Source organism: Amblyraja radiata, chromosome 35, assembly GCF_010909765.2.
Source record: "Amblyraja radiata isolate CabotCenter1 chromosome 35, sAmbRad1.1.pri, whole genome shotgun sequence".
NCBI classification, from domain to species: Eukaryota; Metazoa; Chordata; class Chondrichthyes; order Rajiformes; family Rajidae; genus Amblyraja; species Amblyraja radiata.
The window spans coordinates 2,830,892-2,902,980 of NC_045990.1; the positions used below are offsets into that span (position 1 = coordinate 2,830,892).

At 41.4% G+C, this 72,089-nt stretch overlaps 1 protein-coding gene and 1 long non-coding RNA gene across 3 annotated transcripts; one reads left to right on the forward strand and one right to left on the reverse strand.

Moving 5' to 3' along the window:
- Nucleotides 1-5,007: 5,007 nt before the first annotated feature.
- Nucleotides 5,008-18,537, reverse strand: LOC116991915 (heme-binding protein 2-like). 2 transcript variants are annotated; one of them, XM_033050894.1, is made up of 8 exons: nucleotides 18,409-18,537; nucleotides 15,759-15,815; nucleotides 12,707-12,788; nucleotides 12,059-12,179; nucleotides 8,541-8,680; nucleotides 7,448-7,611; nucleotides 6,903-6,938; nucleotides 5,008-6,796 (listed from the first exon to the last, which is right to left on the reverse strand). In XM_033050894.1, coding segments are annotated over exons 1-8 (696 nt in total). In that variant the 5' UTR covers nucleotides 18,411-18,537; the 3' UTR covers nucleotides 5,008-6,702. The 2 variants fall into 2 exon arrangements, with proteins under 2 accessions (XP_032906785.1, XP_032906786.1); XM_033050895.1 differs by lacking the exon at nucleotides 6,903-6,938 and having other exon boundaries at nucleotides 18,409-18,535.
- LOC116991917 lies at nucleotides 5,800-22,949 on the forward strand. The gene is made up of 3 exons (XR_004416926.1): nucleotides 5,800-5,835; nucleotides 22,857-22,860; nucleotides 22,936-22,949. It is a non-coding gene; the product is annotated as an uncharacterized LOC116991917 (long non-coding RNA).
- The last annotated feature ends 49,140 nt before the right edge of the window (nucleotides 22,950-72,089 follow it).

Genomic DNA, 72,089 nt, shown 5'->3' on the forward strand with positions numbered 1-72,089 from the left:
AAAGCAAATATCAAAATGGTTGCATACACAATTTAAGATGTTTCTATTGTGGTAAAAGTCGATGTGTTTTCACTGGCACAGGTTGCTTGCTGAGATAACAGCTCTCATCACATTCAGGGGAAGCAGGTCAGTGCTGTAAAAACCCCCCAAAAAGGGCAGGAAACACTCAGCAGGTCAGACAAAATTGTGGAAAGAGAGTTAACATTTCAGATCGAAGACCATTTTGATTTTAAGTGTTATCGAAGAGCTCTGAAGGCAGTCAATGCGTGTGACTGCCTGGTAAGGAAGAGAAAATGAGGGGTGGAAAGGGAACTTGATGCCGAGAAGGAGAAAATGAGCAGTAAACTGCGATTTTACGGTGCTCTGCGCGTGATACATCACTGCCTTTGCGCTTGTATCTTTCACAAATATGAATTTATTCATAATATTTGCAAGTACACAATATACAGTCCACCACCGATTTTCCGGCACCCTTGGTTCCAGAGCTTTGCTGGATTATCCGTTTTGCCGGAACAACAGAGATCACTGCCTCTGAGATGAGTCTAATGATGGTGCATCCATCGTGGTACCGGAACGGTCGGCATGAAAGATCCTATAGCTCCTCTCGTATCTTTGCTCGGAAGTTAGCTATGGGAACGGATCTGCCGGCTCCGGCCGCAGGGGGCGATTTCGACCCGCCGAAGGAGTTGCCCGACCACCAATTGCCGGAAAATCAGTGGTAAACGCGTAGAAGCCTAATAATTTGATTTACATCGCATGGCATTGCTTTTCCTTTACAAACATTTCTTGGGCAATGAGTGTAACATGAAGTCCAGCCTTTCAATGTAAAATGGTTCGAGGTCCCAAAACTGGTCTTTCCCCATAGAGCCCTTGCTGGTGACTGCATCACGCTTTAGTCCCTCACATAGCATGTAAACCTGGACCATGGAACGTCTGCAACATCATAGATAGATAGATAGATAGATATAATTTATTGCCACACAACCAGGGTCGGTAGAAATTTGGGTTGTCAGCAGCAGTACAATAATAAAGAACACACAATAAAACTGTAACACAAACATCCACCACAGCATTCATCACTGTGGTGGAAGGCACAAAAATTTGGCCAGTCCTCCTCCATTTCCCCCCCCCCCCCCGTGTACAGGACCAGAGTCCAGAGTCAGTCCAGGATCGGCTCTTCCTCACCGGACACCGTGGCTTTAAGATGGTGTAGGCCGCAGGCCGGCGGTCGAGATTTAAAGTCTCCGCCGGTCGAAGCTCCCCTCCAGGGGTGATGGTAAATCCATGCCGGCCCCGCGGTAGAAGTTGGCCGCGGGCCGGCAGTGATGGCTTCTTCTTCCCCCGGGTCCCCCACGAGGGATCCCGGGCTGTAGACGCCGCACCAGCTGGAGCTCTGCAGACCGCGGCTTCAGGCTGCGACTTCAGACTGCCGGCTGCTGTAGACAGCTCCTTGCACTGGACAATGAAGATTCAGGCAAACGAAAGAGTATTTTTTACTGATAGTCTTCCAGTATGCTTTGAGTTTGTCTCATAGTATGTTCGTTGCAACAGTCTGGAGGAAACAGTCCGATGTTATTTAAATGAATGGTAATTTGTTTTCCCTTCTACGTATCTTTGCCAAGGTGATGAGCCTTGACAAAGACCACTGCATCACTTTCCAAACGTTTATTGGCAAACACATTGTTTGGAAGAAAATGGATGATGATCTAATCAGCAGTGCAGTCGCCTTGCGGACAAGGATGGTGCTGAGACTCCAACTTTGCAAAAAAGATCTTGCAATGGCCCATCCCACCTCTAGGCACACAAGGTTCTCGGATTCCTGGTCCTCCAAAATATTCCAAATGGAATTTAAACTGGAGGTCTTAATGCTAGTAATGTGTCTTTCTGCCAAATTGGTATTAGTTTATTATTGTGACATATACCAAGATACAGTGAAAGACTGTGTGCTATCCACGCAAACTATACCATACACAAATACATTGCGTAGTGCAAAAGAGAAAATAAGAATATTGCGTTATTACTGCAGATAGAGTGCAGATTAAAATAGTGCAAGGACTGCAAAGAGGTAGATTGGAAGAATGGGAATTCTATCGTAATGTACGAGAAGTCAAATCAAGAGTATGATAACTGGGTATGAAACTGTTCTTAAGTCTGGTGATGTGTACTTTAATGCTGTTGTTTCTTCTGCCCAAGGGGGGAGAGAAGAGGAGAGAATGACTGGGGTGTGAGTGGTCCTTGATTATGTTGGATGCTTTTCTGAGGCTGCATGATCGAGTGGATGGGGGAGTGTGGATGGGGAGACTGGTTTGTGTGATGAACTGGGCAGTGTTCACAGCTGTGCAATTTCTCGCAGTCTTGAGCAGTTGAGCAGTCATGGGTATAGAGTGAGTATATATTTATATCATGGTATATGGACACATTTATCTGTTTTGTAGTAAATGCCTACTATTTTCTGTGTGCTTAAGCAAAGCAAGAATTTCATTGTCCTATACAGGGACACATGACAATAAACTCACGAACTTGAACTTGAACTTGCCATACTAAGCTGTGAAACATCCCAATAGGATGCTTTTAATGGTGCATCTGTAGAAATGTGTTCGAGTCTTTGGAGACATACAATACAATACAATACACAATACAATACAATTTTATTGTCATTTGAGCCTCAGTGAGGCTCAAACGAAATTTCGTTTCCACAGCCATACAAACAGACAATTTCTAGACATACACACAATTTAGTTCACACAAACATCCATCACAGTGAACCCACTGTGATGGAAGGCAAAAGTATTTTCTTTTACATAATTTCCTTTGTCTTCTGAGTTGCCCCTTCAAGATGGTGACAGCGGCGGCGGATGGAAAAAAGAAACGATGCCGGTCAGTGGGCTGGGGGCTTGCCACCTGCGCCATCGGAGGCGCTCTCGGTCAGCAGTGAGAGACACACCGGTGCACGGGGGCTGAGCGATGGCGGTCGGAGACGAGGGATGGCGCGTTAATGGGACGACGTCGAGGTGTTAGAGCAGTTGAGTCGGTGGAGTGGGCTGCTGGAGGCCCTGAAGAAGTGGCTGAGTGGTGAGTCGCTCCAAGTGGTGAGCATGCAGATCGACTGCAGCCTGCAGTGGCACGGAGTGGTGGAACAGCCGTAGAGGACATCAGTACATCACCTGCAAAGGCCAACTCCGTAACTCCAACCCAGTGCCGCTGTCGGGACAAAGGGTCTTTATGGCCATGTTAAGACTAACATTTTTTAAAACTTGGGACTTGAAGGCTACAAGGTGGTGCCTGAAACGTGGCAACTCTTAAATGTGTGCTGCCTCAGTGTGTTCTACTGTCTTATACTCATGTACTTGTATGATTGTGTGTAATGTATAGTAGGATTGTCACTGAACTGTAAGCACCAAAAAAAATTACTGTGCTTAGGTATACGTGACAATAAAGTCCCATTGAACCATTGAGGTACTAGAGGTGTTGCAGCACTTTCTTGGCTGTATCGTCAATGTTTTGAACCAGGACACATTGTTTGTGATATTTGCACCTATGAACTCGAAGATCTCAATGATAACCACTTCAGCACCATTGATACAGGCTGGAGTGTGTATTCCCCCATCCCTCTGCTTCCTGAAGTCAATGACCTGTACCTTTGTTTTGCTGACATTGAGAGGCTTAGTAATGTACAACGGCTTGTGGTGTTTAGAAATTTAATTAAATATCTTGGAACTTTGTACATCTCAACAAGCAGAACAATTTGAAGTAGGGGACGGCATGTACTGTCCACAGAAAATGAGCATGATGGCAACAGTTTTTGAAAAGTTGGATAGCTTACAGAATGTTCAGAAACCTTCACTTACCAGAAACCATCACTAAGTTCTAGTTACCAGTTCTGCACATATTTTGGACAAATGAGTCTACAATGTATATTACAATGTTTGTTACTAATTATAATTATGATGTCAATTTTCTATAATTCTAGCAAATAATGACCTCCATTGGAAGAGCATGTTCAAATTGTCAAAACTGAATCCAAGAAAATAAAATTGAAGCATGTAATCTTTGTGACTTTTTGCTGATATTTGGAAGCATTTTCCCTTGTACTCAGTGGTACAGGTGTATAACATGCATTGGAGAAGTTTGTTTGTTTTACACAGGCAGGAATACTTGAAAGGGAACATGTGAATTAGGAAAGGAATTAGGCCTCTCGGCTATTTCAGTCTACTCTGCCTACTCTACTCTACGGCACGAATGGCAGAGTAGACTGAAATAGCCGAGAGGCCTAATTCTGGCTGATTGAACTCCATCATTCCATTTATCGGAACCATTCGACCCTTGCTTATCAAGAATCTATCTACCTGTGCCTAAATATTTATCAATTCTGCTTTCACAATCTTTGATGAAGAGAGTTCCAAAGATTCCCAGTAATGACTCCAGACCCCATGAAATTTTCAGGCATTGGTTCAAACGTGAATAAGAAAATCTACAGGAGTAGGGAAACACAATCGTCACTGCACTGTCATTCAAGTTACACACCATTTGACTTGTAAATATATTGCTATTTCTTCATCACTGCTGGGCGTAAAATCCTAGAGCCCCCTCTCACCAACGTTATTGATATATGTTCACAGCACAATTTCAGCAGTTCAACAAAGTGGCTCACCACCAACCTCCCAATGGAAAAATGTGATGGGCAATAAATGCTGGCTTTGTCAGCAATGCCCAGATTTCAACAAATAGATAAATTCAAAAAAGCAATAAATGATGATGGTAGGTAGCCCCACTGTTGGAATGGATATTGGTTTACCACATGTTAAATTAAATGAGATTTCCCGAAATGTACTTACAGCAGCTGAGGCTTTATGCTGACAGCAAATAAAATAAATTTGCCTTATAATTCTCCCCTTACTTCACTGTTTATTTTTCAATGAAGATCTCTGTGTTCAGGTAGGGGATTAGAGTGATATGGAGATGGTAAAACAGCTGGAAACAACATCATAGAAAGACATAAAAATGATATTCAACAAATATCTATTTTATTTAGCACAATGAACTATATAACAGCTTGCATTTGCAAATACAATTTATTATTCAGACATATAGAATATCAAATTCAATATGTGGGCATATTTGAAAAGGTGAATTTTCCCCAAAATGCTTTCCATTTCCTCTAAGAATTAATTTGTAGTTATGAAGAACAGTAAACCCTCGCAATAACGAACCACCGGGGGAGAATGGTTACGATATTGCTGATTATCCGTTGTAACCGGGTGTGGGAGGTAAATAATAAAGATTAACCTAACGCCGGGTGGGAATAAATGCGGCATTGGAGGGAGGGTTAAACCAGCGGGAGTTCACAGGGCGAGGAGTTGCAGAGCCCCTGTCCCCACATGTAGTGCACTGGAGGCGGGCCCAGTACTCATGCCGCCTTCATGCTGCTCACTTTCTCTGCTCCCACAACAGGAAGCATGCCACGTGGCGCCGGCTCATGGTAACATTGAGGAAGTGGGGGGGGCGGTGCAATGGGAACCTCCCTCCATTATCATGCAACAAAGGCACACACTGCCAGGGTAACGCAGTGGCATGCACTGTGTCTGCATCTAACACCCCAGGACCTCACTTTGTAGCAAACGCTGCAACACTCTTCAAGAGTGTTTTACTGTTCGATCTCTCCCCCCCTACGCTGTGCGCTGGCAGCCAACCACTACCACAAACGGAAGCCTCGGTCCACAATAATCGAAATCCGTTGTATAGATGTCCATAATTGTGAGGGTTTATTGTGCAGGTGATGAATTAAAGTTAATTGCCTAATGAGGTGTTCATATTATATTTCAAACATTAGATGTAGTAAACCATTGCGTCCTACAGAGGCTCCAATGAAGCATGACATTTGTTGAATAATTCCATGGTATGAAGTCTCACAACAGAGATTACTGAAAATTCTGACAAGGCTGAAGTAATAACATAGTTATGTTCAATATTGAAATACCACATTACTCAATTATTGTTTTAAGATATCCCCTGGGCAGTTTTGTGGCCATCACCAGCCTGTAGCATCAATTAAGTGCTGGGAAAACTAGAAGATTGAAAACAACAAATAATTATTCAACCACAATTATTTCTCAAAAGCCAAATCACAAAGTTTATTTTGCTATAGTGTCAGATGTTCATATTTTTAATTCTGATAAAGTTCCGCAACCAAACATCTTTAAAAATGCATCAATGACCTCCAGTTGCAAATGGAGTTGTGTATTGGTCAATTGTGTGTGTAACAAAATATCAGTACAGTTTTTTTTTTTGCCAGTAGTTTAAAATGTTCATGTGGTCAATTATCTGTTGAGAGCTGAGGCATTGAAGAGGCAAAAAAGTGAAAGGATCCTGGAAATAATGAAAACTTATTCATCTCTTATAATTAAATATTAACAACTATTAGAATGCAAAAGAAATCCCTCATGCAAAAACGTTTTAGCTTTGGTACAAGAAGCTTAATATCATGACCTATGTTAATCTAATCTCGCCATTTTAAAAGTGGAAAATAATGATCAGTGTGTTTTTCGAGCAATAAGAGTAGAATGTCATCAGCCATGTTCTGTCAATCCAGACTGGTAATAATGGCAATTTCCTTTCTTTGATGCCACAAGCTATGATTACAAATATGATGTGTTTTAGCATGGACCAGACAAAATGTCACATGGAAAGTTCTTCAAGAGGTTCCTATATGGCCAAGTCAGGGTCTGAGGTTGAACATACTGGAGTTCCTTCTGCGATATACCACACTTCATTGTGCCGATCAATTAATGTCATAGGGCTACAGGAAAAATAAATAAAAAAGTTATTTTAATAAAGTCAATTTTTACTGAGGTGAATACTTGCAAATTAACATACATAATGCACGTTACGGATTGAAACATTACCCCCACTCTTTATCTTCAACTTCCACCTCTTCTGAGCTGATGCGAGGAAACAAAAAAATGACAAGGAAGATGGGCACATTCTGTCTCCATAGCCTAGCCACTATTAAAAGTATTCACAAAACGATTTTCCTCTTTTCAGATATTTTGCTTTTGCTTGACTTCTTTTACCATTGCAATTGCCAGGACTCCAATCTCATAATGTGAGAAATTAATTTGAAACATCTGTTGTCCCATATTAGAGCAGCAATTTATCACCACAGTACCGTTCTTGATATCATTATATTAAACAGCTGTAAAAAGTATACTCTACTTCCGTTGGACCTTACTCTCTCATCATTGGCATCTGATATAGGCTGTTATCCTGCACTCAGATTGCCAACTGTGTTGCATAGATGTTCAACAGGTGAAGTTAAAGGATTATCTGCCCATTTAAAATATTTGAACTAAATAAAGGACAGAAAATATCTTAAACCACAGGGGTAATCCTTTCACTATATTATCCAGTTTTACACCAAATTCAATCACCAAACTGGTCATATTTTTACCTGTTGTAGCCAGCACCATAATAATAGCCGGAGACAAATTTCCGGTCAGCTTTACTCAGTTCTGCTTTCAGTCTTGAGGAATAGAATTTTGAATTCCATGTCAGTAACCAGCCCCCAAAGGATTTCACGAAAGCATACATCTCTGGTAAATCAATAAAATAAACCTATTCATATGAAAGAAAAATGATTAGGTGTCGCCAGATAAAAATTAGAAATGTTAAATGACAGGGATCAATTGCTTAATGTGATAAAAGGAATCCCTATATTAAAAGTTCATCGTAGTGATACTAGCACCATAAAAGGATAACTTTTAGGTTTTAGAGTCTAAAATCCAAAACTTAATAAGTTACGTCTAATTTGATAGGCAATTAATGGAAATGTGATGTTAGTCTTCAGAGAGTAAAAGCTTCAAGGGCAAAACTTGTCTCTTTTTCTCCTTCTATACATTGCTAAGCCCGCAGCCAACATTCATGAGTCAATACAATCTAGATTTTAGCATATAAAGAGAATTATTAAAACAAAAATGATTAAACTGAAAATAAATATTCTTGAGTCTAGCTTGTTTTGAGGTAAATGAACAGCGTTGCTGCCTGGATAGACACATTTTAGTTGTGGCATTTCAGTGGCAACTTCTTAAGAAAATAATTTACTGTTGTGATGCAATACATCTATGTAGCTTGGAGCTAATGAATTAATGACAAATTTATAAAGTGCCCAGCGGTTTAAGTTAAATGACCTTCATACCTTGTTGCGTTAAGTTGCTATTATGTGTTAGGCAGATTCACTTTTATCCATAGGCCCCCACTTCAGAATATGTCTTGAAATTAGAGGTTAATTCACTCACTTGATAGCCATGTGAAAAGTGATATTGAATATATTGAGTGCATTGATGCCCTGCCTTTCAACCACTGAATAATAATGTTTCACAAAGAGGGAGAAACAAATGTCTGAAGAAGGGTCTCGACCAGAAAGGTCACCCATTCCTTCTCTTCAGAGATGCTGCCTGTCCAGCTGAGTTCCTCCTGCATTTTGTGTCTATTTAGAAGCAAATGTAATTGGTTCCCGCTCGATATACCAATCTTGAAATACTTACGTCAGAGTCAATGGGTGTTGGGGGATTTTCGTGAAAAATAGCTGGCAACAAAATGTGTATAGTGTAGTTCTTGATTTCCATTATTCTTTCATTTTCAGGGATCTTAAGCAGAACAGGAGCTGTCATGTCAATTTTCTTGCCTGTGTTGAAATAATAATAAATAATTTGGTCATAATCGGTAGAATATATCCCTATATGTCACAGCTTGACAGGGATTGGGAGAAATCCTGGAAAAATAAGTTATAGATGCAGAATATAATCTTCATACTATGTCAATATACTGTCTGCTGCAAATCCTGTGGTCCTAAGCAAAGTCAAGTTGAACAGAAAAGAACGCAAGGTTAAATCAGGCAGTGGTCAGCAAGTATGTTTGATATTAAAAATCATCGATGGGATACATATATTAGAGGCAAGACCCACATTTATTGCTTACTTCTGACTGTTTCTCAACCACAAGCTTGCAAGACTATCTGAGGATAATTTTAACAGAAATTTCACATGGGCAAGACCAGATAAGAATTGCAAATTATCGTCCTCAAAGGAAGTGAAGCACGTGACATTTACAACAATCCAATGGACACTGTTACCAATAACATTAATTCCCCTTTTATTTAATTACAGTAAACCCTCGATTTAATGGACCTCTGTATAACGGATTGATGTATAATGCTGGCACCATTTCACCCACCGCTGCAGCATGGGGCGTCTGGATCACGCTGCTGCCATGTCTATCACTGCCTCCCCGGCTGCTCCAGATCTTCCCCCTTCCAGGCCCTGCCTGTCGCCATCACCACCACTACTACCACCACTGCCACCCTGACCACACCAGGCACCGCCTGCCATCATTGCGGCCACCTTCGGCACCACCACCATAGTCACCACCACCGCCACCCTGATCGGTTCCAGGCTGCGCCTGTTGCCACTGCCTTCACCACCAGCTCAGATGCTCCCCCAACCGTCACTACCACTGATGCTGCTGCCACCACCGTAGTCGCCACCATCACCGCAGTCACTACTGCCATCCCAGCCATGCCTGCCAATACCACCGCCATCACCACAGCCCCTCCCAACACTACCGTCAATGCCGCTGCCACCTCCACCATCACAGCCATAGCTGACGCCACAGCCGCCACCACCATTATCTGCACACCGGCGGGCTGCTACCAATGACTCTGCAATTTCTTGCCTCTCCGCAAGCCACCAGCAGCCCAGGACGGTCAACCCACTTGGATTCCCGACGCGAAACGAAACCCAACCATGTTCTCCAGAGATGATGCTTGATCAGCTGAGTTACTCCAGCACTCTGTGTTAATTTGTGTATTAACCAGAGACTGCAGTTGTTTCTTTATACTACTTATGCAGTGATAATACCATACTTGGTTATAGTGGACAATCGACAATAATGGACACCATTCCCCCCATATGGTCCGTTAGAATGAGGTTACTGTACACAACTAGCCAGCTGTCATGCTGGGATTCAAACTCATGTTTGATCTCAATAGTCCAAATATTAGGATGCTTATCCAGTGTTTTAACCAAGCGTTTGTCCAGTGTTTCGCCTTCATCAATTTTCTTAGTTGCCGCCTCAAAAAAACTCAAATGAATTTTGTGAGGCATGATCTCCCAAGCTGACTACTAATCATTTCCTGTCTTTCCAAGTGAACATAAAACCTGTCCCTCAGAATCTTCTCCAACAATTTACGCACCAATGATGTAAGGCGTACTGTTCCATTGTTTCCAGGCTTGTACCTCGACCTAGTTTTGAACAAGGGGACAACTCCTCAACTTCTGCTATTTCAACAATTGCTAACAAACATGCAAAATGTCTCTGTTAGAGCCCCAGCAATATCCTCACTTTATTCCTTTAGCACCTTTGGATAGATCCTGTCAGACCTTGGTGATTTATTCACCTAATCCTTCCTGATGCAGATTTTCTCCAGCATATCAGCGTATGCAAAATAGAACGTGTGTATTGTGTCACTATACATTTTCATTGGTCTGACACTAAAATAGCCCTTATCAAAGTCCCCTTATAGTTTCTAGTACTGTAATCGCTGTACATTTTGTATCGAAATTAAAGAAAAACTTTGGGAAATAACAATATGTTAACAGAGTGGGTAAATGTGAATAGAACAATTTGATTCACTTGTACGGAAAAAACATTGACACAACTGTTTAGTTTAATGACTTGTGTTTTGTGTTGCAACTTATACAGTATATGCTTCTATGTACATTATTACTATGAGAGTTGCTAAAAGTACCATACTTTGTCACCTCTTCCTCATCTGTGTTTTGTTCCCTCAGTTACTTTATCTACAGAGAAGGGATCAGCCAAAGTATACACACGCATCAACAAGGCACTGTTTTATGTCCATCAGCTTTGTTGATTACTCTTGGAATTTTTGATGTACAATTTTAATAAATTGTAACTTTTTCCAGGAAATGCTAAGAAGACTTGAATCCTACACATTGGTCACTAGTCACTTCCCATTTCATACCTAGCCACTGTTTTAGTCCTAATCTGACTATTTGCATCTGTGGAGACCCTGTGACAAATTTAAGTTCTCATATCCTGACTGTCACAAAGACTGCTTACTTTCATCTTGTACCTCCACCATTTCCTCCCTAATAAAGTTTCTAGCAGCCTTCCTCTCTTCACAAGTTGCATTGCTGATTACCTATTCTGTATCAATACATGCTCCCCAAGATCATTGCACCATTCTTTCTTACCATTCTTATGCTTAAGAGTAACATGCCTATTGTTGTTTTCCTCCAAGATCACATCCAGATCCCTCTAAACTTTGATTCCAGTCATTTGTGAAATGCTTTATTTTTGAAATATAGCAGAGAATGCTATATAGAAATCCCTTTCTTTATAATTCCTTCCTCTCAATTCCTCTGAGTCTCCACCTTCCTCTGTTCCTAAAATACGCATCTTACCACCAACCTGTTTGATGTTTGTAGAATCTTGACACAACCTTTCTCAGTAACCGGGCAAACATATTAATGAGTTTCAAATACCTAAACGTAAAAAAATTGTTTCATTATTTTTAACACTGTTGTGGCTTCTCCATCTTGCTTGATTCCTGTTGTGCCATTCAGGCTGAGAGGATGAATAATGGGGCAGTCTTCTGTCACCTTTTTTTCACGATACTCCGATAAGTTATTCTTTCTCTCTTGCCTATCAATCTCTCCTTAATCCTTTCTGGCATTTACCCGCTCTGAGGGGTATTTTACAGTAACATTAGATTTATTAATGTGCTTGGAATGAGGAAGCAAACCAGCAACGAAGGGAAACCCACATGGTTACAAGGAGGATGTGCAAAGTCTACCCTGACAGTGCACAACACCTAAGATCTGGATCGAACCTAAGTCTTCGGATTTGTAAATCAGCAGTACATTTTTGTAATATTCTGTAATTTCTTGTGTGAAAGGAACTGTTTTGCTTTGAAATATAATATGTAATTTGCTGGTAATTATTGCAGTAACATGAATTGCTATTCAAGGTTATTTTCTACCTTCTTCGTTTTTTCCTTGGATGTAATGAAAGAGCTTTGTGAATCCTTCATAGCTGGCGAATTCCATAAAAAAACTTGTAACGTTGGTTGCTATCCACCTTGATGCTTTATAATGACGGACCTGAATGTGAAGCAGCACATGAAAGAATATGGTTAAACACTAAGCACCTTGTTCACCTCCAAACAGCTTCACTACTTGGCCCATATAAATATAAGATTTAGTCTGAATCAAATTCAAATCCTAATCATATCCAGTATTGAAAGGACAATTGTGTCAATAGCACCATGAATTTATCTATTATGTGTCAGTACTTATTTAGTATGTTGAATACATTCTCTAACAATTGTTCTATTGGATGTATTGTAGAGTTATTTGATGGTGAAGAATCTATGAAGGAACTAATGATAGAATCTGACAACTTCTTTAATTTCTATTTATTCATTATGTAGCAACGGGTGTCAAGGGTTATGGGGAGAAGGCAAGAAAATGGTATTAGGAGATAGAGATCAGCCATGATTGAATGGTGGAGTAGACTCGATGGACCAAATGGCCAAATTCTACTCCTATACCTATAACTTGTGAAAACATTACAAGTCAATGCACTGTATGCTGTCTGTAAATTGCAAAATTGAAAATCTGCATCTCACCTCATAACCTGAGATTTCGCAAATCAGTTCATAATTTAAACATTCTTTTCGTTCTTTGCAGTGAACTGGTCTAGAGTTATTGCTGAAAGAAAAGAACATTAAGAGTGAAGATTAGCCAAGTTCAAGTTCAAGTGAGTTTATTGTCATGTGTCCCTGTCTAGGATAATGACATTCTTGCTTTGCTTCAGCACAACAGAACATAGTAGGCATTTACTACAAAACAGATAAGTGTGTCCATATACCATGATATAAATATATACACACATGAATAAATAAACTGATAAAGTGCAAATAACAGATAATGGGTTATTAATAATCAGAGTTTTGTCCGAGCCAGGTTTAATAGCCTGATGGCTGTGGGGAAGTAGCTATTCCTGAACCTGGTTGTTGCAGTCTTCAGGCTCCTGTACCTTCTACCTGAAGGTAGCAGGGAGATGAGTGCTAAATCATTCTTGAACTCATTTTCCATGTCTGCCTTGTATAACGTGTTAACTGATGGTTACTGTACATTTTTGGAAGATCCATTAACCTCTCTAAACCATTTTTTCCAGTCTTTGCATTTGTTCAGCTCCACCTCCAGCCATTTGACCATCCATATTGCTGTGTTGTATAGTTGGCAGCATTGTTTGCAATTCCCTCAGCCTAAAGCTTTGGAACTTTCCCCTTAAACCACTACAAACAAGCGCACTCTCACTCCTCTCTATCCAACATTTTGATCAAACATTCAGTCATTGTCTTGATTATCTCCTTCAATCGCTTGGTGGTAAAAGTTGTATTTTTATTAATATTTCTCATGCTGAATATACTGAATGAATGCTAATAGAATGACAGTTGTTTTTAATAGTTGTAATAGGATAGGAAATCTAACTTGGAAATAGTCCTTTTGCAGACAATGTTTCAGGGAATTTCTGGGTGTTTGGCCCAAGTATTTGACTCTTTTGTTTTCTTCCCTGAAGAATTAATATTAGCAATTGATAAGGTTATTTACTAGGCTGCACCATCCAATGGACAAGATGAGCATTGAGGAGTGGGATGGTTTAGTTTCAGTAGTCAATTTCAGTGGAGGATGTAATCAATATCTCATTCAATGAGATACCCTTTGGGCATTATCCACCAAGAGTTACTGGATAAGAATTAGCAGCAGATATGTTTGTTTTCCTTAACTAAGATAATAAAACTAATATTTTCAGTTCTAACATCAACTCGAGGATAGGGGGCTTGTAAAACTACATTTAGGATTTGCATAGACAGTAGACAAAAGTGCTGGAGTAACTCAGCGGGTGCGGTAGCATCTATGGAGCGAAGGAAATAGGCAACGTTTCGAGCCGAAACCCTTCTTCAGGTCTGAAGAAGGGTTTCATCCCGAAACGTTGCCTATTTCCTTCGCTCCATAGATGCTACCACACCCGCTGAGTTTCTCCAGCACTTTTGTCTACCTTTGATTTTCCAGTATCTGCAGTTCCTTCTTAAACGCTTTAGGATTTGTATAGCTGTGCTATGTTGACTTAAATAATATACTGTTTAATTAAACATGGAGTCATACAGATCAGAAACAGGCCCTTCAGCCCAACAGTTCTGCCCCGACCATCAAACACTCATTTACACTTATTTTACACCAATCCCAATCTATTCTCCCCTCCATTTGATATAACTTTCACTGCCTCCACCCTCCACCCCCCACCTCCTAGATTTTACCTCTACACCAAAGGCACTACATACTTGGGACAATATACTGCAGCCAGTTAATATATTAACCAGCACGTCTTTGGAACATGAGGGAAACAGGAGCATCTGGAGGAAATAAGTCGGTCGTGGGAGAACATGCGAACTCCAGTCAGACAGCACCCTAGATCAGAATTGAACCTGAGCCACTGGAGCGGTGAGGTCACAGCTCATAGAGCTGCAGCACTTAGCCACGCAACACGCATCGGTGAAGTCTAGAAGCAGTTGTTATTTCTGTTTTCGCCCAGAATTTTCCTTTGGTATTGCAATTTGGTATTGCACTGCTCTACACAGTAGCCAATTCATGGGTACTTTCTGATTCATAGAAGAATGAAGGTTATTGTATTCTTATTGCCAATGTCACACTATAATTAGTCATGGAGGGAGTTAGTAAACTATCACTACTGTAATAACATCAAGGGTTTGCCATCCTCAAGACAAAGTGCCTAATTTTGTGGAGGAATCCATCTTGTGATTGAATTAAAACTGAATGTGCTTTTTTTTACATTGATCTGTGCCCCCACTTTGCTCTCCAGCTTCCTGAGCTGCAGCTCTCTACAGTCGACCCCAGCGTTATGCCATCACCCCATTTCACGAAGACAGTCCACATCACAATTTTCTGTAACACAAAGGTGTGTCATCTGCATGCGTCAAAAATTGTGAGATATAAAAAAATGGTGTCTATGAATCTTTTTTTGCACTCAGTTCCATTACAGCAAATTTTTATTTTCAAATCCCCGATATTTTGGTGTTGATTTGTGATTCTGTAAGGGCGAACCTCCCTTACCGGAACTTCCCAGTGGTAGCATGCAAGTAATTATACTTTTAAAGTATGAATCTATGTAGTCACTGTCGACAACCTATTTAACTGTGAGGGTGTGGCGTTCTGTGGCGGTCCCTGGGGGTAGGCCACTCCTTGGATCATCCCCCTCGCCGATTGAGGGACAGGGGCGTTGGTCTGCCATGGGGTTTCCTGACGACTCCCGAGGGGTAGAGATAAGGGTGTCGTGTGTGTGTGTTCTCGGACTGTTGGAATTAAAAAGCTTCTTTTGAATCCGCCTGGCGTCCGGTCTTTTCCTGACCTTGACCAGGCCACTACAAGGGCAATAATCACTATCCTCATACAATGTCATCATGTGAATTTTACGTCAGAAATCAGCTGAAAATAATCATATGCTTTCTTATAATTCAGCACAAAGCATAAAGTCAGATGTAGACACATGTGGTCCTGCTCCAGTGAAGTATTTTACTATTCCAGACTATATTATCATATTGAAATTGAAGTTCACTCTTCCTTTTTTGTCTTTATCTAATCTATCTATTTTCTGACCTGTTCGAAATTTCCACCGGACCAAATAACAGAAATAGAATCAGTCTCATCCAATACCTAAGGATAAAAAGAAGCAAACGGAAACATGTGAAACATGTACAGAGTTTGCATTTTCATTCTCCAATTTGAAAATATACTTATTTAAGTTCATTATTAAATGAAGATAAAAAAACATGATTGAAAGTATTTTAAATGATTTTATCTTTTCTGTTTATACACGTTGGAATCATTCAAGTGACCGAGAGACACAAATGAAGTTTTAAATCATATTTATTCAGTGATATTACCTCATCACTAGATGGCAGTGAAAGAAGTCAACAATCTTTTTTGGATGCAGATATGGCTGGCAAAAATCAATAATTATTGCCTATTGCATCTAATAAAACCAGGTAACAAAGTAATAGTATAAAGGGTTAGCATCTTAGGAGTTGGATGAGCACTTTTTACTCTGAAGTTGTGGAGCCTTGCAATTAAGTCAGTAAGCCTTTTCAAACCCAAACCTCTTAAACTACAGGAGAATCAAGGGTTATGGGGTTTAGGCCGTATACTGCCATTGAGACTGTTATCTTATTGAACGACAAGGTACATTTCTGCCTCTTTTTATACTGCTGCTGGAACTTGCGTTGTGGAAATTGATTTATGTGTTCCATTACAGGGGTTAAATTTCAAAACTGTTTGGTTGGCTGTATGCCTAGATGTTATGAAAGGCTATACACAGACACAAATCTTTTACTGTTGTGTTACTTTTGGAAGATCTTTATCTTTTGCCAGAACCATTACTGTGTTGTTGGCAGATTTAATTCAGCTGGGATGGATGGCTCTTTTGTGCCACCTATTTTTGCCAATTCACATGGGAATAAATTCTGCCAGCATTTTTTTAACTCCTTCAATGGTACAAATGAAAATTGAAGATCCTCAAACATTTAATTTGCAAATCTTTGCTCTCAATACTTTCAACCAAAACTGCATTGATTCAAATTGGTAACTTTTTCACATTTGTTACTGTAGCATAACTCTACTGTGCTTTCTGTTTAGGCACATTAGTTGGTGCACAGCGTCTTCTTTCTCTTGATAATGCAGTACCTTGAGAAAATAGAATAAATGTCTTAACATTCTGTTAATAATTCTTTTATGTTTTTTGTGGAATTGCTCAGTAGCTGATCATATTCCTTGAAACAATGTTTTGGTGAAAAATTAAAATGGGCTGTAAGTTTGGTGGTTACAGCCATGCCATCATCTTGATGGTTCAAAACTCTGTGAGAGGGCAATCCACAATGCACAAGACTTACTGATCCCTGCACCATTCCCAGTCTACTTTCTGCCCTAAATAGATGGGTCAACCATTGCTTGCCCACCATGGAGATGGTCATGGGGAAGAACTTTCTGAGGCATCTCTGGACATGCTGTTGTCCAGAAACCAACAGGAGCAATTACATAAATATTGTGGCTAAAAGAGCAGATCAGAGGGTAGACACACAGTGCAGCTACCACTGCATCAAGAGAGGATCAACAATTATAGTCTTTATTCATGTGAATTTGGAAGAGTGAAGGATGGTCTTATTTAGATGTATGTTGGCTTGACGGTGTTGATGTTGAGAGCTTTTCACTGGTGGAATAGTTATGAACAAGGGTGCATAGTTCCAATATAGGAGGCTGGTCATTTAAAACTTAGCTGTATAGAAATGTCCTTTTTCAGATCGCAAATCTCTATAATTATAAATATTTAAGGTGGAATAGAAAAATATTACAAAGATAAAGAATCGAGGCCTGTGGAGAACTGAGACGGAAAATAAGTTGAGACCAGCATATATCAGCCATGATCATCTTGAGTGGCAAAGCCGGCTTGCAGGATACCATCAGTACTCCTAATCTTGCTCTTATTTTCTTGTGTTCTTCTGAAATGTCCCATATTTATCCCCACTCCCAGTGCAAGAGGTTAATACTATATCCTCATTTCCAGAACAATAATGTATTGGTCTCATTGAAACCAGGAAGGAGATTCTGGTCTATTGACACCCTTTGCCTTTGTGTACTAACTCAGTCTAGTGTCTTACACTCTTTTACTTAATATGATTGTGCCTAATATATAGTAGGATTGTCATTGAGTTGTGTGCAAAAAAAATCACTGTACTTAGGTGCGCATGACAATAAGTTGCCATTGGACCATTGGAATGAGGAAAGGGTAGGAAATTTGAGTTGGGGCAGAAGATCAACTGAGACCTTGTTGAATGGTAGAGGAGGCTTGAGGGACTTAAAAGCCGACTTCTGTTCTTACGAGGGAAGTTATTATACACTCAAGTGCTTTAAAAACCTTAAGAGTGAGGAACAAACCACACATTAGAGAGTACATAATGGACGTATAATAATTTAACCTGAATAATCATAACAGTAAAAGTAACTCAACGGCAAAGCGGTTGCAGCTGAAGGTTAGTGCAAAATATCAACTTTGCATTTTAAAAGTTTGAATACATATTTGATGATGGAGCTATATTTAACCCAAATTTAATTTAATTCTAATTAAACAAGAATTTTGCAACATTCATCCCATTTTACATGTCACTAATATATAAACATACTCACATGCAGCGGGTTACTGTTTTAAAAATACAATTACTGTTATTATATCAAGAAAATATATTTTAGGACTCACATTGTTGTTGCCTAGGGTTCTCTCTCGACGCTTCAGTGTATTGTTGCTGACTCTTTATGTAGTGCCTACCAAACTGCAAGGGGCGTTGTATACAATATAGCTTTTATAACAAGAGGGAGTTGTACAAATCATGTTGCAGCTTATTCATTGAACATGCAAGAACAGCCTCCAGTTGTTTTGTAACCACTTTGTGCATGTGAATTCTTGCCAAGGTTTCATAATGGTTATAAAACCAGAGCTGGGGAGTTTTTCCCAGTCGGATTCTGATGGGTTACGTATTCAGCAAAAAATAACATTGGGAGGCAGGAACTGCCCTTAAATTTATGAACCATGATCAAAAATGTCACAATGTCATGTTTGCAAAACATATAATCAATCAATCAATCAATCAATCAGTTTTATTCGTCACTTGCACATAAAGTGCAAGTGAAATGAATTTGCCAGCAGCAGTACAATGAAAAAGAACACACAAAAACACAATAAGAATTTAACATAAACATCCACCACAGCATTCATCACTGTGGTGGAAGGCACAAAATTTGGCCAGTCCTCCTCCATTTCCCCCCGTGGTCGGGACCTCAACCCTCCGCAGCCGCCACTGCGGGCATCCAGATGAGTAGACAAGGTAAGTTCTGAAATGGTGCCTCCCCACCGGAGACTGCGGCTTCAGGTTGGTGTAGGCCGCAGGCCGGCGGTCGAAGATCTAAAGTCCCTGCCGCGCTGCAGCCAAAAGCACCACAGGGACGGCGGTCAGAGCTCCCCTTCAGGGGTTCTCGGCGAGGGACCCTGCTCCTGATGGCAAGTCCACGCCGCGCCCGCGGTAAAAGTTGGCTGCGGGCCGGTGGACGGAGCTCTTCCCCTCTCGGGTCCCCAACGACGGATCCCAGGCCCAGGACGCCGCGCCGGTTGGAGCTCTGCAGACCCCGGCTTCAGGCTGCCGCGGGCCAACAAACGGAGCGCTCCCCTCCGGCGAGGGCTCGCCCGCTCCGCGACGAGAGTCCACGCTGCGCCCACTGCTGAAGCCCCGGGCGCGTCTCCGGGAAAGGTCGCACTGATCCTCGGTGTTAGGCCACGGGGGAGGCGACATGGAAAAACATGGAAAGAGGCGACCAAAGCGGTTTCCCCCTTACCCCCCCACACCACCCCCCACATAAGACACATAAAGAAACATTTTAAAAATACATTTAAACACACTAAAAAAACATTTTTAAGTTGAAAAAACTAATGCGCTGCTGGCAGGGCTGCCACCTTGCAGCGCCCCCACCGACCTCTTTTGGTGGTGTAATAATGGTGGTAAATCTTTGGTGGTAATCAAAGTTCCCTGAACTTACAAGAAAACATTTTTTCTAACTTTTCCACGTGGAAACAGATCCCTTGCCCCAATTGCCCACTCCGACCAACATGCCCCATTTACACTCACCCCAATTGCCTGCGTTTGGCCCTTATCCCTCTCAACCTCTCCTACCATGTACCTGTCTGAATGTTTCTTAAACGTTGTGATAATACCTGCTCAGCTACCTCTGGCACCTCATTCCATACACCCACCCTTGTGTAAAAAAGTTACCCCTCAGATTCCTATTAAATCTTTCCTGCCTCACCTTAAACCTATGTCCTCTGGTTTTCGATTCCCCCACTTTGGGCAAAAGACTGTGTCTACTCAATTATTCCTCTCATGATTTTGTACACCTCTATAAGATCACCCTTCATCCTCCTGCACTCCAAGAAATAAAGTCCAAGCCTGCTCAACCTCTCCCTATAGCTCAGGCCCTCGAGTCCTGGCAACATCCTAGTAAATCTTCTCGGTAAATCTCCATACCATTTTGCCATAAACTGAACACAATAGAAGGGTCTCGACCCAAAACGTCGCCTATTCTTTCTCTCCATAGATGCTGCCTCACCCGCTGAGTTTCTCCAGCATTTTTTGTCTACCTTCGATTTTTCCAGCATCTGCAGTTCTTTCTTAAACAATACTCTCCATGTGGCCTCTAAATTATTCTAAATTAATTCTCCATAATAAACATGAAGAAGCTAAAACTATGCTGCTGTGTGGTGCAGAAAAGCTAGGGCAAAGAAAGGAGAGCTTCTGGAGGAACGTATGTTGAGTTCCTTTCCCTCCATAGTTGCTTCCTAGTCTGCTGAGTTCCTTAGTTTCTTACTCAAGATTAATACATCTACAGTCTCTTGTCTCCAAATTTTAAACTTCATGCTCAGTTCTCCTCACCCAGAGAGAACATTTGTTAGTTTAGTTGTGATGCAGTACATAGTGTGTATGTATTCCGTGTCCCTCACCATCTTCCAGTCCCGCCTCAAGACCCATCTCTTCACCTCTGCCTATCCTTAGCCCCACGTCCCCGTCCCTTTTCATCTGTGCATTAATTGCCTCATACTGTGTTTTGTATTGAATTCTGTCTTTACTTTGTGTACTAGTCATGTCTCTACTATTTATTTCATTCCCCTTACATGTTTTTCCTCTACATGCTCAATTTTTGTAAGGTGTCCTTGAGACTCTTGAAAGGCGCCCATAAATAAAATTTATTATTATTATTATTATTATGTAGTACAGTACAGATAAATTGTTTGCAATAGCACTGATTACATTGTTAGGTTTAAACAGGAGCAGCTAAATCAGAACAGTGGTCGGTCATTTGTGAGGAAGTAGCGGGAATAGATTGAAGAAGCAGCTAAGAGGATTTAAAGAGCCTTGAACTATTATTAAAGATATACTGAGCACTGTTAGCCTTATAATAATCTGAATACAATCATTATTACACAGCAACTCTCACTTCTTTATTCTGCTACGTTTCCAACAAGTATCAAGCATTTGAAACCATCATTGGCACAGTAATAGAATTTTAAATGCTCTGACAATATGAGATATTCTGCAGATAGACACAAAAAGATAGAGTAACTCAGTGGGACAGGCAGCATCTCTGGAGAGAAGGAATGGGTGACGTTTCGGGTCGAGACCCTTCTTCAGTCGATATTCTGCATTTGTATTAGGATTTAAAAAAATATGAACCCTTAAGTAAACTATGTCCAATCCTGGTACAGTAGCAGAAGAATACATATATGTTCTTCATCTTTTGTAACTCCCAAAGAGCCAGCTATCAAATATTGCCAACATTAGAATATTATCTAACTGGTAAAATTAAGCAAAGGTTCCATGACGTAGGATGAGCTGGGGGGCGTGGCGTGATGCACTTCATGACACAGAACATGACAGAAATATATATTTTTTAATGTCCCCAGGCACTTCAGTGGCGGATTAGCAATCAAAATTCAAAAGTAATATAAGGGCAGATTCTGAAATGCCAAATCAAAGATTTAAAAGTTTATCTTAAAGGTAAAATGAGGTTTTGCATGCATAGGGAGTTCACATTTAGTGGAGGTAAATTTGGATGATGTACAATTGAAGTTTTGACTTTCATGTCTCTTCCCACCATTGCATCTGTCCTGAACCGATAGTAGATTTTAAAGTGAACAGGGACACAAAAAGCTGGAGTAACTCAGTGGAGCAGGCAGCATCGCTGAAGAAAAGGAATAGGTGGCGTTTCAGGTCGAGACCCTTCTTCAGATTGAGCGTCAGGGGAGAGGGAAATGAAACATCACCTATTCCTTTTCTCCAGAGATGCTGCCTGACTCCCCGAGTTACTCCAACATTTTGTGTCTATCTTCGGTGTAAACCAGCAATCTGCAGTTCCTTCCTACACAGTAGATTTTAACGTAATGGATTAGTTATATGTGAACCTATTTAAGGTGGAACATTCAAAATCATGGCTTAGTATTGGTTTGAATGGATTCATTTGTTGTACTTGAAAACTCAGTAGAGGTGACCGCTCTGACCATAGGATTCAGATTAACAATTCATGTACCATCAGTCCATATATGAGTTGGTTTCCTCTATTTATTTGCTATTGTGCATGTTGTGTGCAGACAGAAAATAAATGTGCCATATTGATTTTTGGCATAGGTACTGACAATGAATTAGAGAGGAGGCTGAGGAGGCCGTTACTGGTGATTTTTCTTACTCTAACCATTCAGTTAAGAATAGAATCACATGTGAAATGCACAGCACAACAGCATACTGCGTATTACACTGAGTGTTATATTCCCAGGCAAGCAGACAGGCAGATGTGATAGTCCAGAAACCCTTTTAATTGACCCAAACGGTGAAGATTAATGCATAGGATGATGTTGTGATACTTAGAGTTGGAACTGAGCTTCCATTGACTCTACACTATTTAAATTCAAACTCTGCCCCTGCTAACATTCAAGTGTTTGTTCCAATTCCATTAAATTATTTCAAAAGCTTGCAACATCTGAGATGAAACTGAAGTAGCTTGTTTCAGCCTATCTTCCTCGCCCTAGAGAGAATTCAACTCTAATTTCAATCTAGTTTTTGGTTTAAAATTTGCATCATCAAAATTGGTTAGAGTAAATCAAGTCAGGAAAGTTGTTGTCCCTTGTGTCATATGAATGGGTTGGTGGATCAAATTGTCTGTCAGCCTTCTACAGATATTCTGGTAGTTTAATGAATAATTTTATTTTGATTCCTCACTGACAGTCTTGGCCTCTCATTGTCTAAATTACCACAATTTATTATTACAAAGCCTGAAGCATTTGTTTGACCTTGCTCTTGATTTAAATATCATTATGGACCTTCAAAAATCCTGCTATTTCTGCTAATTGTGCATCTAACATTTCTGCCAGAGCTCTAAATGCAGTTTCAACTAATTGAATACTTGATTTATGATTTCTTAATTAGTTTCCATTTAAAGGTCAACCAGGAAGTAAGGGTGGGGCCAAGGGACTGGATGTGTTGGATTATGTTAAACCCCATATCCCCAATGAATAGAGAGAATGATAAGTAAAAATTCACCAAATGCATTGCCTGTAAATACAGTAGCTCATCCATTCTTCCGCATTTTCATGACAATGTTTCTGGAGGCACTAACTATGCTTGACTATACCTGCTCTCGGATTGATTTTCATTTTACAAAGTCTCTTTGTGTGGGCAAGCTTTCACAGGTAGCAATCCTTTCATAAAGTTTGCCCGTTCTTTTGTCGTGTATGTAGGAACTCTACCTTTCCAGGAATAGAAAAATGAAACTACAATTGTAATCGAGCAAAGGAAACAATTTCAAAACGTTGTGAATTAGACTTTGCTCAAGTTGCAGCCACAATGTTCACTGGCACAATAGTCTGAATCATGCTTTTCAAAATTTAATAATGTTGAATGGTACAAACTCTACAAATTGATTTCAAGGGAAAGTAATGTTTTTGTTCATAATTGTTGCTAATTGTTCTTATTAGAGATGGAGAATCACATTTCTGAATTTCTTTTGTCATTTTCTCTCTTCCCTTTGGACTGCTTATTGTCACCAATTATATCACAAACAAGAGAAGTAGGCATCTGTTACAGTGGTTTAGAAATTGGTTTATGTCTGTGACCATAATCTCACCATTTTACAATTCAGATCTTACCCTGATGGGTAGATAATATGGCAGACATATTCCATTTGAAGGAAATAGATGTCTGCTAATTTTCTTCAACTCATGTTCTGCAAATTGATTAGGGGCTGTGGGAACCACTAACATAATTATTTATCTATGAGGAAGGCCAGAACAAGTGTTAACTTAGAATGAAACATGACCTTAGTTATCGTGTCTATTGATATTCATGAGGTCACTCAGAGGAGACACTGTTTACTGGTTAAATTATTTATTTCAACAGTGTGTAAAGCAATAAGGAAGCACTGGATCACAAGAGTAGAACTCAAATTTCAGGAAGTGACACAGAGTTGGTGCACAGCAGAAGTCCAGACCCATGGAATCTAGTTACAACTGTTAGAAAGATTTACCTAATGCCTCAAGCCCAATAGCCTATCTTAATGGGCACTCGTTGAACTTGTCATACTCTTTGAATGCATCGGGCACAATAAGGTCTACTTCTACTATCACTTATGACCTTATGACCTTGGCACTGCAAACTATCACTGCAAACTTACTTATCAAATTGCTCACATTGTCATTCAAATCATCACAAGCACCAAAGGTCCCAGTATTGATCCTTGCAGTGCACCATTTGATGTCAATTCTGTCTTTCTCAGCTGTATTTGTTCAGGTATGAAGTGTTTCAGTTATGTGTAGAGGCAGAAAAATCTGATTGGAACGCAAACTGCAGATGCTGCAAATCCAAAACAATCAGAATGTTGAAATGCTCGGCAGGTCAGGCAGCAGTGGGCCAAGATTGAGATGAGACAAGCATGTTTCCTGCAACTTAAAGCACACCCCCTCCCAGCTCTCCCACAGCCCACTGCCTCCGCCTCTTCTTTTCTTCTTTCCATCCCCACATCAGTCTGAAGAAGGGTCTCGACCCGAAACGTCGCCTATTCCTTTGCTCCATAGATGCTGCCTCACCCGCTGAGTTTCTCCAGTATTTTTGTCTACCTTAGGTGCCATGAATAGTAAGGTTGTGGATGGCACTTAAATTGGTGGTATAGTGGACAGTGAAGAAGTTGTCTAAGGTTACAACAAGATCGAGATCAACTAGGAAAGTGGGCAAAGGTAGGAAAGCAATTTTGTCCCTTCCCACATTTCGTAGAAGTGTTGAAATACATGAAAGAAAATATGAAGATATAAAATAAGAAGAAACTTATTCCATTGAGAGATTAAAGAGCCTGTAACCAGAAAATTGGGATTATGAGAAGGAAGAGCCAGAGGATTATAAACAGGAAAATGAGGAATATTCAGACAAAATAACATCTTATCAGTAACCTTATCTGCCACTTAGTTCACTCCAGCACACAATTTCGGAGGATTGACTGAAGAATGGGAGGAGCGATAATGAGATATTATTTTACACCACGAGATGTCATGCTCCAGAATGTATGAGCCAATTCAATAGAAGCTTTGAGAAATAATTTAGATAAATACTTGAAGTGAACAAAATTAAAGTGATCCAGGAGATGAGCAAGACAAAATTTACAAAGCACAAAGTGTTGGAGTAACTCAGCGGGTCAGGCAATAACCAGAGGACACAAATATGGAAGACATTTGGAAATCTCGGAGACAAACTTTACAGCTCTTTTAAGAACTGGAAGAGGTACAAAGTCGTCCTATGCTATATTTATAATTTTGTGTATTACATTTTGTAGTTGGACCTTAACAAGTCGTTAAGATTTGGTAAACATTGGGCCTCCGTTAAGGCTAAATTATTATCAAATCATGATGTTTTTAGCACCAGGCTGTCGAAGTTAATAAGGTCATGACTATTTAAGGCACTCAGTTAGCCTACAATCAAGTTCAGTGGTGGGACTAAGTGGCAGATAAGGTTACTGATAAGATGTTATCTTGGCTGAATATTCCTCCTTTTCCTGTTTATAATCCTCTGGCTCTTCCTTCTCATAATCCCAATTTTCCTCACTCTTCTTTAACTGCATTCAACTAACCTTTACAAGCTATTTTGGAAAGCTGACAGTGGCCTAAATTGTATATTTAGATCCTAGATGCAGCACTAATTTGGTCTCGCTCAACTCCCAAACTAATTTCTTCCTTTAGATCTCTCATCAGATTGCAAATTAAGGGATATGGAAATACGATGTTTGCTGCAGCACATGACTTGCAGCTTGCAACTCTTTCTCAGTTGAAAGACATGTGTGGATAGAACATGCTGCAATCCCTTTGGTCATGCACATGAACACCTGGCCTCAACTCTGCTTTTCCCAGTGAAGCTGCAGAACAGCAGCTCTGCATGCAGGTTTCTATGAGTGAGAGACTCACCCAACCCGTAGGAGGAGTGTCAATATATTTATTTTCATTTATGTCATTGCTGGTGTTGCAAATTATGACTAGTGCTTCAAGGAATCATTAGTTCAATGTAATCTTGAAATTGGTAAGTTTCGTTAAAATTTAGTTGTGTTGAATTCTGGATTTGTTTTCTCGCATATCGTTCACCTCTGTTCTTTGCTTACAAGTTCATAAGTGATATGGGCAGAATTAGTCCATTCAGCCCATCAAGTCGGCCCCACCACACAGTATGCATGTGTATCTGATTATATGTGTAGGAAAGAACTGCAGATGCTGGTTTAAATCGAAGGTAGACACAAAATGCTGGAGTAACCCAACGGGTCAGGCAGCATCTCTGGAGAGAAGGAATGGGCGACGTTTTTCGGGTCGAGACCCTTCTTCAGTCTTGGCACGAAATGTTTTCAGAAAAATTAAAAAAAACAGGCTTGCTGGAATTCCAAACTATAAAACAGTTGGAAACACACAAAACGTCAGACCACATTTGTGGAAAGGAAACATAATCACCGACCCTTTTGCAGAACTGATGGTCTCCCATACATTTAAAACATGGATGGATATTTAAGATGGATTGCATGCAAATTAAGAAAAAGATTTATTGAAAATAACAGGTAAGTGCATTAATATTGCAGAAGTTATAACATCAGTATTGATTCCCACTGAGTGTTGCCCTTAGGCATGGGAAACACTGCTAAAGATTGCTGTGGTTTGACTATTGCTTTAGCTGCAACCCAACTTGGCAAAGAGTCCACTTGGGGCACACCATGTCAGGGATACCCCATCGCATCCTTCTCCTAATTCCCTCCTCCGTCTCTATTCCCCATCTATATTTTTGTCCCACTATTTCCACACTCCCTTCCCTTTAGCAACACTCAGGGTGTGGGGTGTACACCTTTAAGGGGAGAAAACACAATTGCAATCTCTTCAAGTATGGATGTCCCAATTTTATGATGTTTGTTTGTTTTGTAATTTCCACCTAATTTATTCCCAGTCACCACTGACGAGGGAAGTTAAATACATGAATAAACTCGGGAAGTTAAACACATGAATAAACTCAGTGCAGGCTTACATTCACAGTGTACAAGTATCCATGCCAAATGTCACTAATCACCTGCAGGAAATACTGTTGACGGATTCCGTGACCTTTTATGTATTTGCTGATGGTCTTAGGTTACACTTTCATAAAATTCCTTCTATCAGCTTTTGACTGGAGGAGTATGGCTAAGTAATTATCTGCTTCAAAGGTTCTGAAAAATCCCTCAATATGGATTAAAAAGAGTCCACAATGTTTATCATAGGGTAACAGAGCAAAAACCTCAGAACTATAATTATGTTACCACTAGTCTTGTTATCACGTGGGAGAAATAAAAGCAGTGAGATATGTCGACATAATTAGCTCACAGATACAGACATGGAAGACTCCAGGGAACCCCTTGGTTACGGCAATTTGGATAATGGAAGTTCACCCTTAAAGAATTCGTAAATTACTACCAAAATGTCTGGGATCTAGAATAAGGATTCATTCTTACGAAATGTATGTGACAAAAGTAAATAAATACAAATTTAAATATTTACAACATTCTTCCCAGTGGTAATCCACAAATTACCACCTACCACCACAAATAAGACCAATTTAATCCTATCTTCTATTACTAATTTTCAATTCATTATGCCTAAAAACCAACCATTTAAAAATGTGAGTTTATGAAAGGTTTTCTGAAAATCAAAGTAAGCCACCCCTACTAGTTTTCTCTTGTCAATTCCTCCAGTTGCATACTCAAAAAAAACTCCACTGGGTTAGTCAAGTATAATTTCTCTTATAGAAATCTGTTGATTTTGTCTAATTCTGTTAATATTTTTCAAGTATCCATTTAACTTATTCTTTATCTCTATCTTATTTTTTCACACTACGCATACTAGATTAATCTTAATAGGGATGGCTGGGAGATGGCATCTCAGCCAATTCCTGAAACTTTAAAACAGTAGACTTGCTGCTTTTGAGAAAGAGAAGACATTGAAGGATGTTCATGGGCTTTCTAATCAGTAAATAGAAATGTTTATGAGGTTGAGGTGTCTGTGTAGAGCGAAACGATTAACATTTCAGATTGGTATGTCATATGAAGGTTCATTAAACCACAACATTCACACTGTTTTCCTCTCCATAAATGCTGCCTGGCTTACTGAACATTTTATAGCACCCACAATATTTTACTTTTTAAAATAACAATTGTCACGTTTTCATATTCAGTCTTTTCCAGTTCTTGAAAATGCTTAACAATGAAGGTGGAAGAATGTAAAGGTCTGGAATATTAAAAACGCTGGTTCCATTTGTTAGGAACAAGTCTAAATCTGCTACCAGTGACCCTGTGAGGAATTAATAAAATTAGCAACCTCTGGAAACCTTGAAAATTACTTCTAGTTTCTCAAAAGAAAAAGAGTACAATGGACTTTGAACCATCCTCCAGGCCTGCTGAATGTATCTGTAAAGTTAGACTTAATTAGCATTTCAGAATGATAAGCTTTCCTCATAACTGTGTCAGTCCATTATATCATCCAACATTCATTGATTTAAGATTGATTGTAAGCTTCAAGGAATATTAAAGGATATCGCTATCACACTGATATCCAGTGTAAAGATAGATGTAACAATTATCTAATCTAATTCCAGTATTGCTCCCTTTAAGATAAACAAGTAAAACTAAATTATATTAGTCTCTGGGTAGTGCTCCTTCCATGGTTTGTCTGGTCACAGTCTTGCCTCTGAATCAGAAGAATTTGTGTTCAAGTCCCATTGTCTGAAAAATTGTTCTGGTCAGGACAAAATGAAGTCAATGGAACCAAATTTCATAGTGGAGAATGTCTTAGACGGAAGTACGTGGGGGAATAGGATTAATGAGATGCTTTGTGAGAAGGCATGGAGTCTTTCCAGATGAAAAATATAAAAACATGAATAATATAGTGTAACGTCATAGCCTGTTTAATGCAGCAAGCAGGATGAAACTCAAGGCGGATGTGCATAAGGTTGATGCTCCATAGTGTGGAACTGAGGGCGTGTTGCTCTGTCAGTGGTGCCATGGTTCAGGTTAAGTTCTCTCATGTAGATATGAAAGATTCCAGAGAAAAATAGGGTGAATTGTACCTAGCATCCTTTCGAGTTTAGTTTAGTTTAGAGATACAGCAGGGAAACAGGCCCTTCGGCCCACTGAGTCCGCACCGACCAGCGATCCCCGCAGATTAACACTATCCTACTACTAGGGACAATTTACACATACACAAAGCCAGGCACGTGCCGTGAGTAATTACTCAGGGTAGGCTGTCAGTCGGCTTTAAAAAAATCTTAAACCGCGCATGCGCAGATTGTTCTCTCCGTAAGCTGTCAGTCGACTTTTATAAAGTCTTCAAAAGCCAAATCTCTTAATAAAGTACCATATTTCCCGGCAATTAAAACGCACCCCCATTTTGAGTTGCTAAATTTTGAAAGAAGGCTGGTGGGACATAGAATTTCTCACGATCAAAAAAATAAAAATAAAGAAAGCAATTTGCCCAAGGCTTCCAGATCTCATTCATTCTGAATTACTGAATGGGTGGGGGGTGGAGGGTGACGGCAGGTGGAGAGATGGTGGGGAAAAATGGGAGCACACCAGGACAAGTTGAATCAGTTGTGATCTTATTGAATGTTAATACTTGTTCAAGGGTCCAATTGGAGGGAGAGTTCCTTTCACAGCGTGTGGGGAGCCTGGTCAGGGGTAAAGTTGCGGGGAGGGCAGGAGCATTGAGACCGAGAGGGTCAGGGATCATGCCAGTAACTCACTCACTCACCGCTGCTGCGGCACTCCGGGTGCAGAGCCACCGCATTGTGGCTGGGGAGGGAAGCAGCCGCCCTACAGTAGCATTTACCCATCACTCAATGTTAGGAAAGTGGATTAATTGGTCATTATCAAATTATGGTCTGCGGTGTGCAAATTGGCTGCCAGATATCTGGCAATATAATAACAACCAGCATTTTAAAGGACAGTTAGTTCTAAAGTGCTCTGGGAAGAGCTGAGGGTTGCCAAATGTTGCAAGGTACTCTTTCCTTTTCGAAAGGCCTAAGTATTGCAATCTGCACCCATTCCCACCAACTCCATCTCACCCTCCAAACCTCACTCCATATCTCAGTAGAGCGTTTTTCTGGATCAGCGCTCTAGCTCTACTTTAATATAATCTTCCTGTTTTACAAACACTCCTACGATGAGGGCAAAGGTTACGTGACCATTTCTTCCTGCGCCTCATTGCAGAACTCTGCCTCATTTTCACGTATCAATTTCACTAAGACAGTTAGGGAAGTGGCTTCTTTGCTGAATTACTGAAGTTCACCCTAATCCTGTTTCCATAGGAGAGATTTAGAATGCTCATTGTTTTCTGGGCTAAAGCTGAAGATATGGTAATTATGAAGACACAAGAAACGTCATATGCTGGAATCTAGTGCAAAACACAAATAGCTGGAGAAACACAGTGAGTCGGGCAGAACGTTGAGGTAATGGACAGGCAACGTTTCAGGTTAAGACTTGAAGAAGCATCCCGACCCAAGATGTCGTCTGTCCACTCCCTCCCTAGATGCTGCCTGACCAGCTGAGTTCCTCCAGCACCTTGTGTTTTGCATGATAATTATGAATTTTATGCTTAGACAAGAAACTGCAGTAAATTTCTACCAAGATTCTCGGTGCTTTTTCCAAATGGCTATTCTTTATTTTGGAGTTTAAATCGTCAGCATTAGTGGGATATTCACCAAGGGACAGCATTAGAACTCTGCCCAAGCCTAGCCTAGCCTAGCCTGCAGCTGGCATCATTGGATAGAATCTAGAAATAGCATCCCAGGCTAACTTTCTTATTCCTGAGAACAGCACCTAAACAATCCAACATTGCCTGAATGGGAAATATTGGGTGGATTATTTCCTTAACTGGAAAAATCCCCAGGTGAATTTAACTACAGCTGTCATTATATAATTGATGTTCCGTTACGTCAGAAGAAGATCTTGCCTTCTTAGGTGGTTCGGGGACTAATTTCCCAGAGAGCAAGTGACTGTCTAACTGGATATTTTTCTTAAATTGATTTAAATATTATCTTTAAATATTTTTATACATGTATTCTGAAGGGATAGATACGATGATGTAAATACCTCCTCATGGCTTCCTTGGTGAGCTCTCATGGGGAGTGAATCTATAAGAAGCACAGCAAGAATCTCCCTGTATAGTTCCACCGTCGCTCCCCCCCCCCCCCCCAACACACACACATACACTTACCTACTCGCTCACTCACACACAGACACACGTCCACACTCACAAGCACATATCACAGCTCTTTCTTTATTCACAAGCTCCGCTGGATCTGCAGTCTTTCCTTGCTTCCCTTGTCTTCTGTACTCTCTCTCTCTCTCGCTCTGCACACAGTGATTAACTGAGCTGCCACATCGTCAGGCTGCGCACGTTGATAAACAAAGAGAAGGTTCTGTGAATGGGGTTCTCCTGTGCAAGAGCTGGGGATTTTATTTTTGGACTATCTTCCCTTTATAGATTCTCTCCTTGTAACTGACTGACCTAACCATTCTCAGTTATTATAAAGGTGAGCCTCGGTTTTATCTCGCTGCACGCTTCGTTTTTGAACCTCACAGTGAGCTACTGCAGAATCTGGCTGTATTTTAACCAATGATGGTGATCGTGCCTTAGTCTTGTATTTTTTTTAATCATATATTTTCTGCTGGTCTTTGCAACGCTTTAATTTCTTGTGAATCTCTCGTGTATCTCAATCTAATTTTCTTTAAATTGTTATGTGTTTCACTGCAGCCACTGATTAGCTGTTTGAAAGTCATGTTGCAGTTTTGAACATGAGGCAATAGGCAGGAGGTTTCAGTATAAAGCACTGTATGGTTCTTCCGTAGACCACGGGTGTGTTGTAGCTGGCTGAGGAGGGTAAAGGGTGGTGGTTGATAAATTTTATAAAGGACTACATTTTGCTCTTGTGGTTTCACTCTGGCTGTATGTTGTGTGCTCAATTCTTTATATGAAGCAGTGTTCAAATTGGATAGAAATGATATTGTTTCTCACTGATGGGTTATTTAAGAAAAACAGTTGGTAATTCAGTCTTACAGTCCAGAACTCTTGGGATCTCTATTCTGATCTCTGCTGAATCTTATCTGATTGCAGTGGGAACAGTGGAAGGGACACTATGATCATTTTCAGTGTCTCCAGGGGTAAGAAAGGTAAATCATGGAGGATTCTTCCTTCTGGGCACTATTCTGGCCTCTGCCAGGCAGAATGCTTATGAGGATGGCATTGGGCTGGACCCCAATTTCTTCTGCAGTTAAACTGGCCATGGGCATCGCCTGTATCATCAAGAGTAACCTCTACTTGGAGAAATAGTTGATTTGCTGTCACCATAGACTAACTGAGAAAGATTATGTGCCTTCAAAGGGCTAATCATGGATATAAGTAACAAGCACAAAAGGATGGACTCATATCAAATATCAAAACAGAAGTTACTGTAAATACTCTGCACAGGCTTCTGTACCTTCTTCTCGATGGCAATGGTGAAATGTGTGTTTGGCCGGGATGGTGTGGGTCTTTGATGATTTTGGCTGCCTTTTTGAGGCAGCGACTTCGATAGATCCCTTCGATGGCGGGGAGGTCAAAGCCGATGATGGACTGGGCAGTGGTCACAACTTTCTGCATTTTTTCCTCTCTTGGACGATCAAGTTGCCGAATCAAGCCAAGATACAGCCAGTCAGCATGCTCTCCACTGTGCACCTGTAGAAGTTCGAGAGAGTCCTCCTTGACAAATCAACTCTCCGTAATCTTCTCAGGAAGTAGAGGCGCTGATGTGCCTTCTTTATAATTGGGCAGTGGTCACAACCTTTTGCAGTCTTTCCCGCTCCCGGACGTAAGTAACTCTACTTGCAGGGTTAGTAATCTTGTCACAGGAAGTTGAAGTATTTATCCATTGATAATCTATGCATGAGTTGATGCTGTATTTCAGTAATTTACCTTTCATGAAACTATCTTGACCAGTTTTAATTACACAGCAGGCAGGCAGGCACATGGTTAAGACAGACCTGATTTACAAATTTTCTATTTTACGAAAAATTTCCAATTAATTTTTAAACAATTTTTAGAAACAAGTTATGCGTCTCTAACTTTATAGTGGAGCTTCACATGTGAATCAAGTGATTAAGAGTTGGATTGTATGGTTGGAACGTGACCATGTAGCTGTATTCTGCAGAGGCGGATGTGATACCTTTAGCTGGAATTAGTGATTTGAGCCACTGTACCGGCTGTTTGGAGGTCTGCATGGGGTTGGATTGCCAGCTATTACAGGGTTGCAGGTGGTACAATTTGGAGTTGAGTAGGGTTATTTCCCTGGAGTGTCGCATGATGAATGGGGAGGGATTTGCCAGCTGCTACAGAGCTGCAGGCATCTTCTGCCGGGTGGGAATGGAGCATTTCTACCTTCCTTCTCTCCCTGGCCTCCCCATTGCCCTACTCTCCTGAGCTGCAACCATCGCGACCTGGGTCAAACGAGGAAGATCTGGGAGCACTGAGCAAACTCACCAGATCACTTCCTGAGTTGTCAGGTCGGTTGGCGACCACACTTCTCATGCCTGCTTGCTCTTCCATTACAACTGTTTTTGTGAATTTGTTCATTTCTGACTGACAAAAATTCAGGTTAGAATCAGTTCTCAGGCATGGACTTGTAACTCAGGAACTGTCTGTATTCAGATTTCCTAAATGGTTGGTTACTTCCTCTTTGATTATTGACTCTAGCATTTATATATTAAACTAACATCTTAAAGTCCCCACCTTCTGTCTTCTTCCCTTTTCGACCAGGGGAACATTTGCTGTTTTTCAATTTTCTAGTACATTCCCAGAATTTTACAGTTGTCGAACATTTTGAGTCAATGGGTCCGCTATCTCTGTAGCCCCTTCTATTAAAAACCAAGGTGCAGCTAATCCAGTCCAAGGGGGTTGTCTATCTAAAATGGCATGCATTTCTCTAATGATTTAACAATAACAACATTTAAAAGCCTCTTGGACAGGTACATGGGTAGGAGAGGGATATGTCAATTGTGGGCATATGGATAGCTTAGGTGGGACGTCTTGATTAGCATGGATGAGTTGAGCTGATGGGCCTGTTTCCAGGCTGCTTGATTCTTTGATTATGCCACATCTATGAGATTTTTACGTTCCATCCTGTCATTTGTAGTTAGCCCATCTGTAATCTTAGGGATATTTGCAGTGTCCCCCATGCAAATAATTGATTCAACAATACCTGCCATTTCTTTATTTGCTTCTTTTAATTCACCAGCCTCATTCTCCAGAGATCCCACACTTACCTTAACAGCCTTCTCCCAATTTTCTATCCATGGAAACTCTTCCTATTTGCATGTCAAACACCCCACTGTCTCCATAGATGATAGCTGACCGCTGAGTTCCTTCATCAGCTTGTATTTTGCTTTAGATTACAGCATCTGCAATCTCTTATGTCTCCAACTCATACTGTTTGCTTTTAAATCAATCCCCTTTTTCACACAAAATCAATTTTCTCCATTCTTATGGGCTTTTATGTCTTTTGCTGCTAGATCTTAAAAACTTCCCAGTCCTCTGGCCTCTCACCATTTCATATTTTCATTTAACATTATCCTTGACTTCCTTGTTTAAATACAGATTATGCCCCTTTCTCAGGGATTCCCTCATCCTAATTGAGATAGATTGCTGCTGATTCTTAAGGACCTGAGGTTTGACTATCTGCCACTGTTAATTTACTGTCCTGACTCTCATCTTATCATCCCAAGTCCACTTCAGACAATCCCACATTCACACCATTATAATTGCCCTTATTTATGCTGAAGTCAGTGGTTTTGGTCCTGTACTGTTTATCCTCAAACTACATCTGAAATTGTACTATATTGTGGTCACTACCTCCTGGGGATCTCTAACCACAATATCTCTTCTTTCTTGTTCGTGACCAAATCTAAAATAGCCTGATCCTGGCAAGATTCTGAGCAACAATCCTTGATACACTCCACAAATGTATCTTCTACAATGCCTTCGCCAATTTGGTCAGTTTAATCATAGTGTAGATGAACATCTCCCAGGGCAATTGTTGTTCCCTTCAAAAACCCCCCTATATATTTCCCCATTTATTTTCTTCCCAATCAAGAGGCCACACTTTGGGAGCCTATAGATGATTCTCAATGCAATAGCACCCTCCTTCCCCACTACTGGTCCCCCCCCCAACCCCCCAAATCTTTGCACATCCCCGATCCTGGACTTTCCACTCGTCACTTTAATTTCATGTTTCATGTGTCTTGTTGTGTTTTACGACTGTTGACAGATCAACTTCCCTCCTGGGATAAACAAAGTTCTATGAATCGTGTATAACCTGGAATCGTGAGCACCCAGTCAGGGGCACCCTGCAACCACATCTCTGTAATACCTATCAGATCATATTCAAGGGCTAACGGAATCAAGGGATATGGGGAGAAAGCAGGAAAGGGGTTCAGATGCTGGATGATCAGCCATGATCATATTGAATGGTGGTGCTGGCTCGAAGGGTCGAATGGCCTACTCCACCTATTTTCTATGTTTCTATCTATACCGTCAACTCATTAATCTTACTGCAAATGCATGCATTCAAATAAAGACCAGTAACCTTCAAATTTTAGATTTTACTAACTCTAGATTTGCTGAGTGAATCTGTCTGTTCCCATTTATTGTTATACTTTGGTCATTAATCTCCCCCTCACTTTTCCGTGCTGGCATTCTCTCATTTCTTCTTGATGTATTAAACATTCCATCATGGATCTCTCACTAGCACCCTGCTATTTAATTTAACGCTCTATCTACAACCCTATTTATGCAATTCACCAGTACACAGGTCCGAGCACGATTTGGGTGAAGCCCATCCCCAAACGACCTCTTTCCCCACTACAGGTACCAGTATCCCATGAATCGTAAACCTGTGGCGATTTCTACCTCACCACGGTGTCTGCCGCACATTTACCTCTCTTTGCACATTTGTACATGACTCAGGTAATAATCCATTACGCTTGTGATTCTGCGTTTCACTTTTGCACTGTACTCATAATCCTTCAACAGAACAACCTTCCTAGTCCTACCTTTGTAGTTAGTTCCCCTCCGACTCCAATTGGATCCTGCCCCTCCGTAACGGGGAAAGAGAAACCTGTTCCACGTTGTTCTCTAGCCCAGAGGAGATGCCCTTAACCCCAGCAGCAACAAAGCACTTAGGTCTATCTGTGGCAGAGAGCAGTTTCCCTAACTGTGCTATCCTCTATAACCACTGCATTTCTCTTTACTTCCCTGCTTAAAATACTCCCTGTGCCATGGTGCTTTGGGCAGTTGCTCATCCACCCTGCAGTAACTCTCTCATCCAACGTGGGAGCAAGAACCTTGTATCTGTTGGACAAACGTAAGGGCCAAGCCTCCTCTGGAACTGTCCTCTGGGTCTGTCTACCTGCCTCGTTTGCAGTCACGCCATCCCGTCCCTGACCATTTGCGAATTTGGGTTGGATATTATGACTGCCCTCTGGGAATACTATCCAGGTTCCCATGTTCTGAAACTATAATACATCACTTTCCCAGCTACCTTTTCTAATTAATTTGTTTTTACATGCAGCGAAACAAACACACACGCAGGGGAATACAGAAACATACATGCATATAGCTGCACATCTAGATACTGAACATAGATAAATATACACTGCATCGAAACATGGAGAGGTGCAGTATACAAATACACACACATACAATCCAATGCATGCACGTAACTATGTCCAAGCACATGGGGACTGCATACATGAATTTCAATACATGCATTTAAATGTATTTAATTGTATGTACATGAATGTACATACATGTGTTTAAATATTAAGGCACACATATATACATATACACGCTTTAATATTTAAATGCATGTATGTACATACATGTACATACAGTTAAATACATTTAAATGTATGTACATGTATGTAAATTCATGCGTTTATATATTTAAGCACGCACACACGCACACACACTTGTGTATATATATATATATACTTTAATATTTAAACGCATGTATGTACATGCACATATTAAAATATATAGACACATGCATGTTTATAAACGTGGATACATAAACGTATGCGCGGATAGAAATATGTTCACCTCCTATATAATGACATTAATATCTGACTGTGGAAAAGCAGAGCATTTGTCATGCTATTGAGACAGGTGGGATGTTAGGTCTGCTGGGTTTAGTTTAGATTAGTAATATTGATTGACTAGCCTTGACATGAAGATTTATTTTCTGGTTTAAGGCAGCAAATATAATGTGGACTAACATAGATATGATCTTGATAGTGTCCTGATGCAAGCTATCTATCTTGGAAGACGGGAGCATTTTAAATTTGCTGTTTGATCCTGATTTATATTTCCACTGCCACACCATTGATATTTTCTGCATGACGTCAAGGTAGGAATTCCAGTGGGATGGTTGATGCAGACTTAGCTGTGAAAGCAGCCCAAACCGATTAGATCAATGTGTCCACTCTCTGCAATTTGAAAAGGTACAATGCTATTTATGAGGAACATTGTACCCACGCAAATGAAATATTTCACCAATGACATCCTCCTGGCAGGTTGCGACTCCTGCACAAGGAACTTGCAAATTGCTTTAAATGCTGGCGAGCACAACTCTCCCGCAGGCAGGGTAGCACAACAAATTCCAATGGTCTTTTCTGAATGTAGGTTTACTGACACAGTATAGAAGGATCTCTACTCTGTGTTTAACTCCACCTGGAAGATTTGATGGACAGTGTAGAGAGAGCTTCACTCTGTAACTCTTTTCATCTCTGGCCCTTGTGCACCATTTGTATCCACCCCCCCCCCCCCCCTCACCTGTATCAACCTATTATCATAAGTGATAGGAGCAGAATTAGGCCATTCGGCCCAACAAGTCTGTTCCGACATTCAATCAAGGCTGATCTATATATCTCTCCTATCCCCATTCTCCTGCCTTCTCCCCATAACCCCTGACACCCGTACTAATTACCAGCCAGGCTTTGTCCTATCCCTCCTTTCATCCAGTTTTCTCCCTTCCTCCCCACAATGTCTGAATAAGGGTTCCAACCCAAAACGTCACCTATCCATTTCTCCAGAGATGCTGACTGTCCCACTGAGTTACTCCAGGACTTTGTGTCTTTCTTTGTAAACCAGCATTTGCAGTTCCTCGTATTTCAATGACGCACTGCTCACATTCCCACACTACTGTTCCCCTGAGAGTGTTGCATTTTGTCAGTGTGGCCCTTTTGCAAGCGCAACGTTCCCTTGTACCAGCACTGGATTGCCGGTCTAGATATCTGTGTTCAAGTTCCTCGAGCAAGATTTGAACCCATGACCTAATGATCAACACATAAAAGTGTGACTAAGGCTTCATGAAAGATAGCTATTCACAGAAGGTTTCATTCGGTGTTATAGGAACAGGGCTGTACTGCAGCTACTGTATAATCTGCAACTTGACAAGATGAAAGGAGAAAATCAAGTGAATGTGAAGTATTGCAGATGGCAACATACAGTATCATCTAATTGGAAAGCTCTCTGCTAAAAGATATAAGTGACCTTGTTGTAACTTTTGGTTTCTTGATCATTTATGGCTTTATTTTTATGACAATCACATAGCTTGAGAATAGTTTGTAATTTAATTTAATTTAGTTTAGTTTAGAGATACAGCGCGGAAGGAAACAAGCCCCTCGGTCCACCGAGTCTGCACCGACCAGCGATCCCCGCACTTGGGACAATTTTACACATACACCATGCCAATTAACCTACAAACCTGTAGGTCTTTGTAGTGTGGGAGGTAACTGAAGATCTTGGAGAAAACCCACGCTGTCACGGGGAGAACATACAAACTCTGTACAGACAGCTCCTGTAGTCGGGATCAAACCCGAATGACTGCATCTTTGTGTTCACATGGCAATGTCTGCATAGCAAAGTGTTTTAATTTAAGTTTTTACAGTGCGGAAACAGGCCCTTCAGCCCACTGAGTCTGCGCCGACCAGCAATCACCACTTACACCAGCACTATCCTACACACTAGGGACAATTTACAATTTTACCAAGCCAATTAACCTACAAGCTTACACGTCTTTGGAGTGTGTGAGGAAACCGGAGCACGCAGAGAAAACCCACGCAGGTCACGGGGAGAAGTTGAATTGAACGGCCTATATCAGTGCTGTATGACTCTATGACATGCCAAATCTTATCAGATGCCTAAGAAAGTAAATCTGCCGCTGTGCTTTTTTGATCACTGCATTAGTGTGAAGAGGTTAGGTTAGATCGCTGGTGATCTGGATGCCTATTAACTGGAAACTATTGATAATCTCTACAGCAGCTCCTTTGATCAATATACTGAGGGAAATAGATGCTTCTCACTCATGGGACAAGCTGAAGGGTTTTAATGTGCATGTCAGCTGTATATTGAAATGATTATCTCTGTGTTTGGTGTGCCTAGATCCACCGCATCTCCCCCTGTGTGTCGATAAGAGCATATTACTGAGATTGGTTAACTGGTATAGTTGGTTATTCCAATCATGCCTGTTTGTCAATGGATAGTGCTTTACAGATTGCATGCCAGTAAGTTACAAACAGAGACCTGGTGACAGATAGATGAACATCTATTCCCACTAGGGGCGCCGCATTGATGGCAGCCTCTGCCTCCAGTCAGTCCATTTTTTCTATCTTTTTTAAATTTTAGTTTGTCTTAACAGTATGTTTTGGAGGGTTCTTTAGTTTTTCTATGTGGGGGAGGGGGGTAGGGTAAGGGGGAAACCGTTTCCCAGTCACTTCCTGGCGAGGATACGACTATTCTCCGAGCCGAGTCCTCGCCCCCCCTCTTCGCGGCTTACCACCTGGATTGGCGCGGCCTTTCCTGCCGGGGACCGACCAGAGCTTCAGCAGCGGCGGAGCAGCGCTGGATTCATCGCGGAGCAGGCGATGCCTACCTGTGATCGCCATTTGAAGCTCCGGAGTGCTGGGCCTGCTGCAACAACATCGCGGGGCTGTGGTTCGTAGAGCTCCCAGCGCGGGCAGCGCTGACTTCAACATCGTGGAGTCCTGGGGCCTTCTGCCGGGGGCCGCCAGCGTGAATCTCCGCCCAGCGCGGCCTGTGGATTTCGGGAGCCGTGGACTCCGGTAGGAAGCGGCCGATTCGGAGGTCCAAGCCGCTGAGGTTGTCCTCCCGTTCCGACGTCGGAATTCCATCATCCCGGCGAGCGGGTCTGAGCAGCGGGCCTCCCGTAGCGGTGACTACGAAGGGCTCGGGAGGACCCGACCACGGGTGAACATCAAGAACATCAGAGAAAGAGGACTGACTTTGGTACCTTCCGTCACAGTGGGAAACATTGATTCTGCTGTGTGGGGATGCTTTATGTTGGAGTCTATGTGTTGTGTTCTTTTTTTATTTGTATGGCTGTACAGTGACCACACATTTCACTGTACCAACTGGTACATGTGACAAATAAATGTATCTTGTATCTTGTACATGTTTGTCTGGCTGCTGCTGGTTAATCTGCAGCTAGCTGGGCTCTGCCACTTCCCCAACATTGACAAACGGTGATAATTGCAGTCTGTAGTTCATAGATACCTGAAACTTAAATGCTTAAATACAATGTTTCTGGTGGGTGTAATGGCAACAAGACGTTCTGGTGAACATAAGCACAGCTAAGAACTAGGTATCCACTAACCTACTTCAATATTTTTGAAAGGCTTTGGGATATCTGAGGTCCCGAAAGGTGTTACTGAAAAGCAATCTTTATCATGATATATCCACCTAAATTCAGCAGATTTCGGTAAGAATCAAGAGGATACCCCAACTGTCAAAAATTAATCGCATTTTCACTGTTTAGTCTCATCTAAACGTCTTTTTTTACCAAACTCCTCAGTCTGAACCTCATTCATCTCACATTCCCTGCGAAGAGTTAACCTTCGTTAATATGGGTGGGGTTACTTTGCTTTTACTGAGTTTACTACTTTCACTTCTTGTTGAAAACGTAAAATTGTTTATTTTCTTATTGTTTCTAGTATGGCTTTTGTTGTGCACCTCAATGGATAATTTTTTCCCCAAAATTTCTGTGAGCCTTAAGATGAGCTCAGTTCAAACTTCAGTGAAGTTAAGCTAAGCACGGGGAAGATGCATGTACATCAAAAATTCCAGTTAATCATATTATTTCTTCCAAATATTGTTAAAATAAACTCTCTTTATTCATTAGTATTCCAAAGTATTCGTAGTATTCCAAACGCTTCATTACTTTGGATTAATTTCATAACTGTTGCTTTGTTCTTTTAAAATCCTTAGTACGTTTATTTCTGTAGCCTTTATGTTTCCATTTACTCAATGTTCTTTGCCAACCGAATTGAGAAATATTTCAGAGGTACACAAAATTGCTGGGGAAACTCAGCGGGTGCAGCAGCATCTATGGAACGAAGGAAATAGGCGATGTTTCGGGCCGAAACCCTTCTTTAGACTGATGGGGGGTGGGGGGGGGGGAGAAGGAAGGAAAAGGGGAGGAGGAGGAGGAGCCCGAGGGCGGGCGGATGGGAGGGTGGGAGGAGACAGCTAGAGGGTTAAGGAAGGGGAGGAGACAGCAAGGGCTAGCAATATTTCGTTCCATTTCAATAAATGTTCTCCACCAGAGGGCGTAGAGAGGATCTGCTCCTCAAGGAGCTGCAGTCGTTGCTGGAACATGCCTGGGTGTGGCCATCAAAAAGCTCCCTGCTGTAACCCTGATGGATTGCACAAGTATTGCCTCCTATTGCCAAGTCCAAATCCACTCCACTTTAAAACCAATCCTTTAATTTCATCATCTGCTGCCTCTGGTTACATCAGAGCTATGAGTCTAAATGTTTTCCACCTTCTATTATCCTTTGGCCATGATTCATCCTTCCTCTCACAAACTGTCGGCAAGCCACCTTCCCAATTTAGTAAAATACAAAGTGCTAGAGGAATCTAGTGGGTCTGGCAGCATCTATGGAAGGAATGGTCAGAAGAGGACCCTTCATCCAAAATAAAACTTTTTATTTTGTTCCAGATTCCAGAATTTGCAGTTTCTTGTGTCTTCATTCCTTCCCTGGAGAACAATGTCCTCCTGAGATCTAGTATTTTCAACTCTCTGATATCTAATATTTTCAACTCTCCAAACACAGGCAGGTAGCTGGGTCATGTTGGCCGTTGTGGGCAAGTTGGGCCAAAGGGCTTGTTTCCATCTGTATCACTCTATGTATGACTCTCTATGACTCTCTATTCTCCTCAACTACTCCCATTCTCTGGGTAAAGAAGTCTCATAGGATCTGATGGGAAGTACAAATCTTGGTGATAGGTGAGGGCAGGTTCGGACTTGGGTGTGGTGACCTTATGCTCAAATAGCCCATTATCTGTGTATATTTGGGCCAGACGTCTATAATTTGGGATAGCCTAGATAACGGGCTTGCATGAGGGTATCCACAAGACACCATATTTACTCATGTATCAGATTTTGTGTGTCTTTGGGGGGTTTTCTTCATGTGAGAAAGGTACCAAACATTTGGAACGGTTCCAATCCTGGCCTGAAAGTTATTAGTCATTGAATGGGATTCCCTTAACTAGACGAGGGAAGGAAAAAATAAATTAAATTGTTGTGCTATATCCCTTCTTGCAGGTCAGGGACCTGCAGTTCATATTTCCTGTGGGTTTATTATTGAGTTTTTAATTAAAAAAAACATTTCTACTGATGCTGTGGTAACTTAAAGCAATTTCAAAAGAGCTGACTGTGACATTCAGGCAAAGAAAAATTATTTAACTAAATTTGATTAATGATTCCAATATTTAAATTTGAATGGGTATTAAAGAACAGAGAACAAAACAGAGACTGGCACTTGGCCATGTGCATCCTGCGATGTTATAAGCAATGTGTTATGTGTAGGTTTTGGTGCTACATTTAGGGCACATTTTTTTACTGCAGCCTCAGACTATAATTAAAAGTCTTGTCCATAGATAATTATTTCAAGCCTGTAACTTTGCTCCAGTATCTGATGGCAGCCAACACTAATTAGTCTCTATCACTTAATATCTACATTTAGAATAGTTAATGACTCCACCCAAGCAAATGGAAAACATCTGCTGTTGAAATAGCCATTAAATGTATAGACAATCAATAGTCTGCAGTGATTGTCAGCACTCAGTTCCAGATCTATGTTCATGAAAAGGAATTAAATCTAAAAATAGATTTACTTTCAGATGTGTAGCTATAGGTTCAATTGTAATCCTATTTTAATCAGTTGCTAAATTTATTTTCAAGGATGATGTAGCTTACATTGCCCCCATTAATATAAAAAAGAACTAGTCCCACTAACCAACTTCATCCCCATGCTGATTGCAGCACTGCCCTTGGACCCTGCCAGGCAAGCCACTGGAGAGGCAAAATTAAGGGGCAGTAAAATAAAGTAAATGTTTGCCACCCTCAATCAAACAAATTCAGATACATGGACCAGGCAGATGTTAATTATTGATCCACTTGCCTTCCCTATAATATATTGTATAGTCAACAGCCATCACACTTATAGAGAGGCATTAAACACCCTCTTCACAATCAATCTGTTCCATTCTTGCATGGTTTAAACCATTGTCCTTGATTACGTCTCACAAGTGACCCTTCTCCTGTTGTGTGGTTGGACAGGAAAGGGATTGATTTTAGCCTGCTTAGCACGTGGGGAGGATGCAGTTGGGGGAACACAATGGAGGCAGGGTATTTCCTACATTTGTCATTGCAATTCCCAGATTTTGCAGAATGTGGAATCCAGTAGCCGAGATCTAAATATCAGGATCCGATTACATAATTCATATCATGATGTATTTCCGGGCCATAGTGCACAGTTGACGTAATCTTTTACACCCAGTTACATTAATTTCACTTATCTCTGCACCACACAGCAGTTTCAGTCTTCCTTTCTGCTTGACTTAGTAGCCTGGTTCCAGTTGTGCACAGTGTAAATGGGTGAGAGAAAATTATATTGGCAGATTCAATCACAAATCAAGTGAATAGAATAGCTGGCCCATACATTCTTAGTTCAGATATGTGCATAGTAGAGAATTTAAAACATTATAAGTCACTGTATGCAGCTTACTTCAGTGATGTGCAGTCTGTCTGTCCTTTCTTCTGTTTATGTTATTTTAAGTATGTGTTAAAGATTATGTTTTAGTGGTCCTTGCTTTGTTTTAGGTGGGGGGCTGGGGAAACATTTTTAATTCTATCCATTTATTGTGATAGAATTATCCCATGAATTCCTGTTGAAATTTCTGTCAGAAGCTTAGAAACTGATCTACATGAGTCATTAAATAGTTACTAGCCAACACAATGGACAGAGAAGCTCAGTGAGTGCAGCAGAATCTATGGAGCGAAGGAAATAGGCAACGTTTCGGGCCGAAACCCGAAGGGTTTCAGCCCGAAACGTTGCCTATTTCCTTCGCTCCATAGATGCCGCTGCACCCGCTGAGTTTCTCCAGCATTTTTGTGTACCTTTGATTTTCCAGCATCTGCAGTTCCTTCTTAAACACAATGGACAGAGATATGATTTGTTTGTACATTGCACCTCTGCTTGCTATTTCAACCTAGCTCCAATCACTGAAGTAAATGGGCACCATGGTGAAATAGCTGACGGAGGTAGTGATTACTTGACCTGAACTTTAGACTGTCAATATAACAAGGATCAAGTAAGAAAGAGTCCTTTCACTGAGGAGAAACCCTCGACGGTGCCTTATTTGACACCACGACATACAGCTTTGGAGTTTCAGTAGCTCAATGGGCCAGGTTCCATTTCTGGTTTCTGTTGAATTCTCAATCTTGCTGAATTTCCCAGTGCCCTTGAAAAGTGAAGGAGAAGTCAATGAGGATCTTGATTTTTAGTGTCGTCCAGCATTTCCCTGTTGGGATTTTACTTAGGGAGGATCGGATGCAACTCCCACACATCGCTTACACTCTCTGGCTTAATAGATAAAATAATGGTCCTTAAAGCACTTAAAGCCGTCTCTCCCTCAGATCATCTGGGACGGTACCAGTCTTAAACCTTGGCGAAAAAAAAGAGAGATAAAGTGCAGGAATAACTCAGTGGGCTCTTGGAGAGAGGAGGAGACCTTCTTCAAAGTAAGCATTCCTTGGGGAGATTTTGCAGTGGAGAAGTAAAATAGAGAGAGAGAGAGAGAGAGAGAGGAGAAGAACTTCTGCTGGAGTAACTCAGTGGGTCAGGCAGCATCTCTGAGTCACCCCGCTGAGTTACTCCAGCACTTTGTGTCTTTTTATTTTGTAAACCAGCATCTGCAGTTCCTTGTTTCTAAATCTTGGCAAAATCCATAAAAGAAAACAAAATTGGAAAAAAAAATTCAAAGAAATAAACATTGGAACAAGAGAAATAAGGTACAGTGTATCCAGAACACGTTGGGTTAATACCTGTGTCATGAACAAACTGTTTTGACACTTTCTTTCTGGATGGAGCAGGTGTTGTAGCTTTAATCCATGTTGGAAGAAATCTCCTTCCCTGCTGGTCAGGCTGTAGTAAAGCAGGCCCCATACTCGACCTGACAGATTGTTCATATCTAAAGGGAACAGTCATGGGCGGTTATTGATGTAATATTTCTCTGAAGTGGCAATGTTAGTGGAATCCGGTTCCACCTGTAAATCACAGTAACCCAAATTATTGAAAACTTGAGGATGAGTCAGAGCGCAGAACTCAATGAACTGAGGTGTGATTGCAAGCTACAGTTGGACTGAGGAGATTGAGTTATGGGAGATTACTTTGAGAAGGCTTCGGTCGAGAATAGTGCGAAGAGAAATTAAATAGATTGGTTCTTTTTACTCTCTTGAGTTTAGACAAAATGATCTCATTAAAATGTACAACATTCGTACAGGTGGATGTGGGTATGATGCATCCTTTGGCTACAGTGCCTGCAACCTGGAGTCATAATCTTAAAATAAGGGATGAGTCATTGAGGACAGACAGGGAAAAGGACAGAAGAAACTGCTTTGACCCAACGATAATGAATTTTGTTGAATTCTCTGATCAAGAGGGCTGCAGAGGATCAGACACTGAGTACATGTAAAATAAAATACTGATAGACATTTAGATATTGGGAAAGTCGTGGAAAAAGGTGTTAGTCTAGGCAAGTGATGATCTTATTGAATGGTAAAGCAGATATGCACGGGCAAATGACCATCTCTCGATTCTCCTTCTTAAGTTCTTATGATAACAACACCATCCTCCTTTACTGAGATTGACCAGAAATGGAGGTCAAATGTGCAGGGTGGGAGATGGAAGCAAGTTGCATTGGTGTTCATGGAAAGTTATTGACATGTTTAATAATTATTTGATTCTTAGTAGTCTATATTTTCAGTTCTGAGACAAAGAAATGCAGGAGTATGTTGTAGGGCAGGAATTTGGTGTTAGTTTAGATGCTAAAGATGTTTAGACGCATGGTAAAAATGTTGGTAAAGTGGAGGTTTTTCCATATCTATTATACTCTTTGAGTTTACAATGGAATATTCTGTGTAAGTAAAACATTATGGTCACTGTTCTTGTGTCATTTCATTCCAATGTTGTGAAACATTTGACACTACTCAAGTGTGGAGGATAAGGGTCGTGGGGGTTTGGAAATTTCACCCTTCTTGATCTCCCAGCAGAGGGCCAAGTGAGATAAAGTATGGGCTGGACATTTAGCAGTACTAGTTTTCACGCACTGTGCCTGACCCACACTGACAAACGGTAACCTCACCACACCAAAGTACAGCCATACAGATTTATGCCATCTCTTATTCCCTTGGGTCCAACATGCAATGGATGATCACGTTACTTTGCAAACTTCCAAAGTCAACTTCTTTCATTGGAACATGTCTGCATCTTCTTCGGACTTTTTTGTGCTAAAGCCACCAGCTTTTTGTCATCTCAGAAATAATTATTTTCCGAGACATTGCTCTTATTGTTTTACTAACTGTTTACCATTTCTAAATATTGTGACAAGTTTTAGAAGAAAGCAATGTTGTTGTAATTAAGTTTAATGGAAGTAAACCGATTTGCTTGCATGCCTTACAGGCTTCAATATCAATGAGACACTCAGGGATTTATATCCAGTATTGCAGATAATGGATGTGTGATCTGCTTCAGAACTTTAACTGATGGATTGGTCAGGTGCAGTGAATGTTATCCTGCAGTGATGTTAACAGCTCTCTTGCTTCCTGTCAAACTCTAGCCAACCATCCAGTCAGAGACAGAGGAGACCAATTCTGTTCCATGCAATTCTTAAGAGATTCTTTGCTCCCCCAATAATTTGTTTCCAGTTGCTATGGTTGCATTACTTGAGGCAGTGTCTAAATTGTTTGTCGTTTGCTTCTTCTCTTGAATCAATGAACATTTCTGGCGCAGTGTACAATTCCATGAAGACGGACAGGATTAGAGAGCAACAATTCTTCTCTCCCCCCCATTCATGTCCCGAATGTTAATGAGAGATCTGTTTAATGGTGGCTATTCTGAAAGAATCCATTCTACATTGATACCACACTCCTGCACAGAATATTTGCATTGATTTATACTAAACAAAGATAATAAAATCAAATAATGATTAGCATCTATCACCTCCCCTGAGCGAGTCCTAGCTTTGTCAGCATATCCCTGTTAGCAGAGAGAATTCTGCTCAAAATCAAATGCAAACTCCCAAGTGATTCCAATGTTTACTTACAGTACTTATCCTGGCAGAAGATCTGTTTATTGTCTGGAAATATATTCTGATCCCATGGAGCTTGTTCAGAATCAGAAAGAGCAGGTGCAGAGCATTGAGCATTTCAACAGATGATGGAAATATTAGAACTGTAACATGCCATTGTGCTCACAATTCTGCCAGACTTCTTAAATGGCAATTTCAAAACCCTTTGGTGCTTCATCGGTTCATTTTAAATCCGCTGAGCCAAACAAACAGGTTTGCGGAAACTCAGGCTGAGTAACTGGTCAGTGTCGTGATCACCGACATCAGCCAGTAGACAGGTTATTGATTGGGGACGATCAGCCATGATCACAATGAATGGCGGTGCTGGCTCGAAGGGCCGAATGGCCTCCTCCTGCGCCTATTTTCTATGCTTCTATGGTAGCAATGTCAAAACTGGGCTCAGAGGGAAAGGAAAATCAAATGGCATATCTATTGTGTAGGTGTACAAAGACTTGACTTCCTCTGTCTTCTTCCCCCTCTCTTCCGCCAAGTTGGGTAAAGTTTTGCAAAGCAGTGGTGGAATTCTATATCAAAATTAAGAAACTGCATTAAATATTCAGTGCCAGAATTTTAACATTTTGTGGTAATTCTGGGAAGACTTCCAAAAACCTCCTTAACCCATTTTTTTATTGGTTCAGAGAAGACTGTTGAGTATTTTTCATATACAGTTGTTATTTCAGATTTCCAGCAGCCGCAGATTTTTTTCTCTTCAATACTCATGATGCTCAGTCGTATGAGATCATGAGCTTGTTTGGAGCCACTAAATAAAGGGAGGTTGTTCCTATCAGCAGATGGTTCAAGTATCAGGTTGATAAGACCAAGGGCATGTGAGGATGTAGATTTTTGCTCAGAGAGTAGCCGTGATCTGTAAATCACTGCATATAAAGGTGAAACAGGATGAATCATAAAGGAATTAGGTAGACACTTAAAAGTGTGGAAATTATTTGGGAAAAGAGCAAGGAAATACCATTGACAAGATTGGACCTGGCACAGACTTGATGGGCCATGTGGCGTCCTATGGCCTTTCTCCTTGAATCTGCTTTAACGTGTTATCCCTTATATGGAGTAGAGCATACAACACCCAGCGGTATGTATATTGATTCCTCCAACTTCAAGTAACCCTTGCTTTCCCTCTCTCTCCGTCCCTCCCCCTTCCTAGTTCTTGGACCAGTCTGACTGTCCTCCTGATTAAATATTACTGATTGATTGCCTTGTTGTCATTTTTCTCCTCAGCTAACAATGAACCATTCTACATTTCCTTGAACATCGTGCCTTTTGTTTTTTTGTTTTTTTGTTTTTTTGTTTTTGTTTATTTTATTAGAAGTTAATACAATACAAAACAATACAGTGGCACCTAATTTTAGGTGCCAACTATGTCATACCGTAATCCATTCCATGTACAACCTCTAGTTTTATGTTATGAGAAGGAAGTAAGCAAGACAAGAAAAAGAAAACAATAGAAAGGGGAAAGAGTGGAAAAATAGATGGTAGAGAGTAGAAAAATGTGAAGTGTGTATATAAAAAATAAAAAGAAAAAAAGAAAAGAAAAAAGAAAAAGTGGAAAGTAGAAATAGAAGAGAAGGCCCCTTAAAAGAGAATTTTTCAAATCTATATTCGGAGATGTAGATCTATCCACGTCATGAACTGAAATCAGCAATCCTTATGGTACCGCTGCATCACATGATTCCAAAAAGTCGATGAAAGGAGACCAACTCCTTAAGAATTGGTCATATTTATCTATTAGTCGGAGTCTCATTTCTTCAAGGCGTGCTATGTCCATCATATTCCTAATCCACATTTTAACAGTTGGTATGGTTGTATTTTTCCAAAATTTAAGTATCAATTTCTTTCCAATTATTAACCCATAATTAAAAAAAACATTTTGGTCTTTATTTAAATTGGTATCTTCTCCTATTATTCCAAATATAATCCATTCCATTTTGGGTTCTATTCTTGACTTGAAGAGCTTTGTAAATATATCAAATATATCACTCCAAAATGTATTCAACTTTGTACATCCTACAAATGAATGTGTTATATTAGCGTTTTGAAACAAACATTTATCGCATCTGGGAGAGACGTTTGGATAAAATTTATTCAACCTCGTTTTTGAATAATATAGTCTATGTAATAATTTGAATTGAATTAAATTATGTCTTGCATTAATAGAACAGTTATGTGTATTCATCAAATATTTTTCCCATCTATCCTTCGAGATCTTTATCATTAGCTCATGTTCCCAATCTTCCCTTAGTGCTTCTGTTGAGGGTGATTCTCTATATAATATATTATTATAAAAGTATGATATTAATTTTTGTGAATCAGCCTTAATTGCTTCTTCTAAAGGGTCTAAAAATATAGTTTGAAATCTATGTGTATATTTCTTCATAAAGTCACATACCTGTATATATTTAAAATATTGATTATCCTTCAATTTAAATTTTAATTTTAATTGTTGAAATGATAACAGTTTGCCCAATTCATACATATCCCCTACTTTCCTAATCCCCAGTCTATCCCATTGTTGATATGTGTTGTCGATGAGAGAAGGTTTGAATGCGGGGTTGTTCAATAGGCCTCCTCCTGCGCCTATTTTCTATGTTTCTATGGTAGCAATGTAAAACTGGGCTCAGAGGGAAAGGAAAATCAAATGGCATATCTATTGTGTAGGTGTACAAAGACTTGACTTCATCTGTCTTCTTCCCCCTCTCTTCCGCCAAGTTGGGTAAAGTTTTGCATAGCAGTGGTGGAATTCTATATCAAAATTAAGAAACTGCATTAAATATTCAGTGCCAGAATTTTAACATTTTGTGGTAATTCTGGGAAGACTTCCAAAAACCTCCTTAACCCATTTTTTTATTGGTTCAGAGAAAACTGTTGAGTATTTTTCATATACAGTTGTTATTTCAGATTTCCAGCAGCCGCAGATTTTTTTCTCTTCAATACTCATGATGCTCAGTCGTATGAGATCATGAGCTTGTTTGGAGCCACTAAATAAAGGGAGGTTGTTCCTATCAGCAGATGGTTCAAGTATCAGGTTGATAAGACCAAGGGCATGTGAGGATGTAGATTTTTGCTCAGAGAGTAGCCGTGATCTGTAAATCACTGCATATAAAGGTGAAACAGGATGAATCATAAAGGAATTAGGTAGACACTTAAAAGTGTGGAAATTATTTGGGAAAAGAGCAAGGAAATACCATTGACAAGATTGGACCTGGCACAGACTTGATGGGCCATGTGGCGTCCTATGGTCTTTCTCCTTGAATCTGCTTTAACGTGTTATCCCTTATATGGAGTAGAGCATACAACACCCAGCGGTATGTATATTGATTCCTCCAACTTCAAGTAACCCTTGCTTTCCCTCTCTCTCCGTCCCTCCCCCTTCCTAGTTCTTGGACCAGTCTGACTGTCCTCCTGATTAAATATTACTGATTGTGTGCCTCGTTGTCATTTTTCCCCTCAGTTAAAAATGAACCATTCTACATTTCCTTGAACATCGTGCCTTTTGATCTGTGTTTTCACACCTTACCCTTCCATATCTTTCTGTCTCGCTCTCCCCTTACTCTCAGTCTCGACCCAAAACATCACCCATTCCTTCTCTCCAGAGATGCTGCCTGTCCCGCTGAGTTACTCCAGCATTTTGTGTCTATCTTCGGGGTAAACCAGCATCTGCAGTTCCTTCCTGCTGCATGATATGTTGTGAACCATGGGGCAATCGATAAAGAGGGGGAAATGTGTCTTGGGGGACTGGAAGTCTTCAAGTGGAAGCTGGAAGAGACGCTGAAAGGAGTAGTGTGAATTGCAAGAAAGACAGTCCTTAGATGGAGCAATGACCTGGACCAAAAGAGATCAGGTAGAGAATGGAGTGTAAACAATGGAACTGAAATCTGAAATGAACACACAGGAAATGCTGCAATCATTTTCCCTGTCCATCATCTTGGAAAGAGAATCAGCTAACTTTTCAAGTCAAAGATCTTGTATGAAAATGATAAAGGGACTTCAGCCCAAAATATCATCTTTGTTTAACTATCAGATGCTGTCTGACCTGCTGAGTTTTTACAGCATTTTCTGTTGTAGTAGATAAGAATGTGATGATTCATCATATCTGCCACTGTCGAGAGATGAAAGGAGCATAAAACACCATAGTCATAGTCACAAAGGATATTGCTGGAGACAATGAGTCGTGACTAAATGGTGTACATTGGACAACTAGGAGCATGTAAATAAAGATTGGTGTGGGATTAAATCATTCCATTGGGAGGTGATGATAGTACAGTGGGAAATGTTAGTTAGACATGAGTGGTTGTTGAAGGGAACAGATGTAAAGAATAGACTTCCCACCACATGGCATCTCACAAATCGAGGATATCTCCTTCAGGCACTGGGGCATTGCAAAATAATTATTCTGCATCTCACCAACATTCATTTTTACCATTTGCTTTAATTTGCAGGAGGTGGGCAGAAACTGTTTAAATGCCGGGCATAACAGGCAGAGGCTGAAATCGATGGGCAGAAGTAGGTGCCAAGGAACAGCATCTTGATGTAGCTGAGAAACTGACAAGCACATCGTGCAGCTCATTAAACTATTCACTGAACTGGCTACATCTTGCACGGTACCGACTCTGCTCCTGTCCAAGGACTCGGCCAAGCTTGCCACGCGATGAAGAAGAGCACCAGTGTCCTGGCAGTGAATGCAGAAGATGTAAGTATCTCAAATGCTAACCAATGAATTATATTCCATAAACTGGATTCTGACCTCAGCTTGTACACTTCACATGTAATGGTTAAATATTTAACAGCAGTTTTTCTCCATTCAAACTTTCTCCTTTATCACCAGAGAGAGCTGTCTTCATCCAGCAAGAGTGGGGAGACGGGTTCTTTCCCTCAGGTGCCTCTCTGCGCTTTCACTGGTGGGATGGAAGGTGGACATGCATCAGTCCCCTGGGCTGCCCCTTTGTTGAGGCTGGCAGGGAGGCCACTCTCTCTCCCAGGGGTAAGAACGTAGGGTGGGAGGCTATTCACTCTAGCATTTAACCTAAATTAATTTCATGCATAATAGATGTCTTGAATGAAGGCACAGTTAAGGCCAATCCTGCTGTCACCAGCTGAACACATATGGAATAAATGACATGAATTTGGGCTGAGTTTTCCAACTATGGTCCAGGGACATTCAGGTCAATGTGGGCTTGGTACTGCTGTGCAGAATCTTTGATCCTCAGCTCAACTTTAAACCCGACCTTCACTTTGTTACTAAAGTTCTACCCATTCCTCAGCTCTTCTGCTGCGGACACTTTTTTTCGCAAAAGCACAATCTCGTCAAGGCATTGGATCTACTGGTGGAATCTGGAAGGCATTGGATCTACTGGTGGAACTCAGATATGCAAAAATTGTGATGTTCTTCAAGAAAGGAGCAAAGTCTGACTATGGTAACTGATTTCTGTGCTGTCTAGCACAGAGAAATTCATCACCTGGGTCCCCTTTTCCTCTTCCTCGTGATCAAATAGCTGCCATCTGAATCAAAGCATGGATTCTGCCTATCTAGAGCCATAATGGATATGATCTTCACCACAAGACAACTCCAATAAAGGTGAATATGCATGGGCTTCTTCAATTCCATCAAAACCTTATACTCCATCAGTCTGGAGGGAAAGAGAATATTTTCTTAAATTTGGCTCTCATGGAAATCTTTCTCCATCTTATGTTTACTTCACCATGGTATACAAGCCAAGATACTAACCGACAGGTCTATGAAAGAGACACAAGATATTGCAGATGCTGGAATCAGGTGCAAAAAACGAGCTGCTGGAATAACTCAGCAGATTGAACAGCATCTGTGGATGGAAATTCCCCGTCCAGATGAAGAGTCCCAAACCAATATGTTGATTGGCAGTTTCCCTCTACAGATGGTGCTTGACCAGTGGAGTTCCACAGACAGCTCGTTTTTTGCTCTTGGTCTTCAACCAAACCAAACTCAGTGAAGATCACTATCAAACAACTTTACTCATTGTCACAGAACTTTTTAATCTTTCTTGCTACGGAGTTACACCTCACATTAAGCACCTTTCTGTTGGGAGTTGAGCTAATCTTCGGAACTAATGGAAATCTGTTCACTCCAAAGTCATCAGAATGAATAAAGTCCAGCTGCAGTATACATATAGTGCTTGTGTTTACACACAATTGGAAACTGAACTCCAAGACATTGATGAATCGCTTGCTGAAGCATCCAAAAGAATGAACCTTGCATGCCTCATCGACAAGACCAACGACCTCTTCCAAGGTGCTTCACTGAAACATTGCCCCCCGACATGTTGATGCCAAACTAAATAGTGAGTGACCAAAAGAGAAATTAGTTCAATGGAATGTCTCAAAGGAGGAGGATAGAGAGAGAGTATACCTGAGCTTTACACAGTAAATGAAGACACGGCTGGTGATGGTGGAGCAACACATTTGTGAAGGCTTGATGTCAGACTTTAAAGCACGTAGATATATTGTGTAGTGTTACATATTACTGAGATAGTGAAAAGTGAGAGCACGGATGAATTTGAAAACCAGGGTTGAAACTTAGGGTTAGAGATGTCAAATTAATACTAATTTAATATAAAGTAAAAATTAGTACAAATCAGATTAATTTAATACTCTCCTTGCTGATCTCTTACCTTTGTAAATTTCAGATTTCCAAAACTGCTATCCCACACCAGATCCCGTCAGCCCATCAGCCTATCTCAACAAGACCAGTCTATGGTGACATGATGAAAACTATTCTTCTGGTCATACATCCACCATGATCTCCCTAAATGGTGGAGCAGATTTACTCCTGCTCCTACTTCTTTGTGGATATTGCCTGCTGTCCTGAGATTGGTGGGCACTTGCCCATGGGCCCACTGAATCTTCCACTATGGTTCCCAATACATGATTCATCAATACATTGATGATTGTACATTGATACACTGATACATTGGTCAGCATGAGGACCAAATCAACTATTCTGACTTTTGGACATTTTGTGACATTCGCAACATTCAAAATCACTTGGATCCTGTTAAAAAAAAATATATATATAATGATTGAAGCATTAAAATCATAAAAATATAAAAAGTAAATAAAGAATCAAAATGCATGCAGATGCACCCTTAAAGTAATTTAAAACAGTTAATTTGACGCTTAAATTAACCTATTTATCCAGTTCTATTTATCTCCTGGCTGCCAAATACTTCCTTTCATTTTAAGAGGGTCCTTGTAATTTCTCCAGACTCAGCGGGCAGGTTTCCCAATCCCAGTTTGAGTTTAGTTCATTGTCACGTGTACCGAGGTACAGTGAAAAACTTTTGTTGTGTGCTAACCAGTCAGCGGAAAGAAAATACATAACAATCGAGTTGTCACTGGCACTTTGCCTCCATGAAGAATTCCGTGTTACAGTGCTGTCCCTAGTGGAAGACAATGCTGGTATTAGTCCAATTATGGATTTATCTGCAGGTGGATCCAGGCTTGTCCTGGTGGAAGATTTGTCTTGTGTTATGACTATCTCCTTGATCCCGTTATGCCCCATCTCTCCAACCCTCACCTGTCAATATTACATTCATCAGCTTCTCACTTCTCTGCTTCACCATTACTGTCACACTTATTTTATGCTTTCCCCAAACCTTTCTACTTTAAAATCTAATTTCTGTTTGAGCTTTTTGACAACATCCGGTGTAATTCACGTAATGTGTAACTTTCTGGCAGACAGACTTGTCGTATTATGTCCGGCAACTAAATGCCAATATTTCATCGGAAAGTGTTGAGCATCGGGCACATGTCCGAAGAAGGGTCTCGACCCGAAATGTCACCCACTCTTTTTCTCCAGAGATGCTGCCTGACCCGTGGAGTTAGGGCCTGTCCCACTTGGCCATCATTTACGCGACAGGCCGGTAGTGACATACGCGCGACAAACGCAGGTGTCATCATGCGTCCGCACAGCCGTCTGGAGTGCGTGACCTCATTTGAATACCCAGTTTATGATATTTACCCAGTTTATGATATTTATGGTGATTTTCTAAAATGTTCCAGTTTCTTGAGTGGCGCTAGTAATTGGAAAACTGCAGATGTAATTAATGCCTCTATTAAAAAAAAGAGGTGAATGAAAAGTAGCAAGCTGCAGATAAAATTAATCTGTTGGAAGGAACTGCAGATGCTGGTTAAAATTGAAGATAGACACAAAATGCAGGAGTAACTCAGCGGGACCGGCAGCATCTCTGGAGAGAAGGAATGGATGATGTTTCAGTCTGAAGAAGGGTCTCGACCCGAAACGTCACCCAGTCGACCTGAAACGTCACCCTGTCCCACTTGGCCATCATTTACGCGACAGGCCGGTGGCGTGTGAAGATTTCGTACAGGACGAAATCCTGGCACCCTGCGCGATACCGCACGCAATCCCACACTCCTCTACGCCACTCCATGCGCCCGTCCCGCGCTACCCACACGCTACCAGGTCGCGTAAATGGCGCGCAAATGACGGCCAAGTGGGACAGGCCCTTAACTCCAGCATTTTGTGTCTATCCTAGGCACAAGTACTTGGTGGAATTCAGGTACAAGCTGGGAACAGTTAAAACTATAGAGCAAGTCCGCCCTCTGTTGACAGGAGCGTTGAAATGCAGGGTTTTGATTTGGAAGACTTTTATCAAATGTGCAAAAGATACTCAACCATTAATCTAAATTAGAATGAATACATTTACAGATTGCATGTTTGAAAAAAATGACATAGCTGTTAATATTAATAATGTTTAGCCTGTCTGAATCGGTGAAAGTCACATTATTTTTGCTTTTACGAGGGAGGCTGGCACTGTTAGATATGGTCGGTTCTATGCCTATAATTTCAAGAGCTCCTGTTTTTATTTTCCATTTACTGCAAAGGCAGTTCCAATTTGCCTTTTGAAAGGGGTGCTCAGCATTCTTGCTCCTCGTTGACAAGGCAAATTCAATGCTAGCATTTATATCAAGAGGCCTGGAATACAAAAACAGGGATGTAATGCTGAGGCTCTATAAGGCGCTGGTCAGGCCGCATTTAGAATACCGTGAGCAATTCTGGGCCCCAAATCTGAGGAAGGATGTGCTGGCTCTGGAGAGGGAGCTGAGGAGGTTTACAAGAATGATTCCAGGAATGAGTGAGTTAGCATATGATGAGCGTTTGACGGCACTGGGCCTGTACTCGTGGAGTTTAGGGGGACCTCATTGAAACTTACAGAATAATGAAAAGCATAGATGGAGTGGATGTGGAAAGGGTGTTTCCGCTGGTGGGGGAGTCTAGGACCAGAGGTCATAGCCTCTGATTTAAAGGGCTGAAGTTTCGAGTCGAGGCCCTTCTTCAGACTGGTTGGGGATAAGGGAAACGAGAGATATAGACGATGATGTGGAGAGATAAAGAACAATGAATGGAAGATATGCAATAAAGTCACAATGATAAAAGAAACAGGCCATTGTTAGCTGTTTGTGAGGTTGAAAACGAGAAGCTATTGCGACTTGGGTGGTGGAGGGATAGAGAGAGAGGGAATGCCGGGGCTACCTGAAGTTAGAGAAATCAATATTCATACCACTGGGCTGTAAGCTGCCCAAGCGAAATATGAGATGCTGTTCCTCTAATTTGCATTTACCCTCACTCTGACAATGGAGGAGACCGAGGACAGAAAGGTCTGTGTAGGAATGGGAAAGAGAATTAAAGTGTCCAGCAACTGGGTACGGAGGAGGTGAAGAATTTGATGTGAAGGATTGATGACAAATAAGGGTACCCTATTAAAATCCATGAACAGTACACGAGTGGCCACTCTATCCCGACAAAATATGTTGCACATATTTCCCATCTCTCTCCCAAAGGACCCAGTAACATAGTGATCCTGTGATATATGTTTGAATCCCACCATGGCAGTCAGGGAATTGGAATTCAGTTAATTAAATAGATTTGGAATGAAGAGCTGTCATCAGTAATGGTGGCCATGAAACTACTGGATCATTGTTCACTCTGGTTTGTTAATACACTTCAACAAAGGATATCTATTTAGACCAACAGCAATGCGATTGGCATTTAACAGCTTGCAACACACTTGAATGGCAGTCAACCCAGTTGCCCGTCATTTTAATTCTTCATTCTATTTCTACTCTGTATGTGAGCATCTGCTTTGTTCAACGGGGCCCCATGTAAGCTGCAGAAATAGTTCTTCCTCTTCCAACTCTACATATTGCAGCATTTGGAACTTAATGTTCAATTAAGTTTACCTCACAGTCTTCCAATAGCAGAGCTGGCATTTGCTATCCTGTTGTGCACTTCATAGATGTTCAAGAAGGAACTGCAGATGCTGGAAAATCGAAGGTAGACAAAAGTGCTGGGGAAACTCAGCGGGTGAGGCAGCATCTATGGAGCGAAGGAAATAGGCAACGTTTCGGGCCGAAATCCTTCTTCAGACTGATGTTGATGTTCATCATCGATGTTGACTGATCCTAAGGGAGTGCTGCCAAGGTACATGAACTTATCATCTACTGAAATTCTCTGACCATCCACACGGAAGTTTGGTTCTGTGTTTGGGGTGCTTTGTGCAGGGTGATGCTTCACTCCTGTTAAGCATAATGTTCTGGAAGTGCTTTGCAGATCAGACAAGAATAATGAAGAGAGAAACAAGAGTTGATGCTTCAAATAAGGAACTTTAATCAGAACTGAAAATGTGAAAAAGTAGTACTAATAAATCATTTGGTCTTCGTCGGAGAGTGGGGAGAAGCAGAGGAGATAACCTATCACAAGATTCTGTTCAACATACCCGCTGGGCATTCACTAGACCTGTTGCTCATCAGTGTCCTGACTTGGGTTACTCTGCCATCCAGTCAGGTGAGAGGGAACTGTACTGGTCATCACCATTACACAGTAGATTGACCTGTGCTGCACTTTTCCCAAGTCTTCAGCATCAAACATGTCCGTCTGAATACTCTAAACGGTTACACATACATCTTGCTTTCAGAGTCTGCTGCCATTTTCTTGCTCTTTCTTGGCTTCAGGGACGAACCCTAAGCACTAGGAGGAGAAGGGGAGTGGAGGGGGAGGCCCTGGTGCTCTGGCAGAGGCAGGTGATTCACGACATATCACCAATTTGTGGTAGTTCTTGCCACAGTGCAAACCCACCACTGTTATGGAGCAGAGCAGGCAGTTTATTGTGGCACCACTCTCTGGATACTGGGAGTTTGTTCTGTCATGTAGCCCAGAGATTAGCCTTCCTCTGGCTCTCTAGTCCATGTTAAAATGTTCCACCCGATGGTCGATTTATCCCTTTGTCTCCTCAAACGAAAGGCTCGCATACCATCTGAGTTTCAATGCCCAGTAGTTTTATTTCCTTTAATATAACTTAAGTGCAGTGGCAAGTGTCCAACATTGTCCCTTTCAGTGCCTTTGAGCAAGGACACATCTTTGTGGTCATGCATTTGAAATGGAACAAAATGAAGTGGATTAGTTGGCTGGAATTCTGCTGGCTGAAGCAATGTGAATAAGCAGCTGGAAAAGAATCAGAGCCATCTCTAACTCATTCATCATTGGTATGGTCTACTCACTTTACCAAATTGTTCAAACATTGACCTTCATTTTATTGGCAGCGCTGTTTGTCTGTAAAGACTGGTACGCATTGCCAATAACGATCTATTTAGATTAGATTAGATTAGATTAGATAGCCTTTATTTGTGATTACTCTAGCACTGAGGGGAGAGAGAATAGCTTGTTCAGTGGCCTGAGAAGGCACCTGGTTGCGACTCTAAACACACCACTGAAACATTATTGGTAGTACAGTACTGTCATAGTACCAAAAAGCTGTAATAAGCCCTTTACCTCGTCACATCCATGCCAACTGTGATGCCTATCTACACTAACCCCATGTCCCCACATTAGGCCCATATCCCTCTACTCCTTGTCTATCCAAGTACCATCCACATAAATATTGTAGTTACATCCCAAAGATGTGCGGGTTTGTAATTCAATTAGTCCCTGTAAAACCAAAATTGCTCCTAATGTGAAGGGAGTGGATGAGAAAGTAGGATAACATAGAACTAGTGTGAATGGGTGATCAAAGCTTGCTGTTGACTCAGTGGGACGAAGGGCCTGTTTCCAAGCTATATCTCTGAACTAAACTAAATTGCAATATTTACTCATTTTATTCCAGAATTCCGTCATCTGTGGTATTTTGCTTTTGTTTAAATATAATGCATTTTTATATGTATAATATGCATCTATTTACCCAACCCCAACAAAAGCATCAAATATAAATTATTTCACACATTCCTACTCCCAGCAGAAATCAAGACTGGATTAAGGAGAGGAATTAGTTCTTTGCCAGAGAGATGACGGCAATGCTGAGTTTGTTCTAAACTTATTTCATTCTCCATCCTTATAACAAAATAATAATATTGGTAACAAAAAGATCTGGGTACTGGACGCCTACAGAGTGAAAGGGTCATAAATGAAATGCTGTGTCCCTTCCCACCAGTGTGTTTCATGTCTGGCAGAACCATTTAGGACATGCCTAGCCTGTTGCTATAGCAACATGGGCCACAATGCAATGACCATGGAACATCTTTTTAATATTTCCTCCACGTTTCTCCTCTGCTGTTGTGGAACGATGTTCTCTCACACTGTGCAAAGCACTGAGCTTCCCTTTGGCAAGTTTACCAAGTCCCTCACAAGGAAGCTTGTTACCAGAGGCAGAGCTTTCTCCTCACCTGGTACCCGCGGAAATTATTGCTTGAAGATCCAAAGCAGAAATTAAGCTCGTTTATCTCTTCCCTAGATTTGAGCTAACAACACAGGGAGGGTAATGGAAGCTGGCAGCCTTCAGGTCTGCCTCCTTCACATTTGGAGGAACTGCACAGGGAACTGCGGACGCTGGGATCTCGAGCAAAACACAAAGTGCTGAAATAACTCAACGGGTCCGGCAGCATCTTTGGAGGGAATGGACAGTTGACGTTTCAGGTCGGGACCCTTCTTCAGGCTGTCTGAAGAAGGGTCACGACCAGAAACTACGCCTGTCCATTCCCTCCACAGATTCAGCCTGACCCGCTGATTTATTCCAGCACTTTGTATTTCTCTTCAAACTCCTGTTTAGCAAGATGTGTATCCCTTCTTTTTAGTTCCACACAGTGTCAGGTCAAATGCCAACTATACAGCTCAATTATTTTGTGATGTATTTATGTACCAAGACCTCATGGCAATAAATCCAATGTTTCAATAGCCTCCTTAACTTATAAACACAAAAGGGAATTATGAGAACACTGCCCCAACAAGGTGGTTGAGGCTGAGATGTCTCGTTCTCCATCAGAGGTGGCGCAGTGGTAGAGTTGCTGTTTACAACGCCAGAGACCCAGGTTCGATCCTGACTAGGGGCTCCGGCTGTACGGAGTTTCTACATTCTCCCCGTGACCTGCATAGGTTTTCTCTGGGATCTCCGGTTTCCACACACGCTCAAAGGAGGTACAGGTTTGTAGGTTAATTGGCTTGCTATAATTGTAAATTGTCCCTAGTGTGTGTAGGATAGTGGTAGTGTGTGGTGTCCGTAAGCCGAAGGGCCTGTTTCTGCAATGTATTTCTAAACTAAACTAAACTAAACTAAACTAAACTAAACTAAACTAAACTAAACTAAACTAAACTAAACTAAGGTGTGTTGGTTGATGAGGCATTTCCTCTTCTCCTTCAGTCTATGCCAGTGTCTGGCATGTATTTAGCTGGGATTTCTTTCTTCTTCCTACGGTAAAAGAAATGTATTGGGAGGTAGAGTTACCACAACTTGGGAGTTTATACGTTCTCCCTGTGACCGTGTTGGTTTCCTCCAGGTGCTCCGGTTTCCTCCCACATCCCCAAAACGTGCAGGTTTGTAAGTTAATTGGCCTTTATAAATTGTGTTAATTGCCCCTTGTGTGTAGGGAGCCCGAGTGAAAGTGGGATAACATAGCACTAGTGTGAACAGGCAATCAATGGTTGGCATGGTCTTGGTGGGTCGATGGGCCTGTTTCAACACTGTATCTCAAAGCTAAAATTCCTTACATAAAGTTGAAGCGATTTATTAAATTAAGGCAGATGAGTGTGTGGCTCAGGAGTTGGTACAGGGGGCAGGGATTAAGATTTTTAGACCATTGGGATCGTTTCTGGGGCAAAGCATAGCAAGCGGTAGAGGAACAGATATGTAGACATATTATTGAAAGATACCAAAGTAACTACATTGTCTTAGTGGGTGACTTTGACTTCCCTAATATTGACTGGGACTTGCTCAGTTCCAAAAGCTTAGACGTCATAGAATTTATGAGGTGTGCCCATGAGGGTTGCTTGAAACAGTATGTGATAGTCCAACCCGAGAAAGGAACATACTGGACCTTGTGTTGGGAAATGAGCCTGTCCAGGTGCCAGGTGTTACAGTGGAAGAACATTTTGGGGGATAGTGATCTCATCTCCATAACTTTAAGAAAGAACTGCAGATGCTGGAAAAATCAAAGGAAAACCAAAAAAATTTAGACCCGACCCGAGACGTCGCCAATTCCTTCTCTCCATAGATGCTGCCTCACCCGCTGAGTTTCTCCAGCATTTTTTGTCTACCTTCCATAACTTTAAGGTTGTTTTAAATAGGGACATTATAAAAGGTCTACTCAGTGAACAGAAAGTAGCCCTTCCCTTCAGCAGGAAGGCCATTAATTAAGGAACATAACTTTAAGTTATCTCTACATAAAGTTTGTTAATTGATGGAAAATATCAATTGTTTTATCATCATGCTGCTTGTGGTACTAATAGCAGTGTTTGCTCCTCTGAGATGTCTATTGTAGTGGATTTGAGTAGAAGATAGTGGGGACGGTAGATTGAAATTCAACAAAATAAGTAAACGTGGTAACTTTACCAAATGTTTGTGCAGTTTATGTTTAGGAGACACAGGAGACAAAGATTGGGTAAGGATCTTGGTGAAACCAGTCTGTTGCTGAAGGTGCTCCTCAGGTTGACCAGTGTGTCATGGAGGGGGTGAGCTGTATTGTCCAAGATGCTCCGCAGTTTGAGGAGCATCCTCCCCTCCAGGATGGAGCCAGACTTCCTGGTGAGCTTGTTAATCCTGTTGGCATCCACAGCCTTCGCCCTGCTACCCCAGCACACGACAGCAAAGAAGATGTGAGGGGAAGGGGTGATCAGTTGGGAGGAGAGGATTCAGTGGGAGGGCTGGATGATGGATGGGGAAAATAAACATTTCAATAGGAGTCTGGGTGGTCCTTACCATCTTTTGTTTTCTCTATAGATTTAGATTTTGATGAACATGTTGGTTAAAATATTTTAAACATGAAGCAATGATTTTCAATTGATAGGGCATTGGCTTTGGATTTCAAGCATCCGTGGAAACAGAAAGACATTAATTCCATACTTGTACGGAGATTATGAATGGAGAATGTTAAAAAACAGCACCATCTTAATCTTAATGTTAAATAAGGCAGGATGATTCATCCCCCTGGAGACTCTCCTGACTGAATGGCTGATGAAACAGAGGATAAAAATAAATATAATCATTTCACGCAGTGGAGCTAAGAAATTATCCAGTATTTCTATTAGATTCACTGTCCCAAACCCCACAGTATATTCATCCATGGCTGAGGACTGTATCTCTATTGCTGGCAATGTAGGTGTGGAGATACCCGGTGAAATCTTTACATACCAAGGAACCTGGGTTAAAATTGTAGGACGCGGAAGTGAAGCACAGCTTTTCCAAAATATATTCTCTCTGGTGGAAAATGTTTACAGGAAGGGCTCTGATGTTGTCTGTTGAGGAAAATCAAGAGCAGCTTTTGTGGAGAAGGCGGGAGCCACTGCCGAGACTGGGAAGGTGAGATTGAGATCTGTAAATCATGATGAGTGGCTGATGCCAGTTACTGTCATCCTTTCCTGCTACATGGATGCATTTTTGATGATTTTATTTGCTCTCTAGTTATCTCCCTCCCCTCCCTCTCTGACATTGCTGGTTCTTGCTAGAAGATATAATGTCAGAGGTTGAGGAGGCATGAGCTAGGAGTTAGTCTCAGGACACAGAGTACAAAGTTTACAATTGAGATGAGGAGAAATTTTTTCACACAAAAGGTGGTGAATCTTTGGAATTCACTACCCTTGGTTGCTAGGAGGCTCAATCACATGTCTGTATGTTCTTTACAAAAGTCTGGTCCCAGTTTTAAAGTGGATGTCAAGAATATATCGACTTATTCAAGAATATATCCATGGATTTAAATACTCAAGTACCACTGTGGAAAGGTGAACAAACTATGAACAAAAATGATTTTGGGAAGAGAGGTTAAATAGAAACAACGATTTGTAGTTTCAGAGCAATAACCTATCCTTAAGGATCTAATAATGTTCTGATCTGGCTGGATGGGGTAAAGGATGAATTGATCTTTCATCTTGCAGGGTAATCCAGACTTGGAGGTGTAGTTTTAGAATAATAATTTTCTGCCCCATACACTTGTGGAGGCAGAGTCGATACATTTATTCAAGGCTGAGATAGATTTTTGGATTGAAGGAGAATCAAGGATTATTGGGAGTGGTCAAGAAAATGGAATTGAGGCCAAGAAGGGTGGAACAGACCACTGGAGCCATATGGCCATAAATATTTGTACTAATGTTATAAACTATTATATATTTAGTACATTTCTTTACAAGGTCTATATTGAACATTGAGATAAGATGATGGATATGCTTGTTTCATAAAGACTTCAGCATTCTTTGTTTATTTGGTTCAATGCAATGATTGACCCTGGGTCTTGACCTGAAACATCACCCATTCCTTCTCTTCAGAGATGCTGCCTGACCGGCTGAGTTACTCCAGCATTTTGTGTATTCCAGCATCTTCAGTTTAAACCAGCATCTGCAGTTCCTTCCTACACTGTTCACTGCAATGCATTGGGCTGATGCAGAAATTGGCAGATTTAGTCAATGTGTGGCAATTGGGAGCTGAGTGAGTTTTATTAAAGGGTTTCCCAGGGGTTCTGGTGGGCATTTTATAATGTTTAAAAAATTATATTAAGTTATCTATGATGTTAATATGGTTTCAGTGGGGGAACAGGGAAAAATTGCCTGTGGCTTTTAAACAAATACTTTGAAGTTAATACAGAGCATTGTAAAGATATGGGATCTGGTAGGCGGAAGGATTGTGCAGAATATGTGCAGTGGGCATGCGCTGACTGAGTCGCAACAGAATAATCCTCAGATTTGGGTGGACAGGTCAAATAACCAAATGAAAGAAGCAAGCCACAAAATGCTGGAGTAACTCAGCGGGTCAGGCAGCATCTCTGGAGAAAAGGAATATGTGACATTTTGGGTCGAGACCCTTCTTCAGACTCAGAATTAGGGGAGAGGGGAACCAGAGATATAGAAGGAACTTAGGAGAAATTAATGCATGATATGCAAAAAGCAATGATAATCAAGGAAAGATGTGGCACACAAAGGCAATTGTTGGCTGTGGGATAGGTGATATCGAGTATACATACAGAGAAACTCAACAGGACAACAGTAAATGAATGAATGAATGAATGAATGAATGAGTTTATTGGTCAAGTATTCACATACAAGGAATTTGCCTTGGTGCTCCGCTCGCAAGTAACAACACGACATACAGTGACATTTAGGAATGACATCAAACATTAATAATAAAATATCTGTTAAAACTAACACGCCGATTAAGGCAGGAGAGGGCCGGAGAGAGGGAGATTTGGGAAGTTAGAGAAATCAATATTCATACTGCTGGGTTGTAAGCTGCCCAGGCAAAATATGAGATGTTGTTCCTCTAATTTACATTTGGTCTCACTCTGGCAATGGAGGGGGCCCAGGACAGAAAAGTCAGTGTGGGAACGGGAGGCGGTGTTAAAATGTAAAGAAAAACGGGAGATTGGGTAGTCCGAAGCGAACTGAGCGAAGGTGTTGAGCGAAACGATGGCCGGACTCGGAAGCAAGGTTGGATATGTTGTTAGATCTGTGTAGAGTCATTGAGGAAGCACAGACTTTAGGTCCATTAATGGCAGTACCGTGCTTTGTTTATCAAGGAATGAGTTGAATAGTGAACACATCACAGATAACTTATTAGAGTGGAAATAGAAATAACTATATTAAACATGCTTGCACATCTCAGCATGAAATTGAAAACTGGAATTTATATTGAAGATGTTGATCTGTTCTGTATTGCACTCCTACACACACAATCCAAGGCTTTCCCATTATCTCACAATGTTTGTAGTGCACCATCCCTCATGATTCCAACACATTCTCTGATTGTTCATTATTTTTGCTGGTGATTCACTGTATTTATTTTGTGTTACATTAATGAGAGGTCTACTCTGCATGCCGCTAAATTATCACACTGTAGGTTGCCTACTAGAATTTGTCCCAGTCCCATGACATTGAGGCTTCAGCCACTCAAGTGACAGTTCACCAAGTCTGCTACACAATCTTATCATTTGGGAATCTGAAGCGGCTGGCTTTCCCACAGCTGTGTTTTGCGCACGCACACACGCACGCACACACACACACACACACCGCTAGATGACCAAAGTGCGTTGGTGCAAATGTTCTGGAAATTGTATGATCCAGTAGCCCACTGCAAGATAGTCGCATGGTCATTGAGTTCTTTGGACAGTGAGTTGTCTGGTCTATTTTGGGGCAGTGTGGCAGCTTAGTGACTCCATTTGCTGTTCACCCATTGACCGCAGAGCACCATAGAAACATAGAAAATAGGTGCAGGAGGAGGCCATTCGGCCCTTCAAGCCAGCACCGCCATTCATTGTGATATGGCTGATCATCCCCAATCAATACCCGTGCCTGCTTTCTTCCCATATCCCTTGATTCCAATAGCCCCTAGAGCTCTATCTAACTCTCTCTTAAATCCATCCAGTGATTTTGCCTCCTCTGCCCTCTGTGGCAGGGAATTCCATAAAGGAACTAGACTAAGTGGGACCCGTTGGGTCCCAGCATCACACAGGAGGGCTGGTCATCCAACGCAATATTCCACCTCTCCACCAATTCTAATATTGGTGGCCAGTTGGTGGGGGGGGCTTTCTGGAGCGCTAGTATGGGTGTTGTGGGCTGAAGGGACTGGTTTCCAGAGGGCTAGTATGCAAATTGTGCGCCAAATGGATTCTTGGGCTGGCGTCTCAGTCAATCAAGCCTGTTGTGCTGGCAACTCACTCACTCACGGCTGGTGGGCTGGTAGTTGACTCACGGCTAATCCTTGAAATTCTATTTCAAGCAGGGTATAAGGCCTCCAAATTCAAGTGCAGTTTCTTACCACTTCTAGCAGGGTGCAAGGCCACCAAATTCAAGTGCAGTTTCATACCATTTGAAGTAAGGTGCAAAGCCACTAAAGACAGCGAGTCGTGACCTCTCCCTCCTCCATCTTGCAGAGACTGAGCCACACCCACATTTCCGGGTTTTATAACCCCTCCCCCCCCGGAAAAGGTGTGGCTTTCATGGAGTGATTGACAGGAGAGATTCTCAACATTAAAAAAAAACTAATAACACTTTTATTTTTCATTGATGGGAAGAATTCTCTGCATCTGCTCAGCGGAGGGGGACTGAGTAAGATGGCCAAAATCACAGCCGTAAGTGGTAGCGTTTTATCTAAAATCAATATACAGTACAAACAGGAAGTAAGTGCATTTACAGTAGTGCCTTTTAACTTCAAGCCAAAGCACCCAAGCCACCATTTGCAGTAAGTAGTGCCTTTCAACCAAAGCTCCAAAGCCACCATTTGCAGTAATAGTGCCTTTCAACTTCAAGTCAATGCACCCACGCCCCCCATTTGCAGTAAGTAGTGCCTTTCACCTTCAAGCCATAATTTGCAGGAAGTAGTGCCTTTCAACTTCAAGCCACAATTTGCAGTAAGTAGTGCCTTTCAACTTCAAGTCAAAGCTTCCAAGCCACCATTTGCAGTAATAGTGCCTTTCAACTTCAAGCCAAAGCAACCAATCCACCATTTGCAGTAAGTAGTGCCTTTCAACTGCAAGTCAAAGCAACCAAGCCACCATTTGCAGTAATAGTGCCTTTCAACTTCTAGCCAAAGCTCCCGAGCCACCATTTGCAGTAAGTAGTGCCTTTCAACTTCATGCCACCATTTGCAGTAAGTAGTGCCTTTCAATTTCAAGACACACCCAAGCCAAGCCAACCAGGAGAGGGAGGGGGGAGGGGGGAGGGAGGGGGGAGGGGGGACTTTCTGGAGCGCTAGTATGAACCATTTTAGAACCAATAGACATTTTTTTTGCAAGCTTTAGAACCAATAGACATTTTTTTGCAAGCTTTAGAACCAATAGACATATTTTTGCAAGCTTAGAACCAATAGACATATTTTTGCAAGCTTTAGAACCAATAGACATATTTTGCAAGCTTTAGAACCAATAGACATATTTTTTTGCAAGCTTTAGAACCAATAGAGACATTGTTTGCAAGCTTTAGAACCAATAGAGACATTTTTTGCAAGCTTTAGAACCAATAGAGACACTTTTTGCAAGCTTTAGAACCAATAGACATTTTTTGCAAGCTTTAGAACCAATTGACATTTTTTTGCAAGCTTTAGAACCAATAGACATTTTTTTGCAAGCTTTAGAACCAATAGACATTTTTTTGCAAGCTTTAGAACCAATGGACATTTTTTTGCAAGCTTTAGAACCAATGGACATTTTTTTTGCAAGCTTTAGAACCAATAGACATTTTTTTGCAAGCTTTAGAACCAATGGACATTTTTTTGCAAGCTTAGAACCAATAGACATATTTTTGCAAGCTTAGAACCAATAGACATATTTTTGCAAGCTTTAGAACCAATAGAGACATTTTTTTGCAAGCTTTAGAACCAATAGAGACATTTTTTGCAAGCTTTAGAACCAATAGAGACACTTTTTGCAAGCTTTAGAACCAATGGACATTTTTTTGCAAGCTTTAGAACCAATGGACATTTTTTTTGCAAGCTTTAGAACCAATGGACTTTTTTTGCAAGCTTTAGAACCAATGGACATTTTTTTTGCAAGCTTTAGAACCAATAGACATTTTTTTGCAAGCTTTAGAATCAATAGACATTTTTTTGCAAGCTTTAGAACCAATAGACATTTTTTTGCAAGCTTTATAATCAATAGACATTTTTTTTGCAAGCTTTAGAACCAATAGACTGTTTTTTTGCAAGCTTCAGAACCAATAGACTTTTTTGCAAGCTTTAGAACCAATAGAGACACTTTTTGCAAGTTTTAGAACCAATAGACATTTTTTTGCAAGCTTTAGAACCAATAGACTCATTCTGCAAGCATTTTAGAACCACTAAGGGCACTTACATTTGAGTAGACATGTGTTCAGTGTTATTCACAGCTCAGAGAAACGTGACCCTCTGCCTTCCTCCAGCTTGCAGACACTGATTGAGGCACACCACTTCCTGGTTTTATAGTCCCTCCCCCCTGCCGCCAGCGGGGGCAGCAGAGAGAATGGGGAATTTTGTAAAAACATTAATATATCTGTCAGTTTTAATCGACGGGAAAAATCCTCGGCACACATGCGGCGGAGGGGGGCTCTGAGCAAGGTGGCCAAAAATGACGGCCGTAGGTGGCGGCGTACTCTCGGAAATCGCAGCACAGATCGCCAACACCGGTCAAGAACAGAGTTTTAGTAATATAGATGTGGCTTTTTTGTAAGGTGGTTTAAAGCCTGGCTCATCCTGTCTGTGTTTCTCTTCTAGAATAATAAGGAGACTTTGGATTCGGGGCGCTGCAGCCGATCGTACACGTCCAGTAGTACACTGGGCGTGGACACAAGTCAAGGTCGCCGCACTGTCTCCGGCATGCTTCAAGTGCCGCAGTGGAGGACGAGGACGAGGTCCAGGTCACCAGAGGTGAACAGGTTCCAGAGGCCAACCACACTGCCACTGCTCATCCCTCCCCGCATTGCTATCACACACCCTGACCAAGAGACCAGGTACGAGCCTGTAGAAATGGTGCATGGTATTAATTGGTGCAAATGCCGATTGGCAACTTCTTCCAACTGGCCTTCCTTCCCATAAACAGGTCAAAAAAATTACATGTGAAAGAATATATATCTGAGCAATGTATAAATGCAGCTCCAACACTGGTATTTTGAAGTGTTTCCGGAGTACAATGCAGTCCAGTTGGGTTTTAATATTCAGTGAATGCATGTTTTCAGGACCAAGAGAGGGCTTCTTCATTTGTTAAGCACTTTGTCAATGTAGTTAAGCCACTCTTAAGTTAGGTGGGAGATGATTTTTATGTCCTGCAACATGATCTAGATAATGCTACATTTGCAAAATTGTTAATTTCTCGGAGAAGGTGATGAGGAGTTGCTCCAGATATGGACTGTAACTTGTATGAGCTAGAGAACAAAACGCCCATGTTTTAGTTAGAGAGGGGGAGAATTCAATGTTCATGCCCGCAGGATGCAGGCTCCCCAAGCGGAATATGAGGTGCTGTTCCTCCAATTTCCGGTGTTGCTCACTCTGGCCATGGAGGAGACCCAGGACAGAGAGGTCGGACGGGGAATGGGAGGGGGAGTTGAAGTGCTGAGCCACCGGGAGGTCAGCTTGGTTATTGCGAACCGAGCGGAGGTGTTCGGCGAAACGATCGCCCAACCTCCGCTTAGTCTCACCGATGTAGATCAGCTGACATCTAGAGCAGCAGATGCAGTAGATGAGGTTGGAGGAGATACAGGTGAACCTCTGTCGCACCTGGAACGACTGCTTGGGTCCTTGAATGGAGTCGAGGGGGGAGGTAAAGGGACAGGTGTTGCATTTCTTGCGGTTGCAACGGAAAGTGCCCGGGGAGGGGGTGGTACGGGAGGGAAGGGAAGAATTGACAAGGGAGTTGCGGAGGGAGCGGTCTTTGCGGAAGGCAGACATGGGGGGAGATGGGAAGATGTGGCGAGTGGTGGGGTCACGTTGGAGGTGGCGAAACTGACGGAGGATTACTTGTTGTATGTGACAGCTGGTGGGGTGAAAGGTGAGGACTAGGGGGACTCTGCCCTTGTTGCGAGTGCGGGGATGGGGAGAGAGAGCAGTGTTGCGGGGTATGGAAGAGACCCTGGTGGCTCAGCACTTCAACTCCCCCTCCCATTCCCCGTCCGACCTCTCTGTCCTGGGTCTCCTCCATGGCCAGAGTGAGGAACACCGGAAATTGGAGGAACAGCACCTCATATTCCGCTTGGGGAGTCTGCATCCTGCGGGCATGAACATTGAATTCTCCCAATTTTGTTAGCCCTTGCTGTCTCCTCCCATCCCTCAGCCCTCGGGCTCCTCCTCCTCCTTTTTCCTTCCTTCTCCCCGCCACCCCCTATCAGTCTGAAGAAGGGTTTCGGCCCGAAACGTTGCCTATTTCCTTCGCTCCATAGATGCTGCTGCACCCGCTGAGTTTCTCCAGCATTTTTGTGTACCGCCCATTTTTTAGTACTCATCTCCTCCTCGTCCTTACCCCTTTGTTTGGACTTTCATTTGGTGTGAAGAACAGTGTGCTTCCAGATAGATCAGGACATATTTACGGACATGTGTCAGGTATGAGATGTCTTCCTGCTTTCTAATCAGTCTTCTTTCCTCAGTGGTTTTGAATGTCACCAATGATTGAGAACTTGCTGCACTTCAGTGAATGCTCTCTTGTACCACAATGTGGCAGCAATGAGCTACTTACTTGCTTGGATTTCAAAGTTGAATTTAGTCAGGAGTACAGTAAAAGTAAGCAGAGAACTTGCTATCTGATCAGTGGTCCTTCAGTCATCTATTGCCATCCATAATGGTCACTTTGTCTCTGTTGCTTTGGTCCCTCTTATCAACATTTTATCTCTGTACCGCACACTTCCCTGACATCAGTCTGAAGAAGGGTCTCGACCCAAAATGTCACCCATTCCTTTTCTCCAGAGATGCTGCCTGTCCCGCTGAGTCACTCCAGCATTTTGTATCAATCACAGTGGTCAATGCTGGCTTAATCTCAAATGAAATTGCATTTACACCTGTGGAGGAAGGAATTACAGATGCTGGTTTACAACGGAGATAGACACAAAATGCTTGAGTAACTCAACGGGACAGGCAGCA

Coding starts and splice junctions, on each gene's coding strand:
- LOC116991915 (XM_033050894.1), bottom strand. Junction 12,789..15,758: donor CCGGTGGAAATTTCGAACAG/GTCAGAAAATAG, acceptor CTTTTCTTTCAG/CAATAACTCTAGACCAGTTC. Junction 12,180..12,706: donor GCGAAATCTCAGGTTATGAG/GTGAGATGCAGA, acceptor CTTCACATTCAG/GTCCGTCATTATAAAGCATC.